Genomic DNA, 72,089 nt, shown 5'->3' on the forward strand with positions numbered 1-72,089 from the left:
TATGGAAGTCGGACGAGAGCCACTGCCCTGACTCTCACCAGGGATCAGTGTACTGTCCTGCTGAGAACAAGTCCCATCACACCCAGAAAGGGAATTATCTACTGGATTTTACCATGGGACTGATATAGAGAAAAGGAATCCGTGCATATTTCTACAGTTGCAATGCCAACAAAGATCCATTTGGCAATAAAAACAAAAATGCCAAAATGAAGAGGATAGAATGAAGATAGAAACATTTCATAGATGATGGATAAAGCAGATGTGGTCTATGTATACAATGGAATATTCCTCAGCCATTAGAAGTGACAAATACCCACCAGTTGCTTCTACGTGGATGGAACTGGAGGGTATTATGCTGAGTGAAGTAAGTCAATCGGAGAAGGACAAACATTATATGGTCTCATTCATTTGGGGGATATAGATAATAGTGAAAGGGAATAGAAGGGAAGGGAGAAGAAATGGGTGGAAATATCAGAAAGGGAGACAGAACATAAAGACTCCTAACTCTGGGAAATGAACAAGGGGTAGTGGAAGGGGAGGTGGGCGGGGGGCGGCGGGGGCGACTGGGTGACCGGCACTTGATGTGATGAGCACTGGGTGTTATGCTATATATTGGCAAATCGAGCTCCAATAAAAAAATATACAAAAAAAAAAAAAAAAAAAAAGAAAAGAAACATTACATAGAAACATGATTTGGAGTATCTTTTGGGTTTTTATATTTTCAGATATTACATCTTTATGTTTTCTCCTTTTTTGGGAAATTTCAAATGATTTGGCTAATCTAGATTTGTTCTTTGAGAAAATATTAGCTCTTTTAGGTGGATTTGGCTTTGTTTTTCTACTTGGGTTAATTCTCGATTATTTGTGTCAGGCTTTTTTCTATTTGTAATTAACTTCTGTTTCTGAGAGTTTGTTGTTCTCACTTTTACACAAAATGAGCTTGGAATAAGAGGCCAGTTGAATGGATTTCAGGTGAAAGCCTCATTAACCTTAGTTTTGCCAATATTTTATAGGCTATACCTATTTTTAGTTTTCATGATTTGTTTTGGGAAACCTTCCTGTCTATATTTGAACAAAGTCTCAATAAGCTGCTTTAGTAAAATAATATTTTTATTAGGAAATAATCCATGTTTAATGTAGAGAATACTCAGAAAACACAAAGGAGAAAATAAGATCAGTTATCATTTGATCACACAGAGAGAACTATTTTTATCATTTTGGTGCATTTTTCCCCAGTCATTTCTATGTGCATATTTAACAAGAGTATTCATAGTGTATGACCTGATTTGTTCCTTTTTATTTTGTTTTGTGAGCCACAGATCTAGAATATTGTTTAATGTGATGATTATAGTCATCCTTGTTTGGTTTCCTAGTTTAATGGAATGTCTTTCCCAAAGTGCTCAGTAGAATATTAATAGGTGATATTTGTAACAACCGCTTTGTGGTCAAGTAAGTGAGTATAGATATATAGGCTATATTTTACATTTTCATTTAGATTAGTTAAAATAAATTATTAATTTCTTGCTCTGTGGCACTTTGACTGGACTGTGGTTTGAATAGTATTTGCTTTAGGAATATGAGATTTCTCTATTAGGGAGTGATATATTTATCATTAAAAAAAAAAAGTCCTTGTTCCAAATACATTTGGAAAGATAATTTCTTTTGTAGCCTACAATTTCTTTTATAGTTACAGATTTAAAATTATTAGTTGAATTATTCTAATGCTCAATAAGAAATGGTACTTAAGAGTTTACTGGGTTTTGCCTAAAAATTGATTTTGTCTGAAATTATTACCTTTTTGACCTTTTTTCTTACACTTGTCTATTTTTCATTTTTTCTTCTTTGATTACTTGATCTGTGAAAAGTTTTCTCCCACTGCAGTTTTGTTTCTGTTAGTTTTTCTTTTAAAGTTTGAATTTTATTTATATTTTGATGGTATGTTATTTAGCACTTAACGTTTGTGATATATTTTGATATGGATTATATCTTTTTATCAACAGAATCTAACATCCAGCTTCATTTTAAAAAACATTTTATTTATTTATTTGATAGAAAAAGAGAGAGAGAGAGAGAAAGAGAGAATGAGCAGGGATGAGGAAGGGCTGAGGGAGAGTGAGAAGCAGACTCCCTGCTGAGCAGGAAGCCAACTGGGCTCCATCCCGGGACCCTGGGATCATGACCTGATCCGAAGGCAGATGCCTAACTGACTGAGCCACCTAGGCTTCCCCACCCAGCTTCATTTTTATTTATCATTTAGTTCATCTGATAATTGGTGCTCACTTTTTTGATGTTACTTTGTTGACCGCCAACTCAGGAAAAAAACCCCACATGAATGACACATTGTTCAGGAGAAGAGGGATTTCTAACTGTAGAAAGAAAGGAAAGCACCTATGGGTGGATACGGTTTCGTTTAAGGTGGGTTTTCAATGCAGGGATCTGAGTGGAATTACTGCAGCTTTTGATATTGTTCTTTAAGATTAGTGGCACAGCAAGATGAAAGCTTTGAAGGAAGTCTTGGTGAGTAAATAGCTGTTTGATTACAAAGAAGTATGCTTATCTGAGAAATCTCTCTTTCTGAGAAAGAGCCTATTCACCCTAAGGCTCCAGGAGGAAGGGAGTTGATCAATCTATTGTTTGGATAAATGGATTTTAAAGAGTTCGTGAAACAAACAGTAATGTTATTTGAAACTTTATTTTCCTTGGCAAGAATTTACTGGAATAGTAAAATCATGTTAATGTAGGAAAGTCAATTCTTGATCCTATTAAATTTGTGGTTACAGGCAGTTTGTTCTCCATTTGATAAATCTTTGCCTATCTTTTAAAAACAAATGTGCCATTTTATTTTAGGTATGTCTCTTGGAAGTAGCTTATATTTAGATTATGTCTCAATTGGAGAATCTTTATATATAGTAATAGAGAAACACATGCTTTTTGTACTACACTCAAATATTTTATCTGAAGTCCTTCATCTTTTTTTGTTAGTCTTATAAATTGTGGCTGTTTCCTTTAGTCTTATCTTCTGTAGTAACTGAAAACTGGAGTCCTCCTCTGTGTTAACATAATCTGAATCTCAGCCATTAACTGAATACGTGCTACCGTTTATGTCTCCTTTCAGTGATTGTTTTCACATTTGTCTTCAACTTTTTACTGCAACTTAACAACAATTATTTAAATTTAACTTTTATATTAAGCTATTCTCAAAGTGCACAATTTGTCTTTCTATCCTAACTTTCTTATTCTTGAACTCTTATTTGGTAACTTTAGGAAATTTTTGAGAAGGGCACAGAGAGGTTGTTTTTGAGCTTCTGTACATCTCAATCTTTTTGTTGTTTTCATCAATGAATCAGATTTGATTTGTCCTAATTATTAGGTCATAGTTCTTTTCTCTGATAATCATAGGTATATTGATTTATTATTTTTCTGTTATGTAATTTAAGAGGTGTCAGGGTCCACCTGGTTTTTAATCCTTACTGGTTAATCTGCTTAGTTTTCCTTGATTGTATTCAGTTTAAAAAGCTTGCCAGAATCGTTTTAAAAACTGGTCTTTTTCAATTATTTTTCTTGGTTTACCTTATTTTTTCAACGTCTTTGTGGTTACTTTGATCATGAATAACCTAGTTTCTCAAAAAGATCCATAATGGTTGGGTTGATTCTAATTCTCTTGTCTCTACCTGTAATGTTTTCTCATCATTTTCATTTTGTTTCTTCAGGCTCAGTTATGCTCTTTAAAAAGGAGCATGCAGAGTTTTGGTTTGGCTCCTGTAATTTTGGTTTTCTTGAAACATCTTTTGGTTTTATTTATATTCCTTTAAGTTTTACTTTGTACTCTTTGTGTTTTCTCTCTCTCTTTTTAAAAAAGTTTTATTTATTTATTTGTTCATGAGAGAAACAGACTGAGAGAGAGGCAGAGACCCAGGCAGAGGGAGAAGCAGGCTCCATGCAGGGAGACCAACGCAGGACTCAATTTCAGGACTCCAGGGTCACACCCTGGGCTGAAGGCGGCGGTGCCAAACCACTGAGCCACCTGGGCTGCGCATGTTTTCTCTTTTAACTGTCCTTCCATTCTATTGTTTTATTTTCTTTAGATTCCCCAGCCTTGCCTGCCACTTTTTATTGCATTCTATTGAAGGTTCCTTAAAGTTTCCTGAAGCTTTTCTTTTGGTTCTTCAACCTCATTCACCCTCATTCTGAGTCTTCAAAGTGATTTTTCCCTTTTCTTCAGATTTAGTTGATATTTTTAAAACCACCTTCACCTCCTCTCCCCTGAACATTCCATTTCTTATGAAGAAAGAAATATTGAGACCTTAGCATGCTGACTTCTACGTGGCTTCCGTTGGCTTCACTACCTCTTTGGATGGCTGTTGAAAACGCTTTGCAAAGCTACTGATCTTGGCCCCTTTCCTGCTTCTCAGTCTTTGTTCCCTGAAATGTTAAATTCGTGGCGTTTCTCAGTGGTTCTCAGCAGCAGTGATCACCATAGAGCTTTAAAAAGCACGGATATCTGCATTTTACATGTGGAAGTTCTGTGCGTATATGTGTGTGTTTGAAGAGTAATGGAGCCAGGGTTTGGAAGCCTGTATTGCAAGAACCAGCTTTGGTTTGACAGTCTTGGATCAGTTACTGGCTGTGGCTAAGTTTCCCACTACAGATGCAAAAACAGAGTCCTCGTGCTTTGTGTCTGTCTGGTTGTGGCAGCCAAGCCTGAATGGGTGGGGGTGTACCAGGGAAAAACATGGTAGAAAGAGGGAAACATGGGGAGAGAATTTTTGCAACTCAGAAATAGCCTTGTAAACAGTGAAGAACCTATTTCATTCCAACAAGAATCTAAAATTCGAATGAAAAAAACACAACAGATTTGAGTACTGGCAAGGACTGCAATTGGTACTATATTTTTCTCAGTTCCCACCAATTTGCTTCACTTTTGGAGACTCTGCCTTCTGGTGACACTAGCTTCACAGGCGAGCAACCTGTGCATTGGCACAGAGGCTGGTACTTGGAGGGCCCATGCTTGGTTTAATTTTCTCCTATCTCTGTCTGGAAACTCTTCACTTTATCTTTGAACTTGTGTGAGTGAAGTCCAGTGGGACCAGGGACCCAGGTGTGAATGGGCAGGGTATGTGTGTGGCCTCCATGATGCCCCATGAGCAGAGAACCCTGCGTGGGATTCTGAGAGACTCAAAGCAAGGACCTGTGTGACTTAGTGTATTAATTTCTTTTTTTGCTGCTGTAACAAACTACCATGAACTTAGTGGCTTAAGCATTATGAATTTATTTTCTTACAGTTCGAGAGGTCAGAAGTCTGAATTGTGTGTTAGGTAGCTAAAATCAAAGACTGTCTTCTTTCTGGAAGCTGTAGGGGAGAATCTATTCTCTTGCCTTCTCTAGCTTCTAGGGGCTGCCTGCATTCTTTGTTTCTTGGCCTGTCATAATATCCTTAACTCAGTCCTATCTACAAAGTCCCTCTTGTCGTGTAAAGTAACATACTCTCAGGTTTTGGGGATTAGGAAATGGATTATCTCTGGGGGGTATTATTTAACTACCACGCTGAGTGAGGACACCACACTTTCTATGTGAACCAGAACTTGCTTCAAATGCAGAAAAAAGCCAGTGGAGTTTCTAGAAACACGGATGACCAAGCAATCCTATTATTTCTTGCTTGTGGCACTTCCCTGCATTAGCCAATTGTTTGTGCTCAAAATGATGCCACAGAAGAAAAAGGCAAAAGAGTATCCTACAGTTTCTTTTTTTTCAGTCCTTCCTTATTCACCAAAAAATGAAGAGTGGGCATATTGGTAGGGTGAGTGTGTATCAAGAACTGAAATAAAAATAGTGGCAGTGATTCCACTATTCTGGTGGAATGGCATCTTATGCATGTATGAGCTATGAAATACATTGTATAATTCGGTGACTTTGCATATGAGGTGAGTGCTCTTGTGTTTGCATTTAAAACCGGCCCTGTAAAATACATAAAATGCAGAGTAAAAGTCACGTTAATAATTAAAATTTTTAATTTTCTTAGAATCGAATTAAATAGCAAGTAACAAATACTGGATGAGAGAGATCATTGAAGGATGAAAAAACATTGCACTTTAGTTCCTATTTATTTATTTATTTATTTATTTATTTTCTTGCTTTCAGTTTGCACAGGGCCCTGCAAAGTGTGTGGCTGGCCCTGATTCCAGGGACCAAAGAACGACCGTTCACCTTCCATATTTCACAGATGCGTCCACGTAGACATTCACACATACGTGCAAAAGTGTGCATGTGTGTCTATGTATTTGTGACAGACAAGGTGAGTTGTTTTCTCTAAATTGAGAGGAAATAAATGGGACAGTGGCAAGAGGGGCAAAACAAGAGGAAGCAGTACTCTTCTGAGGGACCTTCTCTCTCTGCTTCTGTCAGTCTTTTTTTTTTTTTTTTAATTTCTTCATATCAGCAGGTTTCAATTTTTTTTTTTTTTTTGATTTCTGGGCCCCTTCCCTTTAATATCTTAAGCTGTATTGGGGTGGGCAGTGCACTTTTCTTTGTGTATTATATTTATTGACATTTATCATAATTTAAAAGTGCCTATTAATCCATTAAAAATAATGTTAATTGGCTATTACATGTTCCCTTTTAAAATAAGAAATAACTTAATTTTTTTTCAAGTAAAAAAACAAGAAGAGTAGCTTTGTGTTACATTTCTATAAACTTCTGCAATACCTGGTTGAACAAAAAAAAAGAACAAAAAAACAACAAAACAAAACAAAACAAAACAAAAAATACCTGGTTGAACAAAGATAGCTGCAACTGCATATCTGCTCCTCCATTTTAATTTGTCTCAATATCACATGTCCTATTGGTGCTGGAAAGTTTCATAGCACATCCACGAGAGAATCATAGTAAAACATACAAGTAACATATTATTATGAAAATACTTTTGACTATTTTCATAGGGGTACTTGACAATAATGTGAGAACTGCTGCCTTATATCATGAACTCCCTCGCCAGAGGGCCTTTGCATATACTCTTACCTCTGACTGGGACTCTGATTTTCTCTTCTATCAATTCTTTCACTTTTCTTGCCTTGAAGATCATTTGCCTTAGGAAGCCTTCTCTCATTTCCTCCAAAAGGTCATATTTTGTTACCTTAGGCTTTTATAATGCTAGCTGCTTCCAGTTTAAAATACGTTGTCATGATTCTACATAGGTCTATATGATTATGTTTCTCTCCCACATGTCTAGAAGTTTCAAGAGAATAGGACTATATCTCACCATTACATCCCTAGTATGAAATATAGTATCTTAGTCCATATAGGTTCTGAAAAAATTATTGGATAAATAATTATGTTAGCCTCAATAATATGGTGGATTTACCATCTGTTATAAATTTTAAAACATTATAAATGTCAATCAATAGAACCACTGTCTTCTCTCAAGACCAGGATATAGAACATTATAAGCATATTCTCTTTGCATCACTGCAAAATAAGAAAAAGGGGATCAAGTTAAAGCGTGAGGCAATTATGCTGAGTGAAATAAATCAATTGGAGAAAGACAATCATCATATAGCTTCACTTACATGTGAAATGTAAGAAATAGTGAAAGGGACTATAAGGGAAAGGAGGGAAACTGAGTGGGGAAAAATTAGAGAGGAAGACAAACCATGAGACTCCTAACTCTGGGAAACAAACAAATGGCTGCCGAATGAGGGGAGTGTGAGGGGATGGGGTAACTGGGTAAGGAGGGCTCCTGATGGGATGAGCACTGGATGTTATACCTTATGTTGGCAAATTGAATTTAAATAAAATATTTAAAAAACAAAGCATGAGAGATTTGACTCCAAAGAATTTCTTGATATTTAGTTTCTACTTTAAAATTTTGGGATGACAATTAAGAGTTAGTGAGTTGTTTAAATACTTTAGTGATCCGATGCCAGGGATTTGGCTACCTCCAGATACTTAGAGAATAGTAAATAATAGGTAGACTGTGACATTGACATCCGAGTGATTGGTTAGTAGATTAAACATACGCATTTTTTGAAGTGTTGAATAGATCCAAGGTAACAAACAGAAAAATAAATAAATGGATCTTACTTTGGGGGTTTCTGCTGAAAATGTTAGGGAGATGATTTTAGTGACTAAAAATTTTTTTTTGAAATCTCATAGTTGTATGAAAATGTCTTTTGTCAAACCCAAGAAAAATTAAGAAAAAAATCATATGCATGGTCTATAGGATGCACAGATTGTTGAATTTATGGTAAAATTTTGTATGTTTCAGGGGATGGGTGGTTTTCTGGTTTCTTGATCTCTGGATTGTATGGCTAACTTGATGTCAAGGTCCAGGTCTGTCTTCTACTCCTGGTTCTGGTTCAGTGCTCGGACAGAGAAAGGTGGTTAATATGAATGAATAAATTGATACTTGAAACAAACTTCTTTTCTCTCCCTAGCTCTCTAAGAACTGAGCTGAACTGAATTATTTGTTGTATGTAGTAAGAGTGGCTTGTACAACGCTGGTTGTTGAACATTAGGTTTCAAATTTATTTTATTTAATGTATTGGATTATATTGATAGTCTTGTTCTCTTATCATTTTCTATTAGATGTAAGGGAAAAAAGTAATCTATGTGGCTGAGTAGAAGTTATTAAGTTATTGTCTATTGAAGATTTCAAGGTCATTTTCATTTTTATGTTCCCCAGTTATTATACCAATCCAGCAGGCAGTCATCTCCTTTGCCTCTTCAGGTATGAAATGGCAGCTGCTATAGAGACACAGCTTGGTCACTGTTCACACAGTGGAGCAGAAGTTAATCACCCTTTGAAAACAATTGGCTGACATTAGACCAGAGAGTTAATTAAAGGGAAACTGTTGAGATAAGAATTATGCTCATTTTTAAAAAGTTTGCCTGTATGACTAACAGCCGAAATCATTAAGAATAAGAACAGAAAGTTAGATTCTTAAATTCTAATGAATTCTGTTTACCTAACTTTTAGATTGGCTTAATCTAAATTTACTTTCTTCCCCTCTGTTTTTAATGCACTCTGCCTGGAAAATGATATTACACTGCTCAATGTCATCTGTCTTTTTACAGTTGTAAGAGCACATTTTTTTTTCCCTCCAGTTTTAGCTTCTCATGCCTCTTTAGAATGAATTTTGTCTTTCTCTCAAGGCCCACTATCCAAAGTCACTGGATAAAAGACCCTATAAAATCTTCCTTGGGTTTTAAGTCTTTGTAATTTGAAATCCATTGACTAATTTAGTGTCATTGAGTTTTCAATCTTCAGAGGGACTTCTTTTCATTTAATGGTCTTGCTTTCATTGAGATAAAGATATCTATTTTTAAAACACCTTTAATGCCAAATGAAATTGAAATTATTAATTGAATTGTTCTGTATTTCCCTGTACAAAGGATTTCCTGATCCTATACCCTGTTATTTGTGTGCATAGAAAGGATCAGAAAAGAGGTTAGTGGAAGTGATCTACATTTTGAATTAATTTATTCTTTTTGGAAATATAGCATCTATAGTTTCAAGGTCAGCCTATGGAGAAATCATACTTTAACAATAGTACTTTTCCTGTGCACAAAACCTCATATTTCCTCTTTACTGTTACTACATTTGATTTTGGAGAGAATAGACTGGTGCAATATACTGTAACATAACTTCATCTCCAGGACTTGGCTTCCTGAGTTCAAATCTCAACACCATGCCTTACAGTCAAGTGGCTTTGCATGATTCATTTAGTTCCAAGATACCTCTTTCCTCATAGCTTATATGATGGTAGTAATAATAATAAATCTATCTCACTGGGTATTGTAAGGTTGCAGTAGATTTTAATAATTAAGCAAATTTCTTAGAATACATCTTGGTCCAGAGTTAGAAATATTAATTATCATCACCACCATCATCATTATGACCCTCATCATCATCACAACCATCATTCAGGAATCTAGATTGGAGATATGACCACTATTATGCTCTGGAACCTCAAATCCCTATAGATTTGGGATACACACTATTGGTTGCTTACTCAACATCAATCTCCCCCTTTTCCCTTGCTAATAGAATTTGCTAGCAGGGTACCCAGTCATGGGTATAAATCATGAGGCATAAGCCAGTTATGGCTCTTGCACTTCTGACCAGTGAAATGTAAGAAGAAATTTCCTGGGGATTTTCTGGGAAATATTTTTTTCCCTGTTAAGTAAAATTGCCTATTTGTATGTTTCTCTTTTTCCCCTGTTTTGGGTGCTGTGCTGACATGATGCCTAGTGGTTTGGCAACCATCTTGTGACCATAAGGATACAAACTTGAGGCAAAATCCCAGACTTTGAATAGGAAAGAGAAAGGAGAGGAGGAGCAAAGGAAGCTTGAACTTTGGTGGCATTTTTGAAAATGGGATCACCTCTAGGTTTTACAGTAGATATTCTTTAAAAAAAAAAAAAGATTTTTAAGTAATCTCTATACCCAGTGTGGGGTTAAAATTCACAACCCTAAGATCAAGAGTTGCATGCTCCACCAACTGAATTAACCAGGTGCTCCTGTTAACAATAAATATAATTTTTTTTTGAGAGACATGGGGGGGGAAGGGGCAAAGAGACAGAGAATCTTAAATAGGCTCCAAGCTTAGCATGACATCCAACATGAGGCTTGATCTCATAGATCAAGGACCCTGAGATCATGACCTGAGCTGAAATCAACAGTCAGGATGTTTAACTGACTGAGCCACCCACATGCCCTCAACAAATATTCTTAAGGTTTAAGTAAATTTTCTTTACTTGCAGATGAAAATATCTTAACTAATACTTCAGCCATGAATTTTTTTTGGTTCAAGTGACAGAAACACAATTTAAACTAGGGAATTTATCCAGGCACTGTTTATGAAGTTAAATGAATTTCTATAAGAACTGTGGTAGCTCTAAGGGACTCAGAGATGGAAACTAGGACCTTGAACACCTATGTACACTTCCTCTCCATTTTTCCCCTTTGCTTCTTCCTGTGTCAACCTCATTTGTTCTGATTGTAGATAAGCTTTTTTTTTTTTCTGATGGCGCGTGCATTCCATCAAGAAAAACAAAACAATAAAAACAGAGTCCTCTCTCTTAGCTCCTGTTTGAATAAAAGCTAGAAAAGAATGCTAATTTGGTTTTTGCACTAATTGCTATAGCCAGGGAAGGGTTATATCATCCACGGTTTTGATTAGATTGTGAGGTCTCCTTCTAATAGACTGGGATAATACACATATGTTGGACAGAGAATTACTGTGGGAAAGACAGTCACCCTTATTTATTTCTGGTATAAAAATTTAGTAGTTGTGAAAAATACTTTCCCTGGGGTCATTTGGGTTATGGTTTGAATTAATTTTGATGTTTTTTTTTTTTACAAGAGTCATTTCTAATTTCCCTGGACTCATTAGACTCTAGGTATATGTGACCAAATGAGAAAATCAGACCCTGGAGGGCTGTGAGGGAATACTCCTGGGGAATTTGCTAATGTGTCTTATATTCTCATTTCACAGAGGCTATTTCTCGGTGGGCTGCACTACCCTGGGATTTGAAATGGGATACCCCAGGCTATATTGGGATTTAAAATGGGGTAGCAGATTATGTATCAAAACTTCTTGGGTTCTTCCCAGAGATGCTAATGTCAGTCCTGAGCACCCTACAAAGACCTCTCCCTTTTATCTCAAGTGTTTTTAGGAAGTCTCTCCTAAACGCTCATAGAAAACCACGTGGTGTTCCCTCAGCACTACTCAACAGGAGATCCAGCCACTGGGCTTCACAGTGCCTACTAGGCCTCACTATTGATGATGGACACTGCTGTCACCCCCCAAAACAGCTGCTTCTCAGACACTGTTGATCCCTGATCTGGGCTCCGCTGTCCTGTTTGGTGAAGCACTGTGGTTTCTCCATGCTCATGGCAATCCCTTTGTGCCTCTCGAAGCTGCCGCTGCCACAGGTGTGAGGAAGGCTCTGAGATGCCCAGGTTACCCAGTGGCATGGGAAAAGGTGGGGACAAATGCCTCTGCCCCTTTACATGCTACACCGTTAAAGGTATTTCCACATGTCAATATCTGACAGAGGTTTTGTTTTTTAAATAAATCCAGTCTTTTTTTTTTTTTTTTTTAAGATTCATTTATTTATTTGAGAAGTATGAGCAGGGGCAGAGGGGGGCAGAGGGAGGCAAAGGGAAAGCATCCCAAGCAGACTCCCCCTAAGTGTGGAACCCGAAGCAGGGCTGGATCTCATGACCCAAGATTGTGATCCAAACCCAAATCAAGAGTTGGCTGCCCCAATGACTGAGCCATCCAGGCATCCCTCTTACAGAGGTTTTAATGAGAACCTGGCTCTTCTTTCTTAACCTATGACCACCCCCTTTTTCCTTTACTCTAAGCACCTAAAGACCATGCTGGAAGGTGTGCTGGGGCCAGGAGTGGATGTACACCAGAATCATCTTCCCCATTTCCTGGAAGAAGGATCAAGCTTGTCCTCTTGACATTTTTTTTTTCTGTTGTGCTGTTATCTCCCACAAGATTCTTCAGCTTTTTTTTTTTTTTTTTTTTTTAAAGATTTTATTTATTCAGGAGAGACACAGAGAGAGAGAGAGAGGCAGGGACACAGGCAGAGGGAGAAGCAGGCTCCATGCAGGGAGCTCGATGTGGGACTCCATCCTCTGTCTCCAGGATCACACCCTGGCTGAAGGCAGCGCTAAGCCGCTGAGCCACCCGGCCCGTCCGAGATTCTTCAGTTTTGAATGAAAATTGATTTCTGGCAGGCTTCTTCCACCCACCATTTCACTCTGAATGTGAAGACTTGACTAATCTGAGAAGTGGGTATCACTAGAGTGTGTGGGTTTCAGAGCCTTGGTGTAAAAGATCAGCAAAATTTTGGAAAAAAAAAAGGGACTTATGTAGGAGTTGCAGCTCTATTTTGCTTAGTATGGCATTAAAAAAGTAACCCAAAGTACGCTCACTATAGAATTTATCCATTATTTCATAAATGAAAGATGTAAAATTTCAGGATGATAAAAATGACATAGTTTTAGAAAAAATGTGTTTTGTTTCAAAAATATACAATTAAAAATATGCCTACAGACACAAATATTCAACAGTACCCAACCCTGAATGCACTTCATAATATACACACATTTACATAGCTTCTAGACTTAATCCTTAGAGATGTTGACTCAAGAGGAGTGATCTATATATTTAAAAAGCTCCCCAGGTGATTCTAATGCAGCCAGCCAGATTAGTATATACACTATTTTCTCTTCTACGTTTCCCCCCATGAAGTGGTGAAAAATCAATTGCAGACCAGCAATGTCTATAGCCCAGCTCTTGGGACCCAGCTGGCTCAAATAAAATCTGGAGCCCTGGTTATCTAAGATTTCCTTGAGATACCCAAATGCTCTCTTTCCTCACTGGAAGAAGAAGTACTAAATGGTAAAATGTTAGAGAAAAGAAAATTATGTGGCCTGATCCAGCTCAAGCATGACAAGTGAGTGTTAAGTGATAATGAGGTGCCCGTCGATTGGCACCGATGGTTAGAATGTCACACTGAAAAGGATGCTAAGGCTCAGCTCGAGCTCAGAAGAAGTGAACGTTGTGATCGATTAGCAGTGTTTTGTGTCGGGTAGAGGAGCATTGTAGCGCCTGCGGCACGTATTTGCCATTTTTTGTTTGCCTCCTTGTAGATACAGGCATAATGTTCGAGAAAATATTAGCAGTTGTAAGTGTTCTAGCAGTCTATTAATTATAGTACAGTAATAGTCTGTTTGAAACTTTACTGAACTAATGCCTGAATCCCTGTCATCTCAAAAGTTTTTGCATTAAGAAGTCATTTAATCTAGGCTTGAGCTACAATTGTTGCATTTAAATTGAGCCCATACTCTTGCCTTATACCTACCTGTCCGGCCACTAAGTCACTTGATTGTTTATTGAATGAACATTTATTGGCTATTTGCTACATACCCGTTCTAGGCAGTGAGTTAGGGAGAAAGGATGGGGAGAGTCCTTACCTGCATGGAACTTCATCTATCGGGGGAAGTAGATCCATAAACGAATGATAATAATGTAAAATATGTACAAAACATTCCACAGACAGGTAAAGGAAAGACTAGTTAAATTTTAAGTGAAGAAAGTAAAATAGTGTATTTCAGTTGAAAAAGTGACAGAAGTTAGTAGAATAAGTTGTTTCAAAGAAGATGCTTTGGTAAGACCTGGAACGTGTTACTGAGTTATCAAGTCCTTGGGCCACAGATTTTTACAGCATCAACTGGATGTGATATTTACTTCTTTGAGACAACAGAAAATTTCATTTATAGTGTTTCTTAGCATTTGCATTATACTATCATTTTTATCTAGAACCTTCCTCCTCAATAGATTGTAAGCTGATCTATATAAATAGGACATCTATCAAAATAAAATGTAGGAGAATGGAGGGAATGTCCAGACATTAATCCCTTATTTGTTAACTGTGTGAACTCAAGCAAGGAAATTAAAAAAAAACTTTATAACTTCTCATCTGCAAAATGAGAATAACAATAACTACCACTGTAGGTTGTTATGAATATCAAGCAAGGAAATGTATGTAAAAGCTCTTGGCACAGTGCTTGACACTTAGTTAATGCTCAGTAAATGTTAGCAATTACTAGTATTATTATACACGGTTGAGCTCTAAATCTATGCCTGCATCACAGTGGGAACTTAGTACTTGTTTGTTGTTTGTATTGAAATTAAGGACCCTTCCTTTTCTGAGTTTCTTCTCCATCCATCCATCCATCATCCATCCATCCATCCATCCATCCATCCATCCATCCATCCATCTCTGCATTCGGATTATCTGCTATGTGCCTGACACTCAATCCTATTCCCTCCAAAGATCTCATGGTCTTGTCTCTGAGTCTACATTGTTAACTCTTTAATCTTCCTAACTCCCTTCTAGAGTATTTCAGACAGAGGTGAGAAAAAGCTTTACTAGAATAGCTTAATCCTGTTCTGATCCCTAGGAAGGGGCAGTGATGGTAAATTTGCCAGGGAGACAAATGACACACAACGTTAATATGATGTGAGACGAGCTACCTCTGAGTGTAACAACGTGCTCTATCACCTATACTTTTGTTTATGACACTGAAGAGAATCTCAAGTAACTTTGCTTTTTAGTTTATCTCTTACCTAAATTTCTACTCTTAAAAGATAAAATACATTGTACCTGTTTTGTTCTTCATTGTATCTCTAACATCTAGCAGATGGACTTCTACCCAGGAAGTACTCAATATACATTTGCTAAAGGAAAGAGAAAATGAAATACACAAGTTGTGGAATTGACCTTATGACTTGGTATTTTGAGGGGATATGATTATATTGAAGTAATATGAAACAATGTCCTATTTTGGACCTTTACCTTTTCGGTTTCTTTAAGGCAAGAGGGTATAGGCATAGTTCAATGTGTATGTGGAGACGGATGGGTGAAGAAGGGTGGAAGTGATCACTTCCCATTGAATGATTCTGGTTTTCTGGAGGGGATACAGTTTCACAACTGGTAATATGGCTAGGTCAAAGCTCATTTAAAAACTCTCAGCGTTTCTACGATATAATTCTGAGTTAAGTGAAAGTACCACATAAAGCATTAAGCTAAATCAAATTAATACCATGTGTTTTGAGAGTCCTACATCTTACCCAGAAACATATGCCAATGATTTCAGCATTTGGTACACCTTATTGCTATATACTTTTGGTGCTGTTTGACTTCATTTACATTAATGTGTTAGATAAAACTTAAATAAAGGAGAAATTAAGAATTAGGTATTATTCATATCAAACATTGTAGCACCACTATTTTTACCCAAATCTTGGAAGTAAAAATTCTTACAGGAAAGATATCTAAGCTTTTCAAATTATATCTATAAACATAACTAGAGTTTCAAAGAGCATTTATCTCTAAGTCTGAGTTATAGCTTGCTTCATTGCTCCCTCAACACCAAATTTTCCACTATAGATGTGGGACATATGCTCTTTCAGCTCAGTATGCTGTAGAGCCCAAGTGTGGCACATTTACACTGGCAGCTCCTTGGGAAGAAAAAAATAACACAGGGAACATGGAAATCTTACAGTAGAGGAGGTTCAAAATACAAATGTTGAAGTGCTAAGCTCTCAGAAAGTAATAATTTCACTGATTTTTATTAGGAAGAGGATATATGAGCATAGCAATGAATGGTAAATCAGCATTTCTGCCTCTTTACCAGCTTTTATGATCGGCATTAATGGTGGCAACTGTCACAGAGATTATGGCTGCTTTATTTCAAGGGAGTCTAAGAGGCAGAACGTAGTGTGAGTATTTTATAAACATGTATTTTTAAAGTCAGCCATTTGAGTTTGCAGGGATGACAAATGATTCCTGGGAGGGCTTAAACAGGGAGAGGGATGGAGTAGAGGAGGGAAGAAAGTGGAGAAAATAGTATCATTTATTTGATGTAGAAATTTGGATGTTAGTTATAGTCCACATTTCTGTTAGCCATTTTATCCTAGCCTAAGTGGTGCCAAAATTATTTTATTGATCAGCTATCCTGGGATTGAAAAAACCACATTCTGACCAGAGCCATGTGACTTTTACTTCCCATTACAAATCAGTATGGGCCTCCAGAGTGTAGTTGGTTTAACTACATTTGTGATTATTTTGTTGAAGATAAAATCCCCTATCTGTCACTTCCCAGAACGTCAAGCCCTTATGTGAGGTTTACAAAGTCATAGGGAGGAGATAATCCCTGCCATCTTTCTTCTTGTGTGTTCTGTATGTTTGATAAAAGGGAGCTAATGTATATGACTATGGTACAAAATGTACCCAAAGCAAATTGTCCCTGTTGAATAGCAGTAGTACCATTTGCTAGAAAGGAAGCTCTCAGGCAGTTTTCTGACTTAAAAACATTTTGTAGATGGAATATATATAAAGACATCAACATGCTTGCTCTGTTCTCATTGCTCTATTAGAGCTGCAGCTACTGAAGCCATTATGATAATGTCCGGAGGTTTTAGAAAATTTGTTGGTGCAGAGATGGAGGAAAGACCCACTTACGGGACCTGACTCTCAGCTTGCATAGCTGTCTTCTATTGTAAACTCTTGGCATTTCAAACTTCTTTTTCCCCCCTTTACTCCCAAGTTGTTAGACGATTTCTTTTGCTCATTTATTCCTTCATCAACAAACACTTATTTAATTTTTAATATATGCCAGGGATTCTACTAGAATTTGAGTATACAGTGGTGAATGAGATAGAAATAGTTTCTGTGTCCAGAAAACTCTAATGGAGAGATGAAATATGAGACAAGGGAGTGAATTGCTCAAGAAGCAAAAGGCAGAGCCACCTGATTTGGTCTATAGAGGTTAGGAAGGGCTTCCCAGATGAAGCAGCTTCTAACCAATAACTAAAGGATGAAGTAGGAGTTAAATTCCACATCAGATGGTTTCATAAGACAATGTATATGAGATAACTTATAAATTGTGAAGTACTACATAGAGATTATATTCTATTATTGGTCTTCTTGCAGTCAGGTAGCTTAAAATATCAGGTATCTTAAAAATCTCAATATATTTTGCTATATTGTGGCAGCAGTATTGTTATTGGTGGTAGGAAGAATCTTATTTATAGTTGTGGTTTTCCATATCCTGGTAAAATACATCATTTTCTAGAACTGGTGCTGTATACCCAACTATCTAAAATATTTTGCCTACTTAAATTTAGGGACTCACGTAGGTCTTTCTCATTGGGAGGGGTTGGGAGGTTGAACAGCTTTCATCCAGGAGTGGAGCCAAGTGTTTATGACGACTGCTTGCCTGATCCATAGGGAGATGGTTTTAGTGTGATAGGGATTCAGAAAAGCTGGGTTCTTGTTCTGATGTAAGGAATTTGTTTTGTTTTGTTTTAAAGATTTTATTGATTTATTCATGAGAGACACACAGAGAGAGGCAGAGACACAGGCAGAGGGAGAAGCAGGCTTCATGCAGGGTGTCCAATGTGGGACTCGATCCCGGGACTCCAGGATCATGCCCTGAACCAAAGGCAGATGCTCAACTGCTGAGCCACCCAGGCGTCCCTGATGGAAGGAATTTGGTAGGCAGATGGCTCAAGACAAATCACTCAATTTCATTTGGTCTCATTACCTCATCTGCAACATGATTACCTCTAAGAGACAATCTGTGGTAAACTTGCTAGTGCAGTTTCTTTATTTTAAGTACTAATATTCCCAAATCATCAATTTGTTTGTTTGTTTATATGTAGCCTCCACATCCAACATGGGCTCCTTGAACTCATGACCTCGAGATCAAGACCTGAGCTGAGATCCATAGTCGGACACTTAAGCAACTGAGCCACTCAGGGATCCCCTAAATCATTTATTAATTTGCTTTTTTGATTTCATATTAAGAATATCAGTAGAGCTTAAGTCATTTGCTGATTTGCTTACTCCATGGGGCAAGTTTGGTTGGCTACTAATCCAAAGGGAACAGGTGTAAGCTGCATGTACATCTAAGTATATTCTTCACATGTATATGTGTATAAGTGCTCGCTGGCAAATTGCTAAGTTAAAAAATATCTTCAGAATGAAATGAAAAATGCCTTAAAAATGTCAACATGTTTTGCTCCCTTTGCTTATTAAGTTCAATTTTTTTTTTTTTTTGGTCCCAGATTCAGGAATGATCATTTTTAGAAGGGACTAATAGATAACATCTGTTATATGAACATATATGAATTGAGGCTCATATAATGCAGTAGTATAACATTTAATGTGTAGTAATTGTGAGGTATGTCAGAGACTAAAATAAGACCTTAAATACTTTATACAGTGAAAGCAATGATAGGTAAATGTCTGTGGGATATTTTAGCTAATTGTTGATGATGTTTTAATGTTCTATGCCTACAACTCAGAGCTTTCTTCTTCACTTAGACTGTTAGCTTACTTTTTTTTTACTTATTAAACCATCTCAAATAAGGCTACCTGATAGAGAATAATATAGATATGCCTTAAAACAAATCTTTTGTTCAACTTCTATTAACTACAGATATCCTCACAAATGTTGAAACAGTGACTTTGACAAGTTTCTTCTCTGAAGTTTTAGAGGGACCTTTATCAGTGACATTCTTTCCCCCTCTTCAATGCTTATATGACCACTGGTCCTCACTTTAGGTTTAAAGAACAGTGGGATATGTGAGGGAGATATCAAGATAAATGCCTAGCCAGTGAGCCAACATGAAGAAGATTTGAGTAGCATTTCCCTGATAAAAGCTAATTTCTGGGCTTTATTAGTCCTGGCAAAGAGATTCAGACTGCTAGATGACATTTATTTTTAAAATTGGACAAACAGTAGTCTTAAGTTGATGCATAAGCTGTTGCTGTTTCCATGTGAAACAAATAAACAGCATGTCAGGAAACAGACTGTAAAAGCAAGAACAAAACCCATTCATGCTTTTACATTTCCTGTGGCAATCAGACAACAAGCTGATGCCAACCCCACTTCTGATTTATGAAAATCGCGAGGGAAGGAAAGAAATCACACATTTTCTCTCTTCATTTACTCTTCTACTAGTACTGTCAATTCTTTTTATTGAAGTATAATTGACATATTATTTTTGGGTATATACCTCATGATTCAATATTTATTTATTTATTTGAAATATTTTATTTGTTTATTCATGAGAGACACAGAGAGAGAAGCAGAGATCCCTGTACCCTGGGATCACGCCCTGAGCCAAAGGCAGATGCTCAACCACTGTCCCATGATTCAATATTTGTCTACACTATAAAATGATCATCCACAATGTCCAGTTTCCCTGTTAACTTACGTAACATACTATATGATATTATTGACCATAGTCACCATGCTGTGTATTATTACTTATTTATGACGGGAAGCTTGTACCTCTTTACCCTCTCTCCTCTTTTGCCCATCCCAGAACACCCCATCTTTCTGGAAATCACCAATTTGTTTTCTGCATCTGTGAGTTTTATTTTGTTTGTTTTGTTTTTAGATTCCACATATAAGTGGAATCATGTTGTATTTGCGTTTCTCTGACTTATTTCATTTAGCATAATGTCCTCAAGTTTCAGCTATGTGGTAGCAAATGACAAGATTTCATTCTTTTATGGATAAATAGTATTCTATTGGATATTTATAGTACCCCTTCTTTGTCTATATAACTATCTATGGCTACCTAGGTCGTTTCTGTACCTCAGCTATTATAAAAAATGCTACAATAAACCTGGGGGTGCATGTATGTTTTCAAATTAGTGTTTCTCTTTTTAAAAAGACTGTATTTATTTATTCATAAGAGACACAGAGAGGCAGAGACATAGGCAGAGGGAGAAGCAGGCTCCCAATGGGGAGCCTGATGTGGGTCTCGATCCCAAGACTCTGGGATCACTCCCTGAGCCAAAAGCAGAGGCTCAACCACTGAGCCATCCAGGCATCCCTGTTTCTTGTTTTCTACAAGTAAATACCCAGAAGTGGTATTGCTGGATTATATGGTAGTTCTATTGCTGGTTTTTTGAGGAACCTCCTAATATTTTGGCCATGCTAATTTACATGCCTAGCAGCAGTACATAAAGGTTCCTTTTTTCCCCCACATCCTTGCCAACATTTACCATTTCTTGTCCTTTTGGTAATAATCCATTCTGATAGATCTGAGGTGATATCTCATTGTGGTTTTGATTTGCATTTCCCTGATGTTTAGTGATGTTGAGTGTCTTTTTATGTGAATGTTGGTCATCTCTGTGCTGTCTTTGGAAAAATGTTCAGGTCCTCTGTCCATTTTTTTTTTAAGATTTATTTATTTATGATAGACATAGAGAGAGAGAGGCAGAGATGCAGGCAGAGGGAGAAGCAGGCTCCATGCAGGGAGCCCGACGTGGGATTCAATCCCGGGACTCCAGGATCGCACCCCCAGCCAAAGGCAGACGCTAAACCGCTGAGCCACCCAGGGATCCCTCATCTGTTCATTTTTAAGTTGGATTTTTTGGGTTTTCTTTATTATTGAGTTGAATATTTTAGATATTAACCCCTTGTTAGATATGATTTGCAAATGTATTCTCCTATTCAGTAGGTTGTCTTTTTATTTTGTTATTGATTTCTTCACTATACAGAAGCTTCTGAGTTTGATGTAGTCTTATCTGTTTTTTTGCATTTGTTGCCAATGTCTTTGGTGTCAGATCCCACCCCCCACCCCCACCCCAAAATCACCATGTTATACTCTATGTTGGCAAATCGAACTCCAATTAAAAAATATACAAAAAAATCACCAAAACTGATATCACTGATATCAGAGGAATTACTGCCTATATTTTCTTCTAGGAATTTTTTGGTTTCTGGTCTCACATTAAGATCTTTATACGTTTTTAGTTAATATTTGTCCGTGGTAAAACTGATCCAATTTCCTTTTTCTCTTTTCTTTCTTTCTTTTCTTTCTTTCTTTCTTTCTTTCTTTCTTTCTTTCTTTCTTTCTTTCTTTCTTTTTCTTTCTTTCTTCTGTCCAATTTCCCAACACCATTTACTGAAGAGATTGTTTTTTACCCAATTGTATATTCCTGTCTCTTTGACATAAATGAATTGACCATATGTGTATGGGCTCTCTATTCTAGTCTATTGATTTGTGTCTATTTTTGTGCCAGTACCAAAATGTTTTGATTACTATCACTTTGTAGTGTAATTTTACATCAGGGATTGTGATACTTTCAGTTTTGTTCTTTTTTTTCTCAAGATTGCTTTTATTATTTGGGATCTTTTGTGGTTCTATACAAAATTTTAGGATTTTTGTTTATTTCTGCAAAAAATTCCATTGGAATTTTGATAGATATTGCATTGAATTTGTAGATTGCTTTGGATAGTACAGACATTTTAATAATGCTAATTCTTCTAGTCCATGAACATGGTGTATCTTTCCACTTATTTAAATCTTTTTCAATTTCATTTATCAGGGTCTTATAATTTTCAGAGTACAGGTGTTTTCATGTCCTTGGTTATATTTATTCCTTGGTATTTATTCTTGTGATCAAATTTTAAATGAATTGTTTTCTTAATTTCACTTTATGCTACTTTGTTATTAGTGTGTAAAGATGCAATATATTTCTGTATCTTAGTTTTTTTTTTTGGTAACTTATTTTGTATCCTGCAACTTTACTGAATTTATCAATACTAACAGGTTTGTGTGTGTGTGTGTGTGTGTGTGCGTGTGTGTAGTCTTTAGAGTTTTCTATGTATAAAATCATATCATCTGCAAATGGTGAGTTTTAATTTTTTTCCTCCTAATTTGGATGCCTTTTCTCTTCCCTGGCTAATTGCTGGGCTTAGAATGGTGGATTTGGGTAAGGAATGAGAGAGAGAGAGAGAGAGAGAGAGAGAGAAAAACAGACATGGTTGGGGAGGGAGAGACAAAGAAAAAGAAAAAAATAGAAAAAACTTCCAAATTCATTCTATGAGGTTAGCATTAGCCTGATACCAAGACCAGATAAAGACCCCACTTAAAAAGCAATACAGACCAACATCTCTGATGAACATGAATATGAAAGTTCTCAAAATATTGATAAACCTAATCCAACAATATATTAAAAAAGGCATTCACCACGATCATGTGGAATTTCTTCCTGGGTTACAAAGGTAGTTCAATATTTTTAAATCAATTAATGTGATACACCATATTAATAAAACAAAGGATAAGAACTATATAATCCTCTTAATAGGACAGAAAAAGCATTTTCCGACATCCACTCATGATAAAAACCATCAACGAATAAGTTTAGAGAGAATATACCTCATTCTAATAAAGGTCATCTATGAAAAACCCACAGCTAATATCATCCTGCATAGGGAAGAACTGAATAAGACAGGGATGTTCACGTTTACCGCTGTTAGAGCAATCTCCTTTACATATGGTCTAGACACTTTTCGATCTGTTGCTTTGGTGCTGGGTTCAGGAGTCTGTGCATGAGCCCTCTAAGAACAGAATTTCTGTTTTCTGTAGCCTTATGTTTCTTCTGGATATAAGCCCCATTGGTTGGCAAAGCCAGATGTTTTGGGGGCTCATTTCTTTAGTGCAGGGTTGTGGTGCCTTCAGTGGGTCACAAACCCCTTCCTCCCTAGGGAGAAGCTCCACATTTGTGAGATCCTTCCTGAGTCCTTCTGATTGTGAATTGAGCTGGAGGTGAGGTTTTTGGTGAGACTGTCTCTGTGTCTTCCACCTGTCTGGATGTGTCCCTTTAATTTTTTGTTGTGAAAGATCTGTTCAGCCAGTTAAACTACTTTTTTTTTCAGAGGGAATTGTTGCCATGTAGTTGCAGGTTTGTTGTGTCCATGAAAAGAGGGAAGTTCAGGATCCTCCTAGGTGGCTATCTTGAACTATAGCCTTCAAAATTTTTTCTTCTGTTTTATATTATTGATATTATTTCTGTTACTTTTTAATATTGATAAGGTATATATCAGTAACAAAATTTAAAGGAGTGCTTATTTATTTCTTGGTAATGTAGAATTTCTTTTTTTCTTTCCTTTTGTAGTGGAGAAAAAAGTGTTTCTTGTTACTGATTGTTGATATTGCGTGAGTGCCTTAAAACATGCGCGCGCACACACACACACACACATACACATCTGAAAACGGAACATTTTCTAGCATTCAGGATACCAGAGTTCTAAGTCCGATGGTGCCTCTCACTAGAAATGTGCCTGAGTTGGTGCAACACTGGTCACCCAGATCCCCCAATTCCCTGAAGGCTCATGGCTCACAACTATATCTGTCAAAAAGTAGAAATGTGATGGCTACCAAGAACAATTTTATAGAAAAAGGTAGATGTGCAGATTTTCCTGTCTAGGAAAAGAATGCTTTCTTGCCTTAGTTCTTGACCTGTCCAGGTAGGAAGCCCTTGTACTATGACCAGTTGCAGTTCACACACTATCGTTACACACCTTCTCTGATTAGATCTCAAAACTCCATAATTTGGTGAAAACAAGTGTCATTATTCCTACTTTACAGTAGAGAAGGCCAAGGGTAAAAAAGAATGAGTGACTTGCTTCAGGTCACAAAACTGGCACATAATAGAGCTGGGGTTCAAGTATGTGTATGATAATTCCATACTGAGTGTTTTTGCCACTTACACAGTGCTGCTTTCTCAAAAGGCACTTAGTGTTATGTCACTTAGATAAATTAAGTGTATCAGAGTATTGATTTGGGCTTCTTGCTTGCTGCTGTAGAGATTTTGCCTTCTTTATCCCAAAGATGTAGGATTCTCCTAATAGCATTGGCATTTTAGGTTTGGAAGAAAAAAATTTTAATAGTAATGATATTTTAGCTTTGGAAGGAAAATTTACCAGGTCTCTAGAATGATAGCTTCAGTAGGTTTTCAAAAAGCACAGAAGCTTTGCAGCAGGACTTTGTCAGAGGAAAATTGGGTCCAAATATTAAGAGAGGCAGAGGTGGGTAAAGTTGGAAAGGAGTATTAGCCAGTTTAGAAGGAATCTTCCATGTTCCATTAGTAGTGAGGACCAGTTTCTTCTCTTCTGGGGCTCCCTGAAGCACAGGCTGGACCTCAGTAGCAAATGTTAATGCTACACACCTAGGGAAAATCTCCTCGTCCACATTTTGCCCAGAACCAATGGTACCACATGCATTAAGGCCTGTTCAGGACTGTTCAGCATACATACCAATGGTGATCAGTGTGGACTGAAGACTTGAGTACCCTTTCTTGAATATTTTTGGTTCCACAAGACTCTCCATTTTTGCATGACTATCTGAAGGGGTTGTTCCTTACATTATTAATATTGTCATTTCTTGTCATATAGGCAGATGTGGGCTTAGAATAGATCTATGCAATTTAGGAAAATGAAGAACTATGACATTTCTTACACCTGACTTTTGTGGAGTGGTAATCTCGTTGGCTCCTCATGTGCATACCATACGGTTTTATTGATTGACTGGTAATCTCCTGGATGAAATTGCAGTTTCTCTCACGTGGGGGTTATCCTTGGACTAATTTGTGTAGTCTCAGTCACTAAAACTGTACAATGGAAGTAGTAGGAATTCATTAAACAACAACAACAACAACAACAACAACAACAACAACAAACTGAATTTTCAGATATAGACTTAATTCTGACCTTGGATAAATAATTAGTTAATTTGAATACTGAATGTTCTGTTGAAATAAAAATTTCTATTTTTTTTCTATTTCTTTATTTTTCTGATCCAGTTTGACCACACCTTAGAAGGATTCTTCCCTTATTATAACCAGAATCACGGGCTTTACGCATGTGTGCAACTCCAGACTGGCATTCTTTCATTTTAAACCTTTTGTTCTGTTTTGTGTTCCTGGCCTTACATTTTGTTCTTGCTTGCCTAAATTCTGCTACCTTGCCTAACCTCTTGAGATGGATGACCCAGTTTCGTGGACTGCATTGGCTTTGCTTTATCTCCTGGCCATTGCCTTTGGATCATCCTTGTCTCCATACTCTGCAGAATCTGGACATTCTGGCCTTACTAATGGCCCCAAAGATTTCATTTGGAGTCCTTTCCTCTGTCCCTCTCCTCCTCCTCCCCCTTCTCTCTTTCTCTTCCTTCTTTCATGTTCTTTTGGTTAAATTTATTCATGAGTATCTCATATTCAATTAATTTTTTAAGAAGTTTTTTTATTAAGAAATATTTCAAACATACACTAAAGTAGAATATTATAACAAACTTCCATATATGCCATTAAGACTCAGAATGACCAATATTTTGCCAACTTAGCTTTGTCTATAGCTCCTTTTATTTTGCTGAAGAATTTTAAAACACATGTTCTCAAAAGCAAAACCATTTTAAAATAAATACCAGGTATTATGTCATTTTATCATAACATGCATCAAATGAATTCCTAAAAAAAGGTCAACTTCTTACGTAACCCACGAAATTATTACACCTAACAAAATTAATAATTCACTTAATAGTTCACATATAAATTTTTCTTTGTCTAAAAAATGTCTTTTTTCTGGTTTGTTAAAATTAAGATCCAAAGATCACTCATTACATTTACTTATATGTCTTCAGTCCTCCTATTAGCCATCACTTCAAACACTGTAGGTTGGTTTTGAACTTTATGTAAATAAAAACATTTACATATATCTATATATCCAGAAGTGAAATTACTGGATTTTATGTGAGATCTATTTTAAGTTTTTTAAGGAACTTCAATATTCTTTTCCATAGTTGCTGGACCTATTTACATTCCAACTGTGTACAAGGGGTCCGTTTTCAATATATCCTTGCCAGCACCTGTTATCTTTTCTTGATGATAGTCATTCCAACAGGTGTGAGGCTAACATTCTAATCATGTTTCGTTGTGATTTTGACTTGCATTACCCTGATGGTTAGTCACGAACATTTTTTCATATGTCTGGCCATTTGGATGTCCTCTTTGGAAAAATCTCTAGTTGACTGAGTTCTTTAAATATTTTGGATATTAACGCCTTATCCAATATATGGTTTGTGAAAACTTACTCCCATTCTACAGGTTGTCTTTTTATTTTTGTTAATTGTTTCTTTTGCAGTACAAAAGGTTTTGAGTTTGATGTAGTCTCATTTGTTGATTTTTGCTTCTGTCGTTTGTCCTTCTGGTATTATGTCTAAAAAAAATCATTGCCAAGACCAGTATCAAAGAGCTTCTTCCCTACATTTTCTTCTGGGAGTATTATGGTATCAGGTCTATATTTAATTCTTTGATCCTTTTTGAGTTACTTCTTTCTCTCTTTTTTTATAATTATTTAAGACCTTTACTAATAGGTGCTTGCCATTTGTTGACTTTTTTGAAAAAAAAAATCAAGCTGTAAACTTTTATTACAAATTAAAAATGAAGTTCTTAAAAAACTCAACCGGAACTTAAAAAACTTGAAACAACTTAAAAACCTTTATAAATGTGTTGAGGCTTTTTTAAAAAAATGGATTTTTCATTACCAAAAATAAATGTTTTTGGGTAAAAATAATAAAAGCCCCATGCTGCATAGATAATGCAGATAGTTCTACCTATCTGGTCAATGGGAAAAAAGGCAAGCATTTAAGGTCTTTAGCTCCAATCTTTTGTTCGTTGCTTATTGCTGGAATTTCATACTTGTTTCTTCTTGTTGGATGACTAAACCGGATGGTGGGAGAGATGATAAACTGGTATTTACTCAGCCTGGCCCCACTGTGCCTCCCAGGTGGATGAATTCTCAGCTAGTGGAGCTGCTGCTTTGGTCTCTTTGCCATCTGGTGGTTTAGGGTTTTCTGGGCATCTGCCTCAGTAACTAAAGTTGCAGGGGTACCCACGCTGAAGTGACTGCTGACTTTGGGTTTCATCTCCATGATTTTCCTTATCTTCTTCATTGTCGTCCTCTCTGGACTATCTTCGGCCAGGAGGCCCCCTGTGGAACCCTAATCTATAACTCCCATACACATGGCGTCTCACTGGTCTAACTTGTTCTCCTGCACCCTGGTGGTAGCAGCTTCCATCACTTCTCCTTGCACAGAAGGGTTGGAAGACTGTGGTTCACTCCCACAGGGTCTGCAGATGGTAAGGTGGGAACCCCCACCTGTGCTGTGCCTACGGTCTTGGGCCTGGCCTTGGGGAGCACTCTCTGATCCCTTCTTTTTCCTGCTCTCACTACTCCGATAATTCTGCGGTTGGAGGGAATCCCTGGGTGGCTCAGAGGTTTAGCACCTGCCTTTGGCCCAGGGCGTGATGCTGGAGTCCCACGTCGGGCTCCCGGCATAGAACCTGCTCCTCCTGTGTCTCTGCCTCTCTCTCTCTCATAAATAAATAAATCTTAAAAAAAAAAAAAAGAATTCTGTGTTTGGAGAATGCCTACCACATGGATAGTGCCTGTAATGGTTAGGGTTGGCTGCCTACTTACCGCCTTGCATGGCTTGTCACATTTGCTGCCTTTGCACCAACAAAAGCAAATTTCAGGATTTCCATCTCCTACATTGCGAAGGTACTTTCTGGGGTTCTTCTTTATGGCAGTCTGACATACAAATGCATCTTCCAAATGCAGAGTGGCAGGTGCTGCTGGGCTTCAGCCTCGTTGTTCATGGCTGTGGTGATGATGGCTGGGCCCGCTGCAGCAGCTGGGCTCCCTGTGGAGGTGGTGGGGGCACTCAGGGCTCTCTGGGGCCTATTTTCTGCTGCAGGTGGAACTCCACTTTGAGGTAATTTTTCAGAGTGGTGTGAGATAGGGTTCTAACTTCACTGGTCTGCATGTGTAGCTCCAGTTTGTCTAGCACTAATGATTGACGAGACTATCTTTTCCTTATTGGCTGATTTTTGGCTTCCTTGGCAAATATTAGTTGACTTAATATACTGGGATTTGCTTCTGGGCTTTCTACTCTGTTCTGCTGGTTGGTGTGTCTATTTTTGTGCCAGTACTGTTTTTATTACCATGGCTTTGTGGTATAGCTTGAAATCCAGAAGCATGGTACCTCGGCTTTGTTCTTTTTTTCTCAAGATTATTTTCTCTATTTTGGGTCTTTTGTGGTTCCACACAAATTTTAGTATTCTTTCTTCTATTTCTATGAGGAATGCTATTGGTATTTTGACTGGGATGGTGTTGAATGTGTAGAAGGCTTTGGGCAGTACGGACATCTTAACAACATTAATTCTTCTGATCCACGAACACCGTATCTTTCCATTTTTTGTGTCTTTGATTTCTTTCAGCTAAATTCTGTAGTTTTTATTGTATAGATCTTTTACTTCCTTGTGTTAAATTTATTCCTAAGTACTTTATTTTTTTTTGATGTTATTGTGAATGGGATGGTTTTATTTATTTATTTTCAGATGCTTTTTATCATTAGTATAAAGAAATACAATTGATTTCTATAGATTGACTTTGTATCCTGCCACTTTAGTGAAATTGTTGATGATATTTTGGTTGGTTCTAGTAACTAATTTTACAAATACGTTCACAGTAATGTTTATAAATAACTTCATACTTTTCCAGTGTATATTTGGGATAAATTCTTAAAGGTGGAAACATCAAAGGGTAAAATCATGTTTTTTTGGTAACTTTTAACAGACTTTAATTTTTAGAACATAACTGTTATGTTCACAACAATATTGAGCAGAAGATACAAGGACACATGGGTGGTTTAGTTGGATTAATGTGGGATTCTTGATTTCAGCTTAGGTCATGAGATCCAGCCCCATGTAGGACTCTATGCTCAGCAGGGAGTCTGCTTGAAATTCTCTGTCTCCCTCTGTCTCTCCCCTCTGCTCCTGCATGGTCTCTTTTAAATAAAAAAAAAAATAAAAATAAAAAAAAATAAAATCGTTTTAAAAACTGTGTATAGATTTCCAATATACTCCCTGCCCGCACATATCCACAATCTCCCCTATTATCAAAATCCCCCACTAGCATGGTGCGTTTGTTGCCAATGATGAAACTCCATTGACACATCTTGTGAGTCCAAGTCCATAGTTTATATTAGGGTCCAGTCTAATCTGTGCTGTGCATTCTGTGGGGTTGGACAAATATATATATAGACATGTATTTATCATTATAGCATACAGAGCATTTTCCCTGCCCTAATAGTTTTCTGTGCTTCACCTATTAATCCCAAACCCCTCAAACTGCTGATCTTTTTATTGTCTTCATAGTTTTGCCCTTTCCAGAATGTCATATGATTGGAATCATATAGTATGTAGCCTTTTTAGATTGGCTTCTTTTACCTAGTCAGATACATTTAAGTTTCCTTCATGTTTTTTCCTGGCTTAACCGATAATTTTTTTAGTGCTGAATAGTAATCCAATGTATCACAGTTTATCCATTCACCTTCTGAAGATCATCTTGATTGCTTCAGAGTTTTGGCAATTATTATTATTATTTTTAAAGAGTTTATTTATTTACTTGACAGAGAGAGAAAGAGAGAGAGCCCGCAGGGGGATAAGTGGAAGGATAGGGAGAAGCAGACTCCCCACTGACCAAGGAGCCAGATATGGGGCTCAATCCCAGGACTCTGGGATCATGACCTGAGCCAAAGGCAGATGCTTAACCGACTGAGCCACCCAGGTGCCCCGGGTTTTGGCAATTGGTAATGAAGTTGCTACAAACATTTTTTGTGTAAACATACATTTTCAACTCCTCTGAATAAATACTAAAGAGTGAGATTGAATAGTATGGTAAAGGTATATTAACTTTTCTAAGAAACTGCCAAAGTGTCTTCCAAAGTGGTTGTTCCCTTTTGCATTCCCACTGGGAAGGAATGAGAGTCTCTGTGGCTCCTCATCCTTGCCAACACTTGCTGTTGTCAGTTTTGGATTTTCATTATTCTAAGAAGTTTGAGTGGTGTCTTCATTTCATTTTGCATTTCTCTGATGACATATGATGTGAAGCTCTTTTTTATATGCTGATTTGCCGTTTATATATCTTACTTGGTGAGGTGCTGGTTAAAGTCTTTGGCTCACTTTTTAATTGGGTTGTTTGTTTTCGTATTGTTGAATTTTAAGGGTTCTTTGTCTATTTTGTGTAACAGTCTTTATTATGTATTTTTTGCAAATATTTTCTCTCCATCTGCTTGTCTTTTCATTCTCTTGATATTATATTTTGCAGACATCAAGTTTTTAATTTTAATGAAGTCCAGTTTAGCAATTATTTCTTTCAGGGATCATGCCTTTGCTATTGTATTTGAAAAACAATTTCCAAACCCAAGGTCAACTAGATTTTCTCCTATGTAATCTCCTAGGAGTTTTATTTTATTTTATTTTATTTTATTTTATTTTTTATTTATTTATGATAGTCACAGAGAGAGAGAGAGAGAGGCAGAGACACAGGCGGAGGGAGAAGCAGGCTCCATGCACCGGGAGCCTGATGTGGGATTCGATCCCGGGTCTCCAGGATCGCGCCCTGGGCCAAAGGCAGGCGCCAAACCGCTGTGCCACCCAGGGATCCCTCCTAGGAGTTTTATAGGTTTGCAGTTTATATTTAGCTCTGCGGTCCTTTTTGAGTTAATTTCTTACTGTAAAGCTGCAAGTCTGTGTATAGGTTGCTTGTTTTATTTTTTATTTATTTATTTATTTATTTATTTATTTATTTATTTAGTTAGTTAGTTAGTTAGTTAGTTAGTTTTGGATGTCCAGTTGTTTCAGCACCATTTATTTAAAAGACAATCTTTTCTTTATTGTATTGCCTTTGCTCCTTTGTCAAAGATCAGTTGACTGTATTTATGTGGGCTTATTTTTCAGCTCTCTGTTCTGCTTCATTGATCTATTTGTCTGTTCTTTCACCAATACCACATAGTTTTATAGTAATCATGAAGTCACATAGTGTCAATCTCTAGACTCTGTTCTTTTAATATCGTGTTGGCTATTTTGAGTCTTTTACCTCTCCATTTAAACTTTAGAATCAGTTTGTTGATATCTACAAAATAACTGGATGGAATCTTGATTAGGATTGTATTGAATCTGTAGATCAAGTTGGGAAGAACTGACATTTTGACAATATTTGAGTCTTTCTATTCATGAACATGGAATATATATAATCTCCATTTATTTAGTGTTTATTTGATTTCACTCATCAGAGCTTTGCAGTTTTTCTAATATAGATCTTGTACATATTTTGTTAGACTTATACTTAGTATTTCAGTTTTTGGAGATGCTAATGTAAATGATAATGTGTTTGTAATTTCAAATTTAACTTGTTCATGGTTGGTTGATTGACTTTATAACTTTCTACTCTGAAACCTTGCTATAATCACTTATTAATTCCACATTTTCTATATATTGCAAAGTTATTATCTTAAGGGCTGTTCCAGTTTGCATTTCTGCCAAAAATTGATAAATATTCTTATTCCTAACATTTTCCCTAACAGCTTTTTTCAAACCTTTAGATTTTACCAGTTTGATAGTTGAACAATATTTTCTCACTATAGTGGTATTTAGAATTTCTCTCTCTCTTTTTTTTAAGATTTATTCATTCATTTATGATAGACAGAGAAAGAGAGAGAGAGAGGCAGAGACACAGGCAGAGGGAGAAGCAGGCTCCATGCTGAAAGCCCGACATGGGACTCGATCCCAGGACTCCAGGATCATGCCCCAGGCCAAAGGCAGGTGCTAAACCGCTGAGCCACCCAGGGTTCCCTTAGAATTTCTTTTTTAAGTGAGTTTGGCTATTTTTTTATTTAAGGGTGATTTCTGTGTTCTTGTTCTGTGAACTACCTATTCATAATCTTTGAAAAGATTGATCATTGATCTTTGATCATTCTTCTACTGGATTGTTGGTCTTTTTATCTAAGGTTTTGGGGAACTCTTATTATATCATTTATACTGGCTTTCCATCCCACCCCCTTATCAGTTATAAATAACTTCTCCAAGTTTTTATGCACATTTTAACTTTGTGTATAGTGTTTCTGGTCTGCAGAATACTTTAAAATTATTAGTTAATTATTCATTCTTCTTTCTTGAATTGTTACTGGGTATCAAGATAGGAAGTTTTCCCTGTTCTCAGGCTGAAAAGGCACTCATCTATATCTTTCAATTCACATAAAATTTTAATTATTTTTTTCAAGATATTATTTTTAAGTAATCTATACACCCAACATGGCTCAAACTTATGATCTTGAGATCAAGAGTTGCACACTCTACCAACTGAGCTAGCCAGGTGCCCCAGAAAATTTTAATTTTTTTTAAACTTTAAATATACGATCTTTTTGAAATTATTCTTAGTGCATGGTGTGAGGTACAGAACTAATTTTGCCTTCACTAAAAGGCTTTCCAGTTGTTCTAAAACCAATTATTAAAAAGTTTACCTAGTAATTTTTAGTCACAGTAGAGTTTGAGAATACAGATGTTAAGAATTTAAAAGACATTTTAAAAGAGGAGTGAAACACTTTGCTACACACACACACACACACACACACACACAAAGTTTCCTTAGGTGGAAAATAAATTTGCATACAAAAACTCAAGAATGATATTATTGAAATAAATGTTAACACATACTTAACCTGTAGCTTAAATTCATTTTATCTTTCAGATCTTTTTAAACTTTCTCCCATACTTTTGATTCCAAGTTTGACAATTTAAAGTTTTCTGGAGAGTAATATTCTCTAAGTCTTATTAAAGAAAAATAAAAATTGGTTTGTTAAAATATAAATATTAATTCTCTGTGTATTCCATTAAAGACTTTTCAATAAAAGAAGATCAAATATAAAGTAACAAGCCTTTAATAAGTATTTGGACATGTTCCAAGCTAAAAATTCAGAAAAAAACACATTTTTAAAAAAATAGCAATTTAATCCAAATGTAATGTTGTTGCTGATTATAGAGTCTCACTATGTGGTATAGAGAAAAGCTGTTTTCATCTACCCACTCTGAAAATCAGCATGACCACAGGCAGTTAGAATCAAATAAATAGTCGTAGAAATAATTTTGTCCAATTTCTGTATTTTCTAAGGGTACAATTATTACCCATATTGATGCTCTCCAGCTAAAGACCATGAAGAACACACCTGTAGTTAGACAGTTTGGGTTTATGCTTATTGTAATGAGCCATTGAGGGAGACCACACAACTGGTCATGGGAAATTGCAGAGTGTCTCAGTAGAGTGTTGGAAAGGACTGTTAAAATAGAATTTCAGTGTTGCTTGGGTGATTTGGGGGAAGACTTCAGGAATCTTAAATCTTCGTTCTGAGGCCTTGTTCTGGATTGGATGCTGTCAGGAAGCAGGGCTAATTGTGATTGGGTATTTAATATATCTTCCTTAGAAGGAGGGAAGACTAGAGGGAAGCTAAAACTAGGCAGCATTCACTCATATGACTCTAGATAGGGAGATGTTGGATTATTTTTCTGGTCTGGACAATGTTTACATTTTTCTCTGTGTTTAAACATGATTATAGAGCAGTCTTGTTTCTGTCTTTTTTAAAAATTTGAATATAGTTGACACAATGTTACATTAGTTTTTGGTATACAATGTAGTGATTCAACGTCTCCATAGGTTAGCTATGCTCACCACAAGCGTAGCCACCATCTGTTGCTGTACAACACTATTCTAGTACCGTTGACCATGTTCCCTATGCTGTGCCTTTGATTCCCATGACTTACTCATTCCAGTCTTGTTTCTTATAGTCAGAGAGTGCTTTGTCTGCTGTTGGTGTTCTGTGAAAAGTGTTCAGGATAGTTTCCAGGTGTCAGAAGTTGCTTTTTTCTTTTGCATTTCAACAAAAGCAGAATTTTTCCCTTTTTGTTCAATTTGTACACAATAAAATATACCCGCATTAGTCAGGGTAACTAGTTCCAGCTGCTGTAGCAGATAATCCCCAAATCTCAGTGGCCTAACACAATAATATTTTTCTCATGCACACAAAATCCAATACACACATTCTTTCTTGGGCCAATCTTCAGGCCTCATCCATCTTGTGAACCACATGTAACTATACTCCACATGTGGCTTCCAAATATGTCACAGGAGGAGAAGAGAAAGTGGAGAAAGCACACCGATAATTAAATAGCTTCCTGCAGAAGTGACACACTTCACTTTCCTTATATTCCTTTGGCCAAGATTAGTCAATCATCCCACATGGATTTTAGGGGGTATATTAGTTAGGGTTCTCCAGGGAAACAAAACAGAACTGAGGGTGTGTGTAGAGAGAGATTGAGGGAGAGAGAAGACTTTATTTTAAGGAATTGGCTCACATGATAATAGAGACTGGCAGGTCCAAAATCTGCAGGGTAGGTCCAACAGGCAGGATACCCAGGGAGGAGCTGACGTTTCATTTGAAGTCTGCAGGCTGTCTGCTGGCAGACTTCCCTTCCTGTTCTGGGGAAGGTCAGCCTTTGTTCTATTCAGGCCTTCAATGGATTGGATGAGGCCCACCCACACTATGGAGGACAATATGATTTACTTGAAGTCCACTGATACAAATGTTAATGTCACCCGAAAAACACCTCCACAGAAACATCTAGAAAAAGTGTTTGACCAAATATCTAGGCACCAGGGTCCAGACAAACTGACACATAAAATTAATCATCACAGGGAGGTATATGATTTCTGTCTGGATTTTTCTGCCAAACTACTTGGAATTGGCAATTTGCAACACAAGTCTTTGGTTGCCAGCCAATTTTCTTGCCAAAACACTCTTTTTACTAATATATAGGTTTTCAATGGAAATGCATATTTTATAAACACATGTTTATTCACATTTTAACTCAGTGCAAAAACCTTACATTTATCTAGCACGGTTTTATATAATGTGTGATAGAGAGGATGTGTATTGTTATTTCCATTTTACTGTTAAAGGAATGAAACTAAGATGACTTATGCAAGGTTACAGAGTAAGAAAGTGAAAGGCTCATGTCCAGAAGCCCAATCCTCACTTCTTTTATCCACCACAGGCATATATATAGCAAAACAAATAAAAATGAACAAACAAATCATTCTTGGAATTTTGGATTTGTATCATCTGCTTTTAGGGAAAAATGTCTGTAACCTTGCATATTTTTAAGAAATGAAAATAAAAATAATTGACATAATTTCAGTTCTTATCCTAAGTGTAATGGCAATATCATGGAGTAAAATCTAGGCTTTCTGTAGTATGTGAAGCATGGTTGGTCCAAAGGTGACAAGGTGGCATGATGATGTGGATTAATTATATGTATGGCTTTTTATAATAATAGAGCTCACTAGCATGAGACTTAGAAGAGGTGCACAGTTGTGAGCAAACGACCTGCCAGGCTTTCTAAAATAAGTACTAACCAATTGCCCACTTCTGAGTTTAAGAGCCAGTGGGAGAATCATGCTGATGGCTTCTGTGTTGCTTCTAAGAGACTGCCAAGCCATCATGCAGCCTGCTAAAACCAGTTTCAGGAAAACCACACTCTTCAGAGTGGTTTCAAATATACATATTATATATAAGTTGAATACAACACAGTCTGAGTTCATGGTGATAACTCTTTTTAATTCCTGTAAAGATGGCATATCCCTGGTATGCAGGTGGGTAAGTGCCAGTGAATCAGAAACATGCCAGCAGGAAAAGATTTGGTTCAAAATGAGACCCTAGGGCATTTTGGAGAAAATCGTGTTTAATCATGATGACAGAAATTTAAAATAGACTCTTTTCACTTTAGCAGTCTTCCTCCTTGTAGCCACCTTTTCCTAGCAAGGCCAAGGAGTAGGCAACTGACAAAAGATTTCTGTGACTTTAGTAGGAAACAGATGTTGAAGTTTTAACCCTACTTTTTCTGGCACCTGAGCTGACATTCAGTTTACAGGAGGGAAGTGAGATAGAGAAACCATGGGGCTGACTAGAAGAGTGAGCAGGTGCCAGCAGATCAGAGCTGAGGAGAATGTCATGCTTGCTGGATGATTGCGTGTGTGTGAACCATAATACATCAAAAAAATTCCCTAAATTGTTCTCTCTCTCCCCAGTCTTTTCTATTGATTCATGTTCGTTCTGTATTTATATCTGCTGTTAAGGATGACACAGAAGAAAAGGGGTCTGTGGGTAGAATCAGTACTTGAGATTTTTTTTTGAAAAAAAGCTTTAGCATTATTTTCTTGGTTGTCACGTTTCACTGATTCAGAACAACTGGTGATTTCTCTCTCTATAGCTTTAATTATGTTTGCTGTCAGAGACATAAGCCGTAGGAAAGGACAGGACAGCAACTTTATTTTAAGCTGGATTGAGTATCACTAAATCTCTCCAATTCCTATCAGCTTGAGAATTATAGTTCTTCTCTCTAAGAAATATTATATACTTAAGGTTTTTTAAGTTTAACTTTTGAGTTGTAAAGTAACCATTTTACTCTTAAAATGTTAGAGTGAGGATAGAGCTATAATAATTAGGAAACATTTTATATATGTATACAAAAAGGGCATACTGTAATGGTAGGAAAGTCTACAGATGAAAAAATTCTGAGCTGGCAGCCCGGGTGGCTCAGCGGTTTAGTGCCGCCTTCAGCCCAGGGCATGATCCTGGAGACCAGAGGTTGAGTCCCATGTCGGGCTCCCTGCATGGAGCCTGCTTCTCTCTCTGTCTCTTTCTCTCCCTGTGTCTCTGATGAATAAATAAATAAAATCTTAAAAAAAACAAAAACACACAAAAAACTTCTGAACATGTGTAAGGAGTGAAATATGTGATAGACATTGTATTTAGATGTAATATGAAGTAGACTTTAAGCAACTTCTGTTTAATACTTCTAAGGGGATCTTTCTCTATATATGGAAATCCAATTGTACTTCAAAGTATTTACCCAAATAGATGATGTGTGATAAAAGTATATTTAAATGCCTAATTTCTTCCTCTGATGTAAGATTAAGATGAATGTTCGTATTTTCTTTTTTCTCTTTTTAGGGATTTTAATACTGGTATTAGTGTTTTTCCTTTTTTTTTTTTTTTAAATTGAGACATAATTGACATACAACATTATGTTAGTTTCAGGTATACAACATAACGATTTGAGAGTTCAGTAAAATAGTTTCTCTTGTGGGTAGGCCTCATTAAAAAAGACCAGAATGCCTTGGGCCTGTTTCCAAATAGTTACTTGTCCCCTCCCCTGCTGGAAGTGAAGCACATTTTCTCCAATTTTCAGTGTGGGATTCTGGTGAGGATCCATTTTTTTGGGGGGCACTTCCCTCAAATGGAGGATGGCTTCCCCATCCAGCTCTCTCTCACAGTATTTATGGGGAGTGTGTCAGTGATTTTTCAAGCAGGGCCACAGTTACCTCCTTGGACCCTGTTAACATCCTAGCTGTCTCTGGTAATAAAATTTCCTCTGTTTAAAAAGCAAACAAAAGCCATAATGATTCATTATTTGCATTCAATGCAAAATGATTACCACAAATAAACCTAGTTAGCATTTGTCCTCATACATATAGAATTTTTTCTTGTGATAAAAACTTTTGAGATCTAGTCTCTTAGCAACTTTCAAATATATAATACAACATTATTAACTGTACTCATCATGCTGCATATCACATCCCCATGACTTACTTATTTTATAACTGAAAGTTTGTGTCTTTTGACTTCTTTCACCCATTTCAGTCCCCTGCCCATCCACCACCTCTGGCAATTGCCATTTTTTTTCTCTGTTAACTGTATCTATGGGCTTGTTTTTTTTTTTGTTTTTAGGTTCCACATATAAGTGAGATTGTATAGTATTTGCTTTCTCTGACTTATTTCACTTAGCATAGTGCCCTCAAAGTGCATCCATGTTGTCACAAATGGAAAGATTCCATTCTTTTCTATGACTGAATAAAATGTATATCACATTTTGTTTTGTCACCTGTTGTGGAAACGTAGGTTATTTCCATGTCTTGGCTACCGTAAATAATTCTACAATGGACATACGGGCTGATATATCTTTTCAAGTTAGTGTTTTCATTTTCTTCAGATAAAAACTCAGAATTGGAATTGCTGGATCAACGGTAATTCTGCTTTCAATTTTTGAGAAAGTTGTTGACTATCTGTATGTCTTTTTTTTTTTTTTTTTTTTGGAAAAATGTCTATTCAGATTCTTTGCTCATTTTTTTTTCTTTTTTTGTGGGATTATTTGTTCTTTTGCTATTGAGTTGTAAAAGTTCTTTATCTATTTTGGATATTTACCCCTTTTCAGATATACGATTCACAAATACTTGCTCTTATTCAGTAGGTGACTTTTCATTTTGTTGATTGTTTCTTTTGCTGTGCAGATGATGTAGTCTCACTTATTTATTTTGATTTTAGAGTCAGTTCCAAAAACTCATTGCCAAGAGTAATGTCAAGGAACTTGCTGCCTGTGTTTTCTTCTAGGAGCTTTATGATTTCATATCTGACATTCAAGTCTTTAATCCATTTTGAGTTAATTTTTGTGTATGGGGTATGATAGTGGTCCAATTGCATTCTTTTACATGTGGCTATCCAATTGTCCCATTATTATTTCTTACAGAGGCTGTTATTTCCCCGTTGTATATTCTTGCCTCCTTTGTCATAAATTAGTTGACCATAAGTATATGGTTTTATTTCTGGGCTCTCTATTGTTCCATTGATCAACATGTCTGATTTTATGCCAATACCATATTATTTCAAATTAGGGTAGCTTTGTAATATAGTTTGAAATCAGGCAGTGTGATGTCTTCAGCTTTATTCTTCTTTATCAAGATTGCATTGGCTATTTGGGGTCTTTTGTGGGTTCATACAAGTTTTAGGATTGTTGGTTCTATTTATGTGAAAAATGCCATTGGAATTTATCTGTTTTTTGGGTAGTATGATATTTTAACAATATTCTTTCAATCCATTAGCATGAAATATCTTTCCATTTTTTGGTGTGTCTTCTTTAATTTCTTTTATCAATGTCTGATAGTTTTCAGAGCATAGAGGAATTTCACTGCATTGGTTAAATTTATTCTTAGGTATTTTATTCTTTTTCATAAAATTGTAAATGAGGTTGTTTTCTTAATTTCTCTTTCTAGATAGTGTATAGAAATGCATCATATTTCTGTATATTGCTTTTGTATTTTACAACTTTATTGAATTCTTTCGTTAGTTCCAACATTTTTTTTGGTAGCATCTTTAGGGTTTTCTCTATGTAATACCATGTCATCTGCAAATATTGCAAATATTTTCTGTTCAACATTTTATTGCTTATTAAGCAAAAGTTAACCATATGATTGTCAGATTTGTATGGCTTTTCTAAAAAGATTTTTTGTGTAAATTGGATTATGCTAGCCAACAGATCAGATATAAGTTGATGATTCTGAAACACAGCATCTATGATCTAATTGGATGCCAGTGGGTATGAAAAATTGTGCATTGAATGTTATTTTACAATATTTTTTCTATTTGGTGATTTTGTTTGTGTAGGAGATTCTCATTCATATTTCTGTCACCTAATAAGAGGACTTACCACTCTTTTTATGCACTACTTATGCCTTAAGAGGTGTTTCTTGATGTGGTTTTTCAAAGGGAATATCATACAGAAGAATTCTATAACCCGTAAGACCTCATAGAAAATCATTGTGGTATTTAGCCTGTAAAATGCAAATTCCATTTCATTAATGCAACTATGTTCAAAGAGGAGCAAGAAGCTAGTGTAGCTTGAATAGAAGTGGTAGAGGTTGGAATATATAAGGCACTCAGGCCATGACTAGGAGTTTGAATTATCTTCTGCATAAGTTGAAAACAGTAAAGACACTGGCAGGTTTTGAGCAAGGGAGTGAAATTATCTGATTTTTATTTAAAAATGTTTAAATGTTTATTTTAAAATGTTTTTGGAGAAAATTGCCTGAAATGGAACAAAAGCAGAAGCAATAGGATGCTCTGGAATAGCCCAAGTTATGAAGGTGTCTCTCTGGCAAGACATGCTGGATTTGGCATATCTTTCAAAGGTAGAACTCTCAAGACTTACAGATGGATTAGATGTGGGGTGCGTAGGCATGAAGACAAACAAAATGACTCTTGGGTTTCAGCTTGAGCAAATATATGGAGTGTGGACTAATTATCAATTATAAAGCAGACTAAAAATTTAATTGAGTTAAAATTATTAAAACATGCAAAATAACACATTGTTCACTTAATACCATTACTTTTAAAAGCCAGAAAGGTGTATAATGTATGGTCAACTAATTATCCTGCATTGACATTGAAGGTGTATCATTAAAAATTTGAAGATAAAAGATTATTTAAGTAGTAAAAGACCACCATGTTTTCTTATAACACTTCTGTTTGTGACGCAGTTATGGTAGACTCCTGGATAGATGGGTAAGAGGATTGACTCAAATTTCTATTGTCCATTAGCTTTATACTCTTCTTTGTGGGATTCTTACATTATTATTAGGCCAGGTAGTTTTCAAAACAGGAATCTGTTTAGGTTGAATTTTCAGAAAGAGAATAATAAAATGCTAAGTGAAGACAACTTCCTAATGCATTTCAATATTTCCTGTCTGATCCTGAACTTGACCAGAGATGGAAACAAATTTAGAGGCATTGTAAGAGTCTTTTCCCCATCTTCTTGGATATGTTTTATATTCAAAGAACTAAAATAGAAATGGGTAGGTCTCTGATGTTTAATTGCAAAATGAAGTGGAGTTCTGATTCCCTGAATTGATAAATTTTTATTTCTGTCTTTCAATTTTACTTTTCAGTGGAAGAAAGGTAATGCATAATATGACTGGCACTATATGTTCTCTTCCAGGCTTTCCCCAGATAATGAAGAACAGCAGATAGTTTATCTGATCTTACATTGTGATAAAGATGATACATACTGCCTTGTAGTCTAAACATTGATGTACAGAGCTGTAATCAGATCTGACTGGTAGGCAGACCAGTTGTCTTAGTCTTCAATCTCTCCTGTTGTATTGCTGTGAAGTGCTGTCACAATGACTGATAGGGGGATTGAAGCTGTAAATTCAGGGGAATGATTCTGTTATACAAGCAGAAATGGTGTCTTTCTTGTAGAGCAATCCTTATGCGTAAGTAGAGTGGAAACCACCCACATGTGAGTGGTTTCAGCTGTAAAGGAAGACAGCTTCAGGGTGTTCCAAAAATCTCTCTCTTACTCCCTTGAGGATGTCCAAAATTACACTGGTGAAACTACAGTCTTTAATTCAAGCTTCAGTGAGGATACAAATGGCTTAAATGGGGGACATGTTAAGATCAAATCAAGACCGTGATGCAAATTTTGAGATAATGGAGAAGAATACAAACTCATCAAACACTTGTTGCTGGAGAAAATGGAATTGTTATCAGAACAAAGGATAAAGGGCAGTGAAGAAGGATAAATTTCTTACATCACAATTTTGTCTTGAATTGACCCTATAATTTTTCTCCAGGTAGTAGGTTGCCTTATGAGTTTAGCTGTCTATATGCATTTGTGACTTTCTGTCCTTGTTTTCTTTAAATTGTGTAACATGGAACCAATAGAAAAACCATTAGAAAACTTGCCAATCAGCTTAATTAATTATCACTGATTTATCTGTTTCTGACACGTTTTTCTATTAAGGAGGAGCCTTTCTAAACACATAAAGTGTTACACCTTATTAATATTTGACAGACTTGCTACCTGGCCAGTTCTGGCTATTTTTGCAAAGTTCTTGAACATTTTCACGGCAGACTAAAAACATAAGATTGAGGAATCACATGTATCTTGAGAAGTAAATTAAATTCATTGAACTTTTTCTGTAGGCTTACTCTATCACAGCAGCAGCTTGAACTGATAAAACCTGTTGGTTGGGAGACATGTATTCTATTTCTTGGCGTACAATTTCCATTTCTACATTTAACCTATTTTGCCTTATTTGAAAAATAGAAGTAATATCTGCTACTCCTCCTAACTAAAGCAATGTTATTATAATCAAGTAGATTTTTAAAAGTTTATGCAAAGGGGACATTTAGAATGGCAGAGTATGGAGCTTGGTAGGCTCTCTCCTTAAGAAACAACAATTTAATGATGAAAATGTTGAAAAACTTAAGATTTTAAAGATGTTCTAAAGAATACAGAGACTGGAGAAAAAAAAATTAGTTGAAGAAAATCTATTAAATCTATGTGTGAACAAAAAGAGTAGTAGCATTGGAGTCATGATTTGTTTCCTGACACTACCCCCTACCAGCATCCCTGCTCCGTGTTAAAGACACTATATTACAGGTGTATACACCCAAGAAGACAGGGGCTCCCTCTTTCTCCAGCTCTTCTAGGGTTAAAGTTTCATTTCTGAAGGGTCAGGTTGCCATTTTTTTATCCCTCACAGCACCATGTTGAAGGTAGGGGCATGGAGGGAACTGGATCTCTCCTCTCCTACCTAGCCACTACTCAAAGGCCAAGAACTCCATTCTAACCTGATCCTAATATTATTATGAAAATGCAAGAGAACCTGAACAGCCAAAACAATTTTGAGAGTATGGGAATATTTACAGCTAGTGATTTTAAAACTTACCGCAAACCTATAGTAATCAAGACAACTTGGTACTGGTATACGGATAGACATATAGATCAATGGGATAGAATTGAGAGTCCAGAAAGAAATTCACATTTACAATCACTTGATTTTTGACAGGAATGCTAAGACAATTTAATCAAGGAAAGATTAATCTTTCAGTGAATAGTGCTGGGAAACTGAATATCCACATGCAGAACAATGAAGCTAGATCCCTACCTCATCCTATTTACAAAAATAACACAAAATGGATTATAAACCTATACGCAAGAAAGCTATAAAACTCTTAGAAGAAAAAAATCTTCATGATCTTGGTTTGGGCAATGCTTTCTTAAATACAACACCAAGAGTGTAAGCTACAAAAGGAAAAAAACAGATACATTGGATACACCAAAATTTAAAACTTTACTGCTAAAAACAATGTTACCAAGAAAGTGAGAAGACAATCCACAGAATAAAAACATTTTTTTTGTAAGTCATATATCTGATAAGGCACTTGTATCTAATGTACAATCTATCTGTATTATAATTCAATAATAAAAACACCCAATAACTCAATTTAAAAGAAGGGCATAGGATCTGAATAGTTATTTCTTCAAAGAAGATTCATGGCCAGTAAGCCCTTGAAATGATGCACAACACCATTAGTCATTAGAGAACTGCAAATCAAAACTCCAATGAGATCATACTTCATATTCAATTGATGGATATTGTAAAAAAAAAAAATCCAGATAGCTGCAAATATTAATGAGAATATGGAGAAACTGGAACTCTTTTTATGTTGCTAGTGGGAATGTGAAATGTTGAAACTCTTTGGAGAACAGTTTGACATTTCCTCAAAATATTAAGCACAGAGTTCCCATATAACCCAGCAGTTCTACTTTAAAGTATTTACCAAAGATAGATAAAAACATATATCTACACAAAAAACTTGTAAATGAAAGTTCAGAACAGAATTACTCATAATAGCCAAAAGGTAGACATAAACCACATGATGAATGGAGAAATAAAATTTGTATAACCATACAATGGAATATTATTTAGTAATAAAAAGAAATGAAATACTGATACATGCTACAAAATAAATAAAACTTGAAAACATGCTAAGTGAAAAAAAATCACAAAAGATCTCAAGTTGTATGATCTTATTTGTATAAAATGTCCACAATAGGCAAATCTGTAGAGATTGGAAATAGGTAAGTAGTTGCCTAAGGCTGGGGTGGAGTGGGGCAGAGGTGAATAAAAGTATGGGCTTTTTTGTTTTGTTTGTTTTTTGTTTTTTTTGTTTTTTGAGAAGACAAACATCTAAAATCAGATTGTTGATGGTTATATAACAATGTGAATACTATAGTAAAAAATATTGAATTGTACACGTTAAATGGACAAATTATATGTTTGTTAATTTTATCTCAAGAAAACTTTTCAAATAAGTAAAAAGATTAGCATTAAAAAAACCACTTATGTAAAAACACTTAAGCTTTTAATATTGATGCACTTTTTGATAATTATGGTTATCTTACAAGGAGAAAAGGCAAAGCCATTTTTCTTTCAAAAACAATTTTTGTCTCCATAAAGTGATTTTAAGTTATTATACTATTTGACTTAAAGAAGTTAATTAAAAACCTAACAGCTGTTCTCTTGTTTGGTGTAGTTCACATTTTAATGAGGGAGGAGTAAGTTCATGGTAAATGTATGGAAGAAAAGAAATCCATTTTTTATTGTATTGGGATCTTTAAAGATGCAGCTACATCTGTACAACTTGGTATAGATTTTTTCCTTATGACATTTCAGTGAACAGACTTCTTAAACTTTTTTTGAGCAAATGAGTAGCTTTCACCATATAAACAGCTTTATAATTTTTAGTACCAAGGTTATGCTTTCATAATAGCTCAAATTGACTAAACAGTTAAAAATGAAAATATGAATTATAATTTTGATATGACACTTGCTACTATTGAAAAATGTAGAATTTATAAAGTTGATACCTTTAAATCTTACTGTCATTTCCATTCCAAGACCATATAACCTATATTTTTGTGTCTGTAAGATGTCTTACTGCTGCCAAGTAAAAGTGTTTTGAGTATGAATTTTCTTTGCCAAAAAAGACCAACTGAAGAGTTGAAAAAAATATGTGATTTAGTTGGTTATATTTTAATAAAATAAATAGTAGATATTAATACTTTATTTATTAAATAAAATAAAGTAGTAGATATTAAAAATAAGAGAAAATGCTGGTCAAGATAGCCTTTAGAGTAATAGTTGGCAAACTTTTTTCTATAAAGGATCAAGTAGAAAATTTTTTTAGCTTTGTGACAACTACTCAACTCCTTCAGTGTAAAAACAGCCATAGATAGTATATGGGTGGGCATGGCTGTGTTCTAATAAAATCTTATTTTCAAAAACAGATCAGTGGGCCATAGTTTGCCTACCTGTTTTAGACTTTAAATTTCTTGGAACTCATGAATTTCTCCCTGTTCTAAGTTACTCTTTGCTAGAAACTTAGATATGTCTAATGGGGGAGGGTTGATTCCTTTGATTACGGGACAGGAGGGTAGTCTCATGATGATTTCATCTAGTCAGGAAAACTACCATCACTATAGAAAAACAAACACTTTTTTGGTGTTCATCAACAGTATGGGAGACTCTTATGTCACTGTTTTTCCTTTAGAATGTTTGTTACTCTACTCTTCAATAATTTCTTACTATTGACCGAAATGTTTGTATTTGTATTTATCCTTCAGGTCTTTAACAATTGGTTTATACCTGGGTTGCCATATTTGGCAAACAAAAATATAAGATTCTCAGTAAGCAACAAATAATTTTTTTGGTACTTTCAAATTAATTTTTAGTATAGTTGACACACAGTTACATTACTTTGAGGTGTGCAACTTAATGATTTGACAAGTTTATACATTATGCTGTGTTCACCACAAGTATAGCTACCATCTGTCTCATTATATTGTTATTATAATATTACTGACTGTATCCATTATGCTGAGTTTTAATTCCTGTGACTTATTCATTCCATAACTGGAGGCTTGTATCTTCCTCTCCTCTTCACCTGTTTTGTCCACCTTCTCCCACCCTTCCCTCTGGCAACTATCAGTTTTCTGTATTTATAGTTCTAATTCTGCTTTTTGTTCGTTTATTATTTATTTATTTATTTATTTATTTATTTATTTATTTATTTTTTAATGTGATCTCTACATCCAATGTAGGGCTCCAACTTACAACCCTGAGATCAAGAGTCACATGTTCTACCAACTGAGACAGCCAGATATCCCATGTTTATTCATTTTTTTTTAGATTCCGTTTATGAGTAGAACTATGTGGTATTTGTCTTTCTCAGTCCGACTTATTTTACTTAGCATAAAACCCTCTAGGTCTAATTCATGTTGTCTGAAATGGCAAGATCTCATCCTTTCTTATGACTGTAAAACATTCCATTGTGTATAAATGCCACATTTTTTCTTATCCATTCATTTACTGATGGACACTTGGGTTGCTTCCATATCTTGGCTGTTGTAAATAATGCTGCAGTAAACACAGGGATGCATACATCTTTTCCAGTTAGTGTTTTTATTTACCTGGGTAAATGCCAATAGTGGAATTATTGAATCATATGGTATTTCTATTTTTAGTTTTTTTGAGAAGTCTCTATACTGTTATCCACAGTGGTTGCACTGCTTTACATTTCCACCAACAGTGCACGATGGTTCTTTTTTCTCTACATCCTAAGCAACACTTGTTATTTCTTGTCTTTTTGATTTTAGCCATTCTAACAGGTGTGAGGTGATATCTCGTTATAGTTTTGATTCGTATTTCCCTCATGATGAGTGATGTTGAACATCTTTTTGTGTGTCTGTTGGCCATCTGTATGTCTTCTTTGGAAAAATGTCTATTCAGGTCCGCTGCCCATTTTCTAATCAGATTTTTTTGTTGTTGAGTTTGTATGTATTATATATTTTGGATATTAACTCCTTATTGGATATATCATTTCCCAGTCAGTACATTGTCTTTTTGTTTTGTCAATGTTTTCCTTTGCTACACAAAAGCTTTTTATTTTGAGTTAGTCCCAATAGTTTCCCTTACTTTAGGAGGGGATGTCTTTTGTTGCTTTTGTTTCCCTTGCCTTAGGAGATATATTTAGAAAAGTGTTGTGGCTGACATCAGAGATTGCTGTCTCTGATGAATAAAAACATTTTTTTGGTAAGTCATATATCTGATAAGGCACTTGTATCTAATGTATCATCTATCTGTATTATAATTCAATAGGATTTGCTAGGATTTTTGTGGATTCAAGTCTCATGTTTAGGTTTTAAATTTATTTTTGTATATGGTGTTAGAAAGTACTTCATTACATTCTTGTACATGTAGTTGTCCAGTTTTCACAGTACCATTTATTAAACAACCATATTTTCCCCCATTGTATATTATTGCCTTCTTTGTCATAGATTAACTCACCATATATTTGTAGGTTTATTTCTGGGGTCTCTACGCTGATGCATTGATAGTGATTGCATTGAATCTATGGATGGCTTTAGGTCATGTGGATATTTTGACAACATTAATTTGTAAGCACGGAATATCTTTCTATTTGTTTGTGTCATCTTCAATTTCTTTTATCAGTGTTTTCTAGGTTTCAGAGTACAGGTCTTTTGCCTCTTTGGTTAAGTTTATTCCTAGATATTTTATTCTTTTTGGTGTAATTGTAAATGATGGTTTTAAAAATTTCTCTTTAAAAAAAATTTCTCTTTCTGTGACTTCAGTGTTCCTGCATGTTTTCATATTATGTCACATGCACAGCAAAATAAAATTCCACAAATACCACACTAAAGGAAGAGAATAAAAAGAGTAATATACTGGCTTTTAAATACTCCACAGTGATACAATGTCCCTTCCTCTCACATTTCATTGGGACATGAAAGTTATATGGTTATACCTAAATTCAAAAGGGTACCCATATGTAAACATTCAGGAAGAAGAAAATAAAAAAATGTCGATGATCATTAGAATGTCTACTTCAATTGGCAAAAAAAGATTTCAGTTATAACCATGTAATAAAAGGAAAATTCATCAAGGAAACAAAAGATTTTGGGAAGTTTGTTAATCATGAAATGCAAGTTCCAGGGTGCACAGTAGATGGGATTGAAGAAAAGTAGTGAAAAATGGTTATGGAAGATAAGTGCCTCTCAGAATTAGGATGATGTATGGTAAATATAAATGGCTGGGGGGGTTGCTTATATTAATGCACTGGATTAGAGATACAGTAATTATAAGCAAGGAAGGATCAGCTGGTTATGTTAGTCAAAGAGCAAATGTTCTGGCTTCAAGGGATGTGCACTGATACTGGTGTCAGGAGCTTTAAGGGATGGACAGATCCATTGCAAATGTTGTAATGCATAGGGATGAGGTGGGAATTTTCAATATGGTTCACAGGAGTGATGCAACTGGTAGCTCAGCAGTGGTTTGTTCTCATGATTTCCTCCATGTTTTTATTCCTATTCTGTTATTTTCTAATTTGTTTCTTTATATATCTAGCATATATATATATATATATATGTCATATCTATGTTCATGTATTTTAACTTATTATTTTCAAATCAGTCTTTCACTTTCATCATTTTTATTCTTTATTTTCTATCGTTCTCTAATTTAATCTTTTTCTTTATTGAGTTTCCTTGTATCACTTGGTCCTGCTTTCTAGAAGAACTTATTTTCTCCCCTTCTCAATGACCCTGGGGAAATTTCTTGATTCATGAAGAGTGAAGTATTTTTGCAAGTCTCACTCAGAGGGCATAAACAGACATATGATCATAAATAACTCTAAAGAGATAGGTTGGCTAAACACTAGAGAATTAGAATCTGGGATTTAACTGTCTTTAATCAATGTAGTCTCAATTGTAAGCTTTTGGCTTGAAAATACATTCATGAGAAGTTTACACTTAAAGAAAAGTAACATAAGAAAAAGAACAGTTATGTGGGTCATATGATCATGATATTGTCATCAAAGTCCTTGAGAACAAATACTACCCTACAATTCCAAAGATAATTGTATGTGGCCTACCCCACACTTAATTTGGTACCTCAGGATTTCTAAGTGATTTTCAGCTGTGACAACGTGCCATTTTTAGACTGTCAAATTGTTAAATGTTAAAATATAGAGTATATGAAAATCAAATGGCTTCTAACTGCACACATTTTCAATACGCTTTGATAGAAAATAATTTCATTGTTTTAAAATCCATTAGAATAATGGATGCAAATGACTTGTGACACTAATTTTTTTTTCTGTATCTACTTTAGTTCATCACTCTGTAACCCATATCAGTCACCCTAATGGTTCGATACATTACAAAGACCGGCTGTTTGGGGAGAACACTATGGTTAGCAGGAAACAGTGAAGCTGAAAGGTTGCAAGGCAGATTTGTGAACTACCTAATGGAAGTACAGAAGTGTTTCCTACCCAAGAGAACTGAAGTCTGTGAATTCAGAAAGTCTCCTAAATTACAGGAGAAAAAAATGGTGGAAATCAATTGAAGGGACAGAAGTAGTTCAGTTGTTTTTTACGTTTGAAACCAACTCAAGATAGCTGCCCAACGGAAGCAATTAGAATTGATATTTGATGTCTTGCCCTCTGATACCACATCAGGTTGGTGGGAGGCTCTTGGGAAGGGTTAGAAGTGTAATACATAAACTTTCACCTAAGTATCTCGAAGCATTTAGGGGCTAAGATACTTGAAATTTAGTTCTATCTCTGCTACTGACTGGTTAGGGAACCATTTGGATCTTCACATAGTTTATGTAATTCACCAGGAAAATGTGTGATAATAGCTACAGGTTTTCCACCAACACTGAGCTCTACTTCCTGTGAAATGCACACAGAGCTGGGCTTTCAGTTGGTCAGGGTGATTTGAAAACCTTTCTGGTCATTTTCCTTTTCTTTTTCTTTTTCTTCTTGGTTATGTTTTCTTTCTTTACCCTTTTATTCTCTCTCTTTTTCTTATACAAATATTTGTAGAGAAAGTACCCTGTGGTAGGCATTGTGCTAGCCTATAAATACTGCATTTATTTCTGAAGAAAAACATAAACACTGAGCACTTATAACACAAGTCCCTTTAGTTAAAAGGACTTGATAAGGTGGATGGCAGCCCCATTTCTCTTTTTCTTTTTTTTTTCCTTGTATGTGTGTGAGACTGCACACTCCACCAACACACAGAAACAGAATTAAAGGCAGAGCTATGCTGTTCCTACCATGCAATCCTGTGTGATTTATGGGAGTATATTATAATGAGAGATTCTTGCTCAGTCTGCAAGGTAAGGGAATTTATGTTGGACTGGCTTCATATTTGGTACTGAAAAAACCAAGAAAGTATATCATTAATCATCCTGTCTTCATTTGAATAGTCATTAAAGATGTGATCTGAGGTGCCTGCCACAATTCCTACATGCATACGTCCCCGGTGACTATACTTAAACACAATTACTCCGTGGCTTATATCTATCTGCACACCAGGGTGCTCTGACAGCTGCTGCAGCACCCTGCCCACATAGGTGGTGCTTCATTATTATTTTTGATGCCATGGGGGTTTTGCTATGGTGTGTATCACATTTGTCCTGGTAAGCTTGTTTATTACTTATAATCTCGTGCTTCCACTTTAGGTTCGTTATGACTTGGAGGAGTTCTAGAAGTTTCTTGTGTTATTTATGGTTGATCAGATCGCCTACACAGGAAACATTGTTTTAGATTTAGTTTGGGATATATTGATTCTACCTGATTTTCTTCTTAACAAGGGCCTTTAGTTTAAATTTTTTCTTACTATCATATCACTGGGAAGTGTTTTGCCCCCAAAGCAGAATTTAGGGACGGTGTTTTGCATTGTGTTTTAATGAAAATGTTAGCTTCTATGGACAACTCCCTTAATATGTTATGGTATTAAATATCTAATTCACAGTTCGTAACACTGTATTCAACTCTGTAAAATTGTGCATGATTAATTGCACATCATGGGCTCACTTTTGCATACCTGGCCAAGTTCCTAGGTGAGTGGCTTCATGGTTCTGGGTATCATCCTTTGCCTGCTGACTTGGAAAACAGAGATGAAAAACAGAAGAGTTTTATTTTGGGCTCCAGTTGTCTGTCAGGGCCTGTCCCTCTCCAGTGTTCTCTGGTCCTGCTTGAAGATCACTTAGGACACACAGGTTTGGACGAATGAGTGGTGCTTACTGATTTCTCATGGCATGGACATGAGCCAGGCAGGAGGGCTGGCTTTGGTACAAGGCAATCCATAGCTTTGAGAACTTGCCAACAAACCGTTTGTAAATAGTAATGATACTGATGATGATATCATTTCTTGAATATTATTTCTGTGTGCTTTACATGTATCAGTTTATTCAACACACTCATTGCCATGCGTGCACAAACCTTATGACAATTGTAGTACCTTCACCTCCATCTTTGCAGGTGAGGAAATTGAGGCACTCAGAGTTGAAACAACTTGTCCGTAGTCACAACTTAGTGAGTGGCTGCACAGGGTTTGAACAGAGGCACTCAGGGAAAGCAAGAGCTGGATACAACATTCTTCGGAGGCGCCCAAATATCCCTTCTCGGCTCCTTGTCTGCTGCCTGCTGTTGTCCTGCTGGTTGGTTGTGAACTGATATTTTATTTGCCTGTTTCTTTTGTCATGTGTTATCACGCTCCTTCCTTCTTGTGTTGTGTCCTATTTCTGGGTCTGGCCTCAGAATCAGGACCCCCACTCACTCATTTAACACCTTTGTTTGAATTAGAAGAGATTCTCTTTTTAAAGTCAGATTTCTTTATATTATTATATAATTTGCAGAGCCCTCTGTGGCAATGGTGCTGATTGCGTGCACGTACCTACTCTCCTGCCACAAGCACTGCACACATTTTTTTTTAAAAAAAATATTCATTCATTTGAGAGAGAGAAATAGAGTAGGGGAGGGTCAGAAGGAGAGAGAGAGAGAAAATCTCAAGCAGACTCACTGCTGAGCACAGAGCCCCATGCGGGGCTTGATCTCATGACCCTGAGACCATGACCTGAGCCAAAATCAAGAGTCAGTTGCTCAACTGACTGAGCCACACAGGCGCCTACTCCCCCACTTTTTAAAAATGTATTTTATAGAAAGAAGATTTATTTATTTTACAGAAAGAGAGAGAGAGAGAGCCTGCATGACATTCTTAACACCTGCTCTGCCACCCACTTTCCAGCCTCCTTTGGAAGTCAAGAACTGGGTTCTGAGACCTTCGGTCAGGTGAGCACTGTCCAGGGCTTAGCCATGTGCATGTGTGTATATGTATGCATGTATGTATACATGTGTGTGTATATGTGTAGTGTGTGTATGTATTTGAGCATGTATGTGAGATCATATGTGCAAACTTAAGGGCCAGTGCCTATGTAGGAGGGTTTCTTTTCCTCTTTCCAATACTCCTTTGGAAGCCTTGGGATCTCTATTCCGGTCTTCTTCCACACTCATATAAGTTAGTAAAAGTCTAAAATGTAGGGAGATAATAGCTTAGTGTACTCCCTGAAAGCCTATATGCCAAGCCCTGTGCTGCTCTTCCTCTGAGTACTTTCCTTATGTGTAGCCTAGAAGACAAATCTGTCACCTGGGGGTTAAATAGACTTAAATTTCAGATACTCCTTTCATTTATTTTTATTTTTGTTCTTTTAAAAGATTTTATTTAATTATTCATGAGAGACACAGAGAGAGGCAGAGACATAAACAGAGGCAGAAGTAGCCTCCCTGTGGGAGCCGATGCAGAACTTGATCCCAAGACCCCAGGATCATGACTTGAGCTGAAAGCAGATGCTCAACCACTGAGTCACCCTGGTGCCCCTACTCCTTTTATTTTTTAACTTATTTTTTCCTTTAAAATTTTCTAGTTTTGTATCTGTTATATAATACTCTATGTTAGTAAGATAAGTGTATAATTTATAAATATAAACAAACATTCCTTTTTGGGTCTGTGTACTTAGATATTTTAATTCTTGAAATATGTGTTAAAATCTTTAAAAAATTTTCATTTGCTTACAATCTAAATTAAATTGAGTAAATTTGACATGTAATATTGTGTCAGTAGAATGTGTGTGCACATTGTGTACAATATGTTACTTTGATAAACTTATATATTGAGATATGATTGCCAGTGTAGCAATATTTATCACATTACATAATTATAGTCTAATATTATTGTCTATATTCATTATATTGTGCAATAGATCTCTATGGATTATTTACTACTCACTAAAAATTTACACCTTTAAACACCATCAATCTTATTCCTCCTTACCACTGCTAAATCTCTGGGAACCACCATCATACTCTGTTTTTCACAGGATTTAGCTTTTTCTGAGTCCAAATATGAGTGATATCATGTGGTTCTTGTCTTTCTTTAGCTTATCTTACTTAGCATTATGGATTCAAGGTCCATCCATGTGGTCACAAATGGGGAGATATTCTCCTTTTTCATGGCTGAATAATATTTTATAGTGAATATGTACCACATCTAATTAAAAAAAATCTATTTACCCTGGGTGGGCTTTTGGGTTGTTTCCATATCTTGGTTATTGTAAATAGTGATGAGATAGACATAGAAATCATAGAAATGCATGGATTTTGTCAAGATCCTGTTTTCATTTCCTTTGGGTATCTCAGAAGTAGAATTGTTGGATTATATGGTAGATTTTTTTTTAAAAATTTTTATTTATTTATGATAGTCACAGAGAGATAGAGAGAGAGGCAGAGACACAGGCAGAGGGAGAAGCAGGCTCCATGCACCGGGAGCCCGACGTGGGATTCAATCCCGGGTCTTCAGGATCGCGCCCTGGGCCAAAGGCAGGCGCCAAACCGCTGCGCCACCCAGGGATCCCTATATGGTAGATCTAATTTTCAGTTTTTTGAGAAAATTTCACAATGTTTTCCATAGTGGTTGGACCAATTTACATTCCCACCAATAGTGTACCAAGGGACCCTTTTCACTACATCTGCACTAACATCTATTATCTCTAGATAATATCCATTCTAATAGGTGTGGTTTTGATTTGCATTTTTCTGATGACTAGTGATGCTGAGTATCATTTCATGTTTTCAAGATCTTTCCAATCTTTTCAATTGGCCATTAGATTCCTTTTGGGGAAATGTCTATTTAGTTATTCTGTCAATTTTTAAATTAGATTTTTTTGTTACTAAGTCGACTGAATTCTTTATATATTTTGGATATTAACCCCTTATTTGATATATAGTTTAAAAAATTTCTTCTTTTCTATAGATTCTCTTTCATTTCATTAATTTTTTCCTTTGCTGTGGAGAAGTTTTGAATTTGATGTAGTCACAATTGTTGATTTTTTTCTTTTGTGGTTCATGGTTTGGTGTCATGCCCCCCCAAATTATTGCCAAGACCAGTATTGAGAAGCTTTTTCCCTATGCTTTCTTTTAGGGGCTTTTTGGTATCAGGTGTTATGTTTGAGTCTTTGATCCATTTTGAGTTATTTTTTGTGAGTGGTGTAAGAAAGGGAGCCAATTTCATTATTCTGCATGCGTTTCTCCAGTTTTCCCAGTGCCATTTGTTTAAGAAACTATCTTTTCCCCATTAGGTATTTTTGGCTTCTCTGCCCAATATTAGTTGACCATATATGCTAGGATTTAATTCTGGCCTCTCTATTATTTTTTTTTAAGATTTTATTTATTTATTCATGAGAAACACACACACACACACACACACACACACATACACACACACAGAGACAGAGATAGAGGCAGAAGGAGAAACAGGCTCCATGCAGGGAGTCTGATGTGAGACTCAATCCCAGGACTCCAGGATCATCTGAAGGCAGATGCTCAACTGCTGAGCCACCCAGGCATCCCCTCTCTATTCTGTTTCATTGGTTGATGTGTCTATTTTTGTGTTTGTACCATATTGTTTTTATTATTGTGGCTTTATAGTACATTTTGATAGGATTGCATTGAATCTATAGATGGCTTTGGGTAGCATGGATATTTTACCAATATTTATTGTTGTGATCCATGAACACAGGATGTTTTTCCATTTGTTTGTGTCTTCAAAAATTTTTTTTGCAAAGTTTTGTAGTTTTTATTGCACAGATCTTTCATTTTCTTGGTTAAATTTATTCCTAAGTATATTTTATTGTTTTTGATACTATTATGAATGGGAGAATGGGATGTTTTTTTCCCCCGATCCTTTATCATTAGCATAAAGGAATGTAGTTCATTTCTGTATGTTGATTTTTGTATTCTTCCATTTTACTGAAATTATTGATTGATTCAAAAGTTGTTTGATTCTTTATATATATATATATATGTATTATAAATACACAGGACTTCTATATGTAGAATTATATCATCAACAAATGATGACAATTTTACTTCTTCCTTTCTGATTTGGATGCCATTTATTTTCATTTTGCCTAATTGTTCCAGCATGCACTTCCAGTACTATAGTGAATAGGAATAGTGAGTAGTGAGGGTGGCCATCCTTGTCTAGTTCCTAATCTTAGAGGAAACATTTTCAATTTTTCTCCCTTGAGTATAATGTTAACAGTGGGTTTATTGTATATGGCCTTTATTAAGTTGATATATGTTCCTTCTATACCCAATCTGTTAAGGGTTTTTAATCATGAACGGATGTTGTATTTTGTCAAATGCTTTTCCTGCATATATTCAGATGGTCATATGATCTTTGTTTTTCATTTTATTGATGAGATGTATTATATATATTGATTTGCATATGTTGAATTATCCTTTCATCCCAGGGATAAATCTCTCTAGGTCAAGGTGTATGAATCTTTTAATGTATCGTTGAGTCAGTTTGTTGAGATTTTTTGCATCTATGTTCAATAGGTATGTTGGTGTATAATTTTTGTTTTTGTTTTTCCTTGTAGTATCAGTGTAATGTATTGTCTTTCATTTGCAATGGTATTTGAGTTTTCTTATTTGAGTTTTCTTTTTTATTAGTCTAAAGTTCTGTCAAACTTGTTTATTGTTCAAAGAACAATTTAGTTTTGATAATCCTTTCTATTGTGTGTCTTGTCTCTATTTCATTATTTCCACTCTGATCCTTATTATTTCCTTTCTTCTGCTAACTATATGCTTAATTTTTCTCTTTTCTAGTTCCTTGAGGTATAAAGTTAGGTTTTAAAATTTGAGATCTTTCTAATTTTTAAATATATGCTTTTATTTTTTGTGAACTTTCCTCTAAGAATTGCTTTTGCTCTATGCCACAGTATTTGATATGTTGTTTCCATTTTTCTTTGTTTTAGGATAATCTTTTATTTTCCTTTTTTTTTTTCAAAGAATTTTACCCAGTAGTTGCTTAGAAGTGTGTTGTTTAGTTTTAGTATTTGTATTTAGTATTTGTAGATCTTCTCACTTTCTTCCTGTTGTTAATTTCTACTTTCATATCATCTTGGTCAAAGAAGATAGTTGGTATGATTTCAGTCTTCTTAAATTTGCTGTTTTGTTTTGTTTTTGCCTATCTAATGATCTATCCTGGAGACTGTTCCATATAGAATTGAGAACATTCTGCTGCTGTTTGATGGAATGTCTGCATATCTCCATTAAGTCTATTTGTTCCAAAGTGTGGTTCAGTTCTGCTGTTTCTTTCTGATTTTCTGCCTGGGAAATCTATCCATTGCTGATAGTGGGATATTGAAGTTCCTTATAATTATTGTATTGTTATCTATGTCTCCCCTAAGATCTCTTACTAATTGCTTAATATATTTTGGTGCTTGAGTGTTTGGAGTGTACATATTTATGATTGCTGTATATTCTTGACGTAGTGACCCCTTTATCACTATATAATGATCTTCTTTGTGTCTTATTACCCTTTCTGGCTTGGAGTCTGTTTTGTCTGATTTTTCTGCTGATAGTAAATTATTTTCAGTTGCCTATAAAGTTTTATTTTCCCCTTATATATATATATATTTTCCTTTTTTATATTTTTGATGGTGCAAATTCTCTCTATGCCATGATTATATTAGCAATTTGGAATAGGTAAAGTTATTTTTAATGCTCTTTTTCTTTAATCTTTATGTTATAGTTGAGTTTAGTATACTATTCTAAAAACAGTTACAGTATTCTATTTATCACATTAATCAGAATTTTGTGTACTTTTGTTTTTTAGTTTCTACATGAAGAATTCCTTTCAACATTTCTTATGAGGCAGGTCTACTGGTGGTGAACTCATTCAGCTTCTGTTTCTCTGAGAAAGCCTTTATTTACCCCTTACATCTGAAGATTAATTTTGCTCAATAGAGTATTTTTGACTGGCAGTTTTTATCTTTAAATATTTTGAATATGTCATTCTACTCTCTCCTGTCCTGTAGGGTTTCTAGTGAGAAATATGCCAATAGCATAGCATGTTATAGGTTACTTTTTTTTTTTAAGGTTTTATTTATTTATTCATGAGAAACACATAGAGAGAGGCAGAGACATAGGCAGAGGGAGAAGCAGGCTCCCTGCGGGTAGCCTGATGCGGGACACTATCCCAAGATCCCAGGATCACGACCTGACCCGAAGGCAGATGCTCAACCACTGAGCCACCCAGGTGCCCCATGTAGGTTCCTTTCTCCTTTTTAAATTCTCTGGTCACCTTCAAATTTTTTTCTTATTGTTAGCTTGACAATTTTAACATAATGTGTCTTAGAGAAGTTCTTTTTATGTTGAAATAATAAGATGTTCTATTAATTTTGTGGACTTGTATATATAGTTCTTTCTTCAGGTTTGGGAAGTTCTCACCTATTCTTTTTTAAAGAACTCTCTCCCCTTCTCCCTTACTTCTCCTTCTGGAATCCCCATTATTTTTATATTGACTTTTTAAATGAAGTCAGATAGTTCTTATAGGGTTTCTTTACTTCTTAAAAATCTTGGTTCCCCTCTCCCATCTGAATTATTTCTATATTTCTACCTTCAAGCCTACTAATTCTCTCTTCCATATTATCTTCTCTATTTCCAATGCATCTAGTGCATTATTCATTTCATTATTAAGGTCTTCAGCTCCAGTATTTGTTTGGTTCTTTTTTAGAATTTAAATCTGATAAAGTACTCCTCCTGTTCATCTATTTTATACCTGCAAGCATTTGTATTGCCTTTCCGAGTTTCTCTGTGCTCACTAAATTTCTTCATAACAGCTATTTTCAAGTCTTTATCAGTTAGATTATAATCCATATCTTTGGGTTCAGTTACTGGAAAATTACCACTTTATTTTTGTGATACCATATTCTGTGCTTTTGTGTGGAGTTGATGAAAAATGCCTCTGACATTGAATTTGAAGTAACAAATACCTTTACTATTTAGGCAAGATTTTTCTGTTCTTTGATTCCAGAATCAATTTACCAGATTGGTAATTAGAAGCCTTACTTTTGTTTCCAGAAGGTGGCACTACAGCACAAGTTTTTTTGTTTCTTTCACAGTGTGACCCACTGGTAAGATTGGAAGCGACACGTTAAAACAAAACAAACACACACACACACACATCACAAAGGGGCAAAGGAGTGATGGCACCCTTTGGAAGGGAGGTGTGCAAGGAGGCATGTACTTAGCACTTGGGGCTCTGGGTGTGCCCCCTGCCTGCTATGGATATCCTGAAGTGGGAGAGGGCCCAGAGATCTAGGGGCAGCCCTCTTGCCTCCAGAAGGAGATACTTGTCTCTAGTAGGAGATCTTTCTTTTTCAGTTGTTTTTGCCTATTTTCCTTTCCTTTCCCTCCCTCCATCACTGTGGCCTCTCCTTAGAGACAGTAAATGGTCTTTCCAGCTGTAGCGTGTATGGTAGGGCAGGTCCTTACTCACTGCCTTCACTTTCTACCTTCTTTGCCAGAAAGGTCATGCTTACTTGCTGCCAGATGGGCTGCAGCCTCTTTTGCCATCACCACCTCTCCCACCACCTCCCTTGCTCTGCTGTTTCTCAGTAGTCTTATCCACCCACTTTCAGTGCATAGATGAATGGATCTTTGGGGTGTCCTGGTATGCTGTGCAGAAGTACTTTTCTTTTTTCAGTTCTGAATGTTGGTAGTTGCATATCAAAAGGAGAGAGAAAAAGAGGAAGGGCTCCTGCTGCTTTGATTCTGATGTCACCCCCTCTGATATTCAAAATATGATATTATCACCATCATTGTTATTGTCATAAAAGGTGCAACTTATGTAGCTGTTATCTTACATGCATGACACCATTTAATTTCCAAAGTAACCCTGTGACATAGGGATTATACTTATTTTACAGATGAGGAAATTGAGACCTGGAGAGATCCTAAGAATCTTCCAAAGGCACACAGCTAATGAATAGTGGATCGATGATTGACCCAAGTTTGTCAGGCACCAAAGCCCATGCTTTAAAATCTTATATGAAGCTGCCTCCCGATAGGATTATTATAATAATGTACACAAATTGGCTAACTTTCATTTAAATTTTGGTTGCACAAATTTTAGGAAGCTTTTTTTCTTGTATTATTTATCAATTTAAGAGATGTGATGATTAGTTCTTCCATTCTACCCAATAGTAACTTGATAGAACTTACAGGATGAAGGCAGTCAACATATATTGACACATTATCAAGTAATTATATCTGCTCTCCTTATTTGGAACAATAAAACATTTGTGCTTTGTTAATAAACAAAAACTTCTTATTGGGAAGAAATTTTTAAACTTATGTCTCCGTTATGACAGAATGTCACTGTACCTGAATAACACATGGTCATTGCAACCATAACCTCATAACAATCCCCCTTTCCAAGTTCTCTTTTGCCCATAGTCTCAATATGAGCTTTGTCTTCTCTGGGTGCTTTCCCTATCACCTTTTAATCTTTGCCTCCTATTCACCTACTCTAGTTTCTCTCCACTAACCCAAATTTGCTGCTTAATTATTCTGTCAACTAATTTCCAAACTACTCATGTCTGAAATGAAACCTATTTACAACTCAGAAGTTCTCTAATAATACAAAGTTATTGGAACAATAATAAAGAAAAGGATAAATCTCAATGTAATCTGATTGATATTTGTTAGTATCATATGTAAAGTAGCATACGCTAAGTACTACCTGAAAAAGGATAAATAAATGAGCAGGGTGCTGAGGTCAGGTGAGGAAGTGTTGACTTCAGTTATGATTAAGCTTTATAAGAAGCTATAAATCATGAAGGTCACCAGTTGTTCCTAGAAGTGGGGAGTGTGGTTTGGATTATTTGACTAATGATAACAAGGGATTCTCTTCTATGTTGGTAGGATTCAGAAAATTAGAACTGTAAGTGTACAGAGTGATCTCCAAAGGTGAAATTGTAAAGGATTATGAAGTGGGTTGACTGAGAAAGAGAGATGATGTAATCACCACAGCAAAAAATAGGGGAAATAGAGATGGAGAACTAGTGGTCCAGCATTCCCATCATACCATCTGGTACAGGTGCTGTGTTCCATAACAGGAATCTCTTGATATAAAAGAAATGGATTTAGGAGAAGTAGTCTTATCAGACAACTTAATCTGATAAACCAAATGGAGGTATATGGAGAAACTCTGATTTTATATTCCCCTAGTGATGTTTTCATTATTAATTATTTTTCTAGATATCTCTATGAGTCATACAAATAAATGCCTTCAGAAGTAATTAACCTGGAATAAAATGACTAATCAATTATAAGTCTATAAATTGGGAGTTTGGAGTGGAATACTGCTCTACCCATTCTCCCTAGAACACTTATATTAAGGTATGATCTCTATTTCGATAAAGGTGGCTGACAATTATTGTTGCCTGTGACATTGACATGCTTCACCCATAGTTTTCAGCTAAAGAATATTTGCCGATCTAAGGAATTTATGCTACAGTGTGGTTTCAACATAAGTATTCTGTTTTTGAAATTTTCTACTCTAATTCTATCCTAGTATATTGTCCCCCATTAGAGAGCATGAAAAATGTACCACTTTAATATTGCATCTTCGTCTTGGTATTGAAATTATAAAGTCAATAGACTATTAGTTTAACAACCCTTTGTTCCAAGTATCTTAGAAAATATTGATGTGTAATTTGTAAGAGCTTTCTAAGGCTAACTGCGGGCTCTCCCCAGAAAAGTTTGAGAAGTTGCTACAAAAGAAGAAATGTTTCCCTTCATTGATTAACAAATACCAATTCCATTATGAATATACATGCACATTGACCTTTTAGTTTGTTTTCCATAGTACAAATTCAAGAGCCCCCATACTGTTGCACATGCTGCGAAGGAATTTTGGGGGCACTGAAACACAAATGGGGACATCCAATCTACCCACTTCATTTCAGAGCCCCTGTATGAGCTTTATTTCTGACTCCTCTGTGGTACTGGAACAGTGCTCGTGCTAATCAGTAGGCCTGGGGTTTAAAGATTTCTTCATACTGGAGCTCTGTAAGCTTAAATGAAGAGCAGATTAGAGTCTTAGGCAAATAAAATGAATACTGAGTGGCTTATAAAGTCTTCCCCCTTTGACTTGAAAAACAAATATGCTTGCATTGTTAGACTGTGTGTACATTGACATAGGCTTGCATAATATAGCTGGTAAGCTAAGAAAACAAAAATAAAAATGAAACCCCGATTTATTTTTTCCATAGACAGAAAAGACTAATTTTCATTTGTGTGATTTTGAAGGATTGTCTAGTATGGTGCTGCTGATCAAAATATAAATTGGGAGATTGAATAACATAGCACTTCCATTTAGAAAGATATTTTCAGATTCCTTGTACTAAAGTTTACTCTGTATGAAGAGTTGCAGCATAATTATTGCTTCCATGTACTGACTTGCCAGAGTTAGGCACTGTGCTATTGTCTTTATATTTTGCATATATTATCTGTAATTCTCACAAGGAAGATCTTATTTTCCTGATTTTAATAGAGGAAACAGAAGTTCCCTATAGAAGTTAAGTACAAATTCCAGGCTCAGATTCTGATTTCCTACATACTCTTGGTATAATCTTTCTTTCCTTTTTTAAAGATTTTATTCATTTATTCATGAGAGACACACAAAGAGAGAGAGAGAGGCACAGACACAGGCAGAGGGAGAAAGCAGGCTCCATGCAGGGAACCTGACATGGGATTCGATCCTGGGTCTCCAGGATCACACCCTAGGCAGAAAGCACTGCTAAACAGCTGAGCCACTTGGGCTGCCCCTCTCAGTATAATCTTGAGGAGCTTTCTTAACTTCTTTGGGCCATAATTTCTTCATCTCTAAAATATAGACAAAAGTATTATCTATTTGTAGATTCATTCTATAGATGAAATGAGTTAATTACATGAATAGACAGACATATGTAAAGCCCTTAATACAGTGCTTGACATATAAGCATTATACAATGCTTGTTATTATTATTATTATTAACAAAACTATAATAGACCATGTTATCTATTTCCTGAACATCTAAAAAATTTTCATTTTTTAACAATTGCTCTGCTTTAGGTATTTGAGATAGCAGAGAATAAAATGAAACTATAAATTCTTGTTTTCCAGAAGCATCTATCCTAATAGAGATGGACAGAAATAATACCATGCCTGTGTGGTGATAGAAGGGAAGCACCAGAAAAAGAAGCCTTCATAATGCAAGAGAGATAAGAAACCAGCCAGACCAATATTCTCAAGCAGGCAAGATCTGATGATATTCAATGCAAAATAGAGGAGTTAAGCTTGGATAGGGACATGGGCAGTTAGCTCATAGTGATGAGAGAGAAATAAGAGAGAAATGGGTGGGTAGAGTCGTAAAACTTGTGAAATTCTTCTGATTATTTCCTTTTTCTTAGAGGAAAATAAGAAAAAGGTCAAGGAAGAAAAGTGACCAGAGAGTCTTGGGTTTCCTGTGATGAAGACATAAACAGTAATTGGGGTGCCTCCGCGGCTCAGTGGTTGATTTTATGCCTTTGGCTCGGGTCATGATCCCGGGGTCCTGGGATTGAGTACTGCTGCATCAGGCTTCCTACAGGGAGCCTGCTTCTCCCTCTGCCTATGTCTCCATCTCTCTCTCTCTCTCTCTGTCTTTCATGAATAAATAAATAAACTTAAAAAAAAACATAAACAGCGATAAAAGATATTTTGAAATTAGTCCTTATGGTCCCAAGGCTAGATTGGACCATGAGTGTTGGGGCAGGACAAAAAAAAATGGCAATCTTACCTGGAGATGTAAAGTTTTGGTATTTTTACCTGACACTGGGAAGTGAGGGTGTGAAGGACCAAGAGTGTTAGGCTTACTGTTAGCACTTGGGGGATCCCTCTGCACCCTGCATATAAAAAGCTGGGGGAGGCCAGAGGGTGATTTTACTTTGAACATGCAGGCCTGTCTGTGTGAGCCTTCCTCTTGGCCTCTGTTGGTGGAGGGATCTCTCAGCCCATTGTTCCATAGTTCCTCAATAGTTGGTTTTAAAGGCAAAAGCTTTAGATCTGAATAAAACATAAAGGGATTTAAGTAGTGAAGTAATGCTATGATAATAATATTGAGTAGACAGTGTCCAAGGGCTAAGGAAGTATGCAGATCCAGGGAGCTTCTGTTTTGGATTAGTTTCTCATTTGTACCTATTTGATCCATAGCACGGAGTCAGTCCTTTTCTATTTCAATTAAGTTGATTTCCACATTTAAATATTATCTAAGGAGGACAGTGAATTTTGAAAACTTAGGGAAATTCTCTATCATTAATGAAGGACTTCAAGTTATCTGTTGAAAGATAGGTTTGATTTCATGAGGTAAAGCAGTATTCAAACAATTAATTATTTACAAGTAAGTATAAAATAATCATATTGTTTTTCTTATGTTGAACCAGTCATTATTTATAGGCAGAGGTATTGTATATTCATTTTGTAAAACAGCAAAACTTTTGTACTCTCCATTTGAGAGTGAAAATAACATTATTTGATTTTTAAAATTGGGTTTATCATTATATTCCCAGGGAAGAGGTAATAATAATGGTAGTTAGCAGTTGTTACATGAGTACTATGTCCCAGATATGTTATCTTTTTTATTCTTTAAAAGAATTCTGGGACATAGGCATTATTAATTCTATTTTATAGGAGAAAATTTAAGATTGGGCAGATGAGTAAATTGCTCAAAGTCAAATAGCTAACAAATTGTAGAGGAGGGACTTAAATCCAAATCTGTCTGCTTTCAAAGTCTGTGCTAACATTGAATTCTTTCAACTCTTCTACCCGGAACTACTCTCTCTAGACAAATCAGCCACGGCAGCTTTATGAGTAATCAGGGTAGATGATTGCTTAAGCTCAAAATATTAATTCTACTTTCTCTCAGTTCATCATTATAATTTCAATCTTTTGGGTCATGATATATTAGTCTTTGAGAGTCCATTTATGTTTAAAACGCTATTACTTGTGGGTCATTCATTCAGCCATTATCAACTAACATCTTTATTACTAGTCAACTACGCAGCATTAATTACCAGAGAGTTTGACTGCTGAAGAGTGAAAATATTCACCCACCCAGGGTAAGATCTGGAGCTTGGAGAGAATGCTGGGGGAAATATGCCAAGAGGAAAGAAATATAAACTGATAGGGAGGTTGTAGGCCAGAAATTGATCGAGTTTCCTCTATCAGGTCACAGTAGAGAAATTTACAGCTTGAATGGTTCTTACAGATCAAGCACTTCAATACTCTTATTTTGTAGATTACAAAGCCTCGCCTGCCCCAAGATCACACAGCAGGAATGGAGGCAGAGGTAGGATTACAATCACAGATCAGAGTCCTTCCCATTATAAGGCTGCCATACTAGGTTGTTGTCAAGGTATAGCCTTTGAATCTTAATGTACTCACCCTCCTTCCCTCTTTTGGAGTCTGAGCCGTGTACCTCTTTTTCTTCATTTCCTTCAAGGTTTCTTTGACATAAAAAGCACTGCACTGCTCTTTAGTTCCCAATTTCTCCCACTTCTGTGTGTCCCCAAACCCAAGGCCATTAATATATAAATTTTATCCCAAGAGCTGTGCAAAAGAGACTCAATTACTGCCACATATACAGGAGTAGAAAAAAGGATGCAAGACTAAATTGGATGATCTTACTTGAAACAGTTCCCACTGTCAGTATTAGGGAACTTGTCAGCAGTAAGAAAATGCACAAGCAGCAATTTCAGAAATGCTCAGAGGTAATTAACTCACAATCAGTCATCTCAAATTCATTGTCTTCCAATAAAAATTCAAAAATCTTCTTTGTTCTCAATTTCTGGCAGAGTTTTGAATTTAGAGTATGAATGGAAAATAAATAGACAGTAGTAGGTGTTAAGTCTACAGAGAATCTGGTTTTTCTTTAGAAGCTATACACGAAAGTCTATGAAATTTTTTAACCAGGCAGTTTTAACCGTCCATGTCCAAAGGAAACCTCTTAACACTCTAAATTCCCACACATGATTCTCTTAACTTTGAAACTTAATCTGTTGTTCAAATTCCACCAAACAAATAATAGAATTGACTCCTACAACCAGCCACCATTCATCTAATCATTTCTAAATCCCTCTTCATCCACTATGGATACTAAGAAACACAGAAATGAATAGATTTAATGTCCTTTGAGGTTATGGGGAATTTGAAACTATTGATGGGAATTTACCTATGAGTTGGTCAATAGGTCATGTGTCTGGGAGAAGTTACAGCCAGACAAATACTGACCTTTGCTACTTCCTTTGGCCCTCACTTTGAGTCCAGCTCAAGTAAGACTGACCAAATTTATAAGGGAGTCTAGCTTTTCACTACCATTTTATATGAGTGGTGGTTGACCTGTGCAGAGAAGGAAGGGAAAAGTCTGGATGTGGACTACAGGGTTTAAAAATATGCTTGTAACTTAATCTAATCTCATTCTTGAGGAAATTCTTAAGTATTGAGAAGAGACAAGGAAGGTTTCTTCATTGTTTCTAGGGAAAAATTCTGCTTATTTACTAATAATGGTGGAAAGGGGTATCTATTTCTTCACTTGGCTGAGATAGTTAGATAAGTGTAGTTCCAGTTGTGGCCATAAGCCCTGGTATTTATGCTCACAGTGACTTTCTATTTCCTAGAAAAGTATTTATGTATGATGTGGTAGGCAGCTTGTGACATCACTCTCAATGATGTCAACTCTTCCACTATATCTCCGTAGTGGTCATGCCTTCCTGAAATCTCTTTCCTTTGAATGTGTTTGGTTCCTCATGACTTGCTTCTAATGAATAAAAGGTGACAAAAGTTATGCCTATCATATTTGGTTTAGATTACAACAGGTTGTGACTTTAATCTTACTGGCCCTTTCTTGCTCTCTCACATGGTTTGATGAAGCAAACTGCCATGTTGGCCATATGTAAAATAACAACGAAGGAGGTCTTTGGCCAAGAGCTCATTAAAAAATAAGGTCTCAGGCAAACAAGCTGAAAGAAACTAAATCTTGCTAACAACCACGTGAGAGAGTGGGGAAGAGGTTCTACTCAGTTGAGCATTAAGATGGCTACAGCCTTGTTGAAAACTCAGAGCCAGACAATTCAGCTGTCACCCAGATTCTTGAATCACAGAATCTGTGAGGTAATAAATGTTACTTTGAGCCACAAAGTTTTTTGGGGTAATTTACTATCTAGTAATAGATAACTAATGCCCACTGTGAGTAGGATGCTCCGATAGTTGTAGACTTCTTATTAAAAATGTGGAAGTACAGTCTCTATCAAAACACATTTTTATTGGTTCATTCAACAAACATTTATTGAGCATCTATTATGTGCCAGGCAGTTTTGGGTGATGGGATGCACCAGTGGACACATACACAAATATCTGCACAGTAGGCATGATCTATGTAATCCCAACTGATAATACTGGTCACCAGTGTTTTTCTAGATAAATTACATTTTTCATTATTAATTCACCAAACCTTTCTTGGATGCTATTTCTAGGAAATCAATGGTACACTTTATATATCATCTGAGAAAAAAATTAGCCCACAAGTTATAGTAAGACAAATACCATTATAAGTAAGAGGTCCTTAATCGTTATGACACTCTGTTAGGTGTTCCTGACTTCTGTGATTAAATAAATGTTATTTATGAAAGATTAAGTAAAAGAGGAAGAGCATATTTAAGTTTAAAGAAGGTGAGTTTACTTTTCAATTTGTTTGAATTTGGGGGATATCTAGGTAAAGGTGGACATATCAAGATGGAGTTTAAGAGTGAGCTTTGGATTTGAGATAAACATCAAAAGTCATCAAATTATTTTTTTTAAATATTTTATTTATAGGTGCAACCATAGTATTTAGGGCTTGTCCAGGAAAATATATAGAATGTGAAGGAGCACACATATTGAAGGAGTGGGCATTGATGACTATGAAAAAGTGTTGAATTGGTAGGAGAATGAGAGGAAAGTGTGTCTTTAAAATATACCAGTGGAGAAGGAGATTTCATGAATCAGGAAATACAGTGTTCAATCATATCAGAGACTATAAAATAAGGGCTGAAAGGTATTCCTTTCATATAAGAACAAGAAGAGATTGATGGACTTAACTGAGAATAGCTTCAATGGGGTGGTGAGGGTGGAAATAAGTATGAAGTGAGTTGAAGTGTAGACATGTATGAAAAAGAAATTTGTAAGATGAAGCTCAGAAAAGTTAGATGTTATAAATGTAGATCTTTTCATTAGATGGTGATGAAAGTCTTTCTTTTTATTTTGTGTTTGGATAGAAAATGTGGTGTTTTTAGTTGCAGAACAAATAGAATATAACAAATTTTACATAGTAAATTTCATGTCTTTTTGAAGTTTTATCTTGTTTCTAACAATTAAATATGATATTTTGATTGATGCTTAGGTTGGAGCATTATAGTGAAATTTAGGAATGTTATTTTGGCATATAAAGGGTATATGGGCTCTATTTTATTTCCCTGGCTCAATGCTTAATGAAGAATGATAGGAAGAGGGAGAGGAGTCAACACTATTGCCTACTCTTGGCTGTGAGAAGATGGTGATTAATGAAGATGCGGCTAGTGGAGATGTAGGTCTGAATGTGAGGTGAATGTAGACATAGGATGAAGATAGAAGTACATGAAAGTCCAGTTTGAGAGTTTAGAGGAGAGAGGGACATTTGATATAACATCAAAAGAGGTGGGTTAGAATAAGATCTAAAGGACACATAGAAAGAGTGATGTTTCTAAGACTGAAGACAAGTAGATAAGAATGGATATAAATATAGATAATTTGTAGGTGGAGGATAAGAAACTGAGTTGATTCACATTCCATTCTCTTAATTTTCCTATGGAAATAGAAGACAACATCCACTCTGAGAAAATAATGAGCCCTTGGGTAATCTAAAAGGCTTGATGAGAATGCCAAAGTTTGGAAAAGCTGTCATCTAGAATGCAGAAAGAGAAGAACTAAGAACACCCCTTTAATAATGTTTGACTAGTCCTTGGTATTGGAACTTGATGGAAGTAGATGGATTTTTCTCTATTGTTCCTGTTAAATACAGTTAAAAATCCTGGACATAATGATTTCTCCCTGTTTGTTTCTGTCACTCTGTCTCATTCACTCTCAAATAAGGAAACTATGAATGGTGAAGAGAAGGCAGACTGACTAGGATTTCAGGATCTAAAGAACAATAGAATGGTGAATCTTCTGGGTTTTCTTTTTGCTTCCTAGATTCCAAAATTGGAGTTGGGAAAACCTGCATCCCAGAAATTTCAGTAAAAGCAGACAAAAAAGCCCTCAGAAGCCTGTGTTCTCTTGTCAAAGGACCAGTAGAAGGTCATCCTAGCATGACGGAAGGCTTTTAGATAATAACTGCTCTACCTCAGCAAACAACACTAAAAGAAACTGGTCCCACTCTACCACTGAGCTAAGGCCAAGTGCAGAGCCCAGACTTCTGTTCTTCCTGGATTGTAATGGGTGCCCCTGATTCCCTCCAGAGTGGTGTTAAAAGAGGCTGAAGGGGACTGAGACTTTTATTCCTGTGGGCTGGTAGTAAAAATCAGTAAACTTGAAGATAGAACAATAGAGTGATCCATTCTGAACATCAGAAAGTTCAGAAAAAAATGCACAGAGCTCAGGGATGTGGAGAACTAGAACTATACAGATTTAACATTTGTGTCATTAGAGTCCTAAAAGGAGAAGATAATAAGTATGGGGCTTAGAAGTTATTTGAAGAAATGATGGCTGAAAAATTTCCACATTTGGAAATAAACTTACAGATTCAGAAGCTGAGCAAATCTCAGACAGGATAAACCCAAAGAAATATAGGCAAGATACCTCATAAACAAACTCCTGAAACAAACAAACAAACAAACAAAATATCTTGAAGGCAATGAGAAAGAAATGATGTTATCATACCTACAAGGGAAAAAGAATTTGAATGACAGTAGATTTTACATCAGAAACCATGGAGGTCAGAAGGAAGTAGCACAAGCATATTTCAAGTGTTGCAAGCAAAGTACTGTCAACCTGGGATTCTGTATCCATTGAAAATATCCTTCAGGGATGAAGGAGAAATCAAGATATTCTCAGATGAAGGGAAACAAAAAGAATTTGTTGCTAGTAGATCTGCTGTTACCTACTTTGAATGAATGGCTAAGGAAAGTTTGAAAAAGAATGGAAATTATAAAAAGAAGGAATCTGGGAACATAAGGAAGGAAGAAAGAACAATGAAAAGACCAAAAATATAGGTAAATATAGTCAACTTTCTTTCTCTTCTTGAGTGTTCTAAATTTTGTTCGACTATTGAAGGGAAAATCATACATGTTTCATATGGTTCTGAAAGTATGCAAAAGCAATATTTAAGCCAATTATATTGTAAATGGGGGAGGGTAAAGGGGATTAACAGGAGGTAAGTTGACATTGGTAAAATGTCAGTACCTATAAGAAATGATGTTATACATGTATAATGTAATACCCAGAGCAACCACTGAAAAATCTATACAAATGGATTTACTAAAGCAAACTATAAGTAAATCAAAACAAGATTCTAGAAAAGATAAAAGTCACCCACAGGACAGCAGGACAAAAAAAGACCCAAAGAACTTTCTTTTGAGTCAATGTGCAAGAAGAGGAGACAGAACTTGGATACCTGAAAGAGAATGATTTGAGTGATAACTCTTGCCCCCTCAGAATCACTCATCATGATTCTGTTTCTGTACCTGGTATCAATTTCTTTCCAGTTGAAAGAAAAAAGTTGCTAAACTTGGGCCAATTTTAAGGGAGTACTTAGCTTGAGTTCATCCCCAAGTTACTTTTTTTTTTTTGTGATAAAATCAGTTGAATATTACACTAAGGAGAGCCTTGGAGATAGGATTGCCAGGTAAAATACAGGTAACCCACTTAAATTTGAGTTTTAGGTAAACAAAAAAACCTTTTTTTTTTTTTTTTTTTTTTAGTGCATATAAAGTATATCTGAATACTTCATGGGACATATTTACACAAAAATCTTCATTATTGGGATGTCTGGGTGTCTCAGCAGTTGAGTTTCTTTCTTTAGCTCAGGTCATGATCCCGGGGTCCTGGGATGGAGTCTCACATTGGGGTCTCTGCAGGGAGCCTGCTTCTCCCTCTGCCTGTGTCTCTGCTCTCTGTGTGCCTCTCATGAATAAATCAATAGAATCTTAAAAAAAACCTCCAACATTATTTATTTGAAATTAAAATGTAATTGGTAGTCTTATATTTTTATTTTCTAAATCTGGGAATCCAACTCGTAATAAATAGGGAAGCTGTTAAAGACTATCTTGAGCATCCATGTTCTTTCTCTTTCCTGTCTTTCTCACTTATACACACTCACTCACTTGCTCACTAGGTTTTGGAAACAAAGTTTGGTGGAGCCTTACTGTTTAAAATAAGTTTAGTTGCCTTTTGGAGTTACGCTTTTCTTGTCCTGCAAAGAGAGAACCCCATATTATGTCTGAGGGAGAGAAGAGGCCATACACAGAAAGTGCAACTTTGGGAAGAAAAGTGCAGGAGAAAGAACAAGGAAAAAGATCGCTTAAAGTGAATTAAAACTGATTTCTCCAATACCACAAGTTAACCCTGAAGGCAAAAGAAAAAATTCATTCCATTAGACTCAGGTGTGTTTTGTTTTGTCACAGTGAATCTAACTGTGGCTAAAATTAGTTTGGTAAAAATGCAAAATTTATTTAAAAAATTATTGGAACAAAAGGAGAGCATATTCTCAGAGAACCAAGTATCGATGTCTTTCTCAGAGGCTTATAAAAATAGTACACACATCAAACAGCCTAGAGGCTCTAAAGTCTCCTTCCAGTGTGTTCTAATTTTTAGTTTGTATTTTACAGCTGTTATAGATGAGAAAATGAACCTGACCTTTGAGTAGAGTTTACCGCTCATAGAGAGTGATGTGTCTAAAACGAACCAATCTAAGTAACAAGAGGTGGCTATGTCAGAACATTGATGGTTTAGCTTTATGATGTTGGTCTTATTTTTAAATTTTATTTAATACTTTGCTATTTATCTATATCCATACCTGCAATATAATAATGACTTTATATTTACAAAATGTTTCCAATTTACTTGTTATTCTTGTCAACTGAAGAGTAAGAAACATAGTTATATGAAGTTGAATCATTCAGCTCATTAATATAGTTACCTGGGAGTTTAGATATATGTTTTTGGTATTAGAGTTGTTTCTTTAAATAGTAATTATATTTTAATTAATGTGCTGATATGAAAAAAACTTTGTTTTAATTATAATCCACTTAGTCTCTTCTAAGACTTCCCCCCCTCCTCTATAAAATTACCAAGCATATTTACGAAACTCCCACCAGTTTTGAATTTCTAGGGTATTCTTCAGGTATGAAGTAATGATTAAAAAATGAAAAGAAGGCAAAAAAAGTAATAAATTATTGAGATAAATTAAAAAAAAAATAACTTGACTGTTCTTTTTGTCTGCCTTTACCAAACTTGAATTCATCTCTCTAGACTGATTGAAATAAACATATCTAGAATAGAAGGTAGACAATTCTTAAGACTCAAAAAGACTGTGTGAAATATTTCTCTATTAATTTTAGTGAATAGAATGTAATTGATTTAGCAATGGGCGAGTAGTGGTAAAGAGAAGAAGTAAACCTCTGTTCAAAATAGATTAAAAAAAAAAATAACACTGGGTTTCCCTGAGTGGCTCAGCCGTTTAGTGCCTGCCTTCAGCCCGGGGCATGATCCTGGAGTCTCAGGATCGAGTCCCACATCAGGCTCCTTGCATGGAGCTTGCTTCTCCCTCTGCCTGTGTCTCTGCCTCTCTCTTTGTCTCTCTGTGTCTATCATGAATAAATAAA

The 72,089-nt window shown here is 35.9% G+C and overlaps 1 pseudogene; it reads right to left on the reverse strand.

The window, feature by feature from the left end:
- Nucleotides 1-27,138: 27,138 nt before the first annotated feature.
- LOC112923654 (Y-box-binding protein 1-like) lies at nucleotides 27,139-42,181 on the reverse strand (annotated as a pseudogene).
- Nucleotides 42,182-72,089: the final 29,908 nt, after the last annotated feature.

Source organism: Vulpes vulpes, chromosome 2, assembly GCF_048418805.1.
Source record: "Vulpes vulpes isolate BD-2025 chromosome 2, VulVul3, whole genome shotgun sequence".
Classification (NCBI taxonomy): Eukaryota; Metazoa; Chordata; class Mammalia; order Carnivora; family Canidae; genus Vulpes; species Vulpes vulpes.